The sequence below is a fragment of the Salmo salar genome, chromosome ssa14 (genome assembly GCF_905237065.1).
Source record: "Salmo salar chromosome ssa14, Ssal_v3.1, whole genome shotgun sequence".
Classification (NCBI taxonomy): domain Eukaryota; kingdom Metazoa; phylum Chordata; class Actinopteri; order Salmoniformes; family Salmonidae; genus Salmo; species Salmo salar.
The window spans coordinates 65,432,057-65,487,345 of record NC_059455.1 but is presented as its reverse complement, the minus strand read 5'-3'; the positions used below and the strand labels follow the sequence as shown (position 1 = coordinate 65,487,345).

The 55,289-nt window shown below is 43.5% G+C and overlaps 4 protein-coding genes across 11 annotated transcripts in view; 1 reads left to right on the top strand and 3 right to left on the bottom strand.

The window, feature by feature from the left end:
* Positions 1 to 14,529, top strand: part of LOC106569930 (zinc fingers and homeoboxes protein 2) — a 32,632-nt gene extending 18,103 nt beyond the window's left edge. The window contains exons 1-3 of one of the 2 annotated variants that reach the window (XM_014141690.2): positions 5,728 to 5,854; positions 10,184 to 13,192; positions 13,487 to 14,529. In XM_014141690.2, the coding sequence (XP_013997165.1) occupies positions 10,355 to 13,189 (2,835 nt within the window). In that variant the 5' untranslated portion in view covers positions 5,728 to 5,854; positions 10,184 to 10,354 and the 3' untranslated portion in view covers positions 13,190 to 13,192; positions 13,487 to 14,529. Of the gene's footprint in view, positions 1 to 5,727; positions 5,855 to 10,183; positions 13,193 to 13,486 lie in introns of those variants that run through there. The other variant, XM_014141688.2, reaches the window with a different exon arrangement.
* A 7,603-nt stretch (positions 14,530 to 22,132) lies between these two features.
* Positions 22,133 to 29,513, bottom strand: LOC106569931 (zinc fingers and homeoboxes protein 1). Its single transcript, XM_014141691.2, has 3 exons — positions 29,145 to 29,513; positions 25,745 to 28,534; positions 22,133 to 25,492 (listed from the first exon to the last, which is right to left on the bottom strand). The coding sequence occupies exon 2, from the start codon at positions 28,404 to 28,406 to the stop codon at positions 25,761 to 25,763; it is 2,646 nt and encodes an 881-aa protein (XP_013997166.1). The 5' UTR covers positions 28,407 to 28,534; positions 29,145 to 29,513; the 3' UTR covers positions 22,133 to 25,492; positions 25,745 to 25,760.
* An 847-nt stretch (positions 29,514 to 30,360) lies between these two features.
* LOC106569932 (ATPase family AAA domain-containing protein 2) lies at positions 30,361 to 52,295 on the bottom strand. Of its 7 annotated transcripts, XM_045694687.1 has the most exons (25): positions 46,534 to 46,786; positions 45,385 to 45,460; positions 45,151 to 45,291; positions 43,800 to 43,944; positions 43,528 to 43,545; positions 43,298 to 43,390; positions 42,581 to 42,689; positions 42,331 to 42,446; positions 41,852 to 42,026; positions 41,512 to 41,600; positions 41,239 to 41,398; positions 41,013 to 41,103; positions 40,489 to 40,803; positions 40,152 to 40,269; positions 39,835 to 40,021; positions 39,394 to 39,579; positions 35,069 to 35,204; positions 34,759 to 34,955; positions 34,281 to 34,440; positions 33,836 to 33,958; positions 33,082 to 33,222; positions 32,023 to 32,586; positions 31,357 to 31,481; positions 31,060 to 31,188; positions 30,361 to 30,853 (listed from the first exon to the last, which is right to left on the bottom strand). In XM_045694687.1, exons 1-25 carry the CDS (start codon positions 46,570 to 46,572, stop codon positions 30,821 to 30,823), a joined length of 3,666 nt encoding a protein of 1,221 aa, XP_045550643.1. In that variant the 5' UTR covers positions 46,573 to 46,786; the 3' UTR covers positions 30,361 to 30,820. The 7 variants fall into 7 exon arrangements, with proteins under 7 accessions (XP_045550643.1, XP_045550642.1, XP_045550644.1 ...); XM_045694686.1 differs by lacking the exon at positions 46,534 to 46,786 and having other exon boundaries at positions 45,385 to 45,763; XM_045694688.1 differs by lacking the exon at positions 46,534 to 46,786 and having other exon boundaries at positions 43,827 to 43,944; positions 45,385 to 45,762.
* Positions 49,490 to 54,910, bottom strand: LOC106569933 (zinc finger protein 771). Its single transcript, XM_014141703.2, has 2 exons — positions 54,559 to 54,910; positions 49,490 to 52,330 (listed from the first exon to the last, which is right to left on the bottom strand). Exons 1-2 carry the CDS (start codon positions 54,743 to 54,745, stop codon positions 51,441 to 51,443), a joined length of 1,077 nt encoding a protein of 358 aa, XP_013997178.2. The 5' UTR covers positions 54,746 to 54,910; the 3' UTR covers positions 49,490 to 51,440.
* Between the last annotated feature and the right edge of the window lie 379 nt (positions 54,911 to 55,289).

Here is a 55,289-nt window from a genome sequence, read left to right as displayed (position 1 = left end):
ATAAGTTTGGTGTCACTTAGAAATGTCCTTGTTTTTGAAAGAAAAGCACTTTTTTTCATCCATTAAAAAAAAACAAAAAACATCATTGATCTGAAATACAGTGTAGACATTGTAAATGACTATTGTAGCTGGAAATTGCTTTTTAAAAATAATTTATGGAAAATCTACATAGGCGTACAGAGGCCCATTATCAGCAACCATCACTCCTGTGTTCCAATGGCACGTTGTGTTAACTAATCCAAGTTTATCATTTTAAAATGCTAATTGATCATTAGAAAACCATTTTGCAATTGTTAGCACAGCTTAAAACTGTTGTCCTGATTTAAAGAAGCAATAAAACTGGCCTTTAGACTTGTTGAGTATCTGGCGCATCAGCGTTTGTGGGCTCAATTACAGGCTCAAAATGGCCAGAAACATAGGACTTTCTTCTGAAACTCGTCAGTCTATTTTTGTTCTGCCAAATGATGGCTATTCCATGCGAGAAATTGCCAAGAATCTGAAGATCTCGTACAATGCTGTGTACTACTTCCTTCACAGAACAGCACAAACTGGTCTAACCAGACTAGAAAGAGTGGGAGGCCCGATGCACATCTGAGCAAGAGGACAAGTACATTAGTGTCTAATTTGAGAAACAGACGCCTCACAAGTCCTCAACTGGCAGCTTCATTAAATAGTACCCGCAAAACACCAGTCTCAACGTCAACTGTGAAGAAGTGACTCCCGGATGCTGGCCTTCTAGGCAGAGTTGCAAAGAAAAAGCCATATCTCAGACTGGCCAATAAAAAGAAAAGATAGGCAAAAGAACAGACACTGGACAGAGGAAGATTTGGGGGGGGGGGGGTGTAATGTGGATAGACTAATCTAAGTTTGAGGTGTTCGGATCACAAAGAAGCACATTCATGAGATGCAGAAAAAATTAAATATGCTGGAGGAGTGCTTGACGCCATCTGTCAAGCATGGTGGAGGCAAATGTGATCTGGGGGTGCTTTGGTGGTGGTAAAGTGGGAGATTTGTACAGGGTTAAAGGGATCTTAAAGGAAGGCTATCACCATACCCTGTGGACAGTTCTTAATTGGAGCCAATTTCCTCCTACAACAGGACAATGACCCAAAGCACAGCTCCAAACTATGCAACAACTATTTAGGGAAGAAGCAGAGCTCGTATTCTGTCTATTGGAGTGACCAGCACAGTCACCGGATCTCAACCCTATTGAGCTGTTGTGGGAGCAGCTTGACCGTATAGTACGTAAGAAGTGCCCAACATGTGGGAGGTGCTTCAGGAAGCATGGGGCGAAATCTCTTCAGATTACCTCAACAAATTGACAACTTGATAGCCGAAGGTCTGCAAGGCTGTAATTGCTGCAAATGGAGGATTCTTCGACAAAAGCAAAGTTTGAAGGACGCAATTATTATTTCAATAAAAAATCATTATTTATAACCTTGTCAATGTCTTGACTATTCATTTTGCAACTCATTTCAAGTGACCCAAAATGTGTGTCCATTGTATTTTTCTACATACATTTACACTGAAAGTGTTTTTCCATCCCGAAAAAATATTTTTTTTGGACTGAGGCAGCCTGAGAAAAAAAAAAAAAAGCCTAGGTTTCCCACCCAAAGATTTCAATAACAGAAAAATCCCTGTGATGGTTAGTCAGATGGTAGAACATGCAGCAAAGGGAATTTCAGTGTTACCTCTAGAATACTGTACACAGTAATCACTACACACATGGATGACATTTTTTCACTAATTTCTTTCAAGATGAATGTGTCTCAAAGTTATCTTTAAGGGTTCATTCAGGGTTTATTAAAGTGTAGTAGATGCTTCATTAACCTAAAATTCGACAACATCTCTTTGCCTTTCCCATCTGATTCAAGTTCATTGTAGATGCCTCACCCTTTTCAGGTAAACAAGCATACAATATACAGCATCTAGCCTATGTTTTTCCATCTACTATAAATAATGATTTTTGGTACAGATAAGTGAATATTGTGTCTGGAATTAATGGGCCGCATAACAAATTGCACTTTTCAGTATTTATTTGAATGTTGGAGCGAGACCCATCTGGGGTTGTTTATTTGTGCAATGGCGTGTTACCAAGGGTCATGACAGTCTTTTGATCCGTCTCACACATCACTACATTAGTTCTCCTCGACCTCTGCCATTAAAGCAGTTCACCCAAGTGATGTCTCCTACCTTGCCCCAGTGGTAATAGAATACTTCATATCTGTCAGGAAAACAGTGATTCTGGTGCAGATTTAGACTAGGTCTTTCAACAGCTTCACATACAACCATGAAGAATGCCCAACATTAAAAGCCATGCAAGGAACTGCAATGTAAACACTCACACATAATGTATATCTCATACCGGATGACAAGCACACCTTAATGGCAGATGCTCTCCCCAATGTGTTCTCTAGCATCAAGTGATCTATGTCATTCTCCTTGAATCTCACCTGTGTGCTTGTCCTTGGTACATGGGAGGCTTAATTCAACTCCCATACTTTGTTTGCCTATGTTTAGCCATATTTTTGGCTGCTTTCATAATTTACTTACACCTTGCGTGGACAGTGTTAGAAACTTGATCTTGCATGTATCCTACATGCATACATTGTTGGATGAACATTATATTTTAGACAGACATCAGTCTCCTTCATTTGTCTATAAAGACAAAAAGACCTGTTGTCCCCGTTATTTTTGGAAAAAAAAAATTCTCAATTTTGTGGTATCCAATTGGTAGTTAGTCTTGTCTTATAGCTGCAACTCCTGTACGGACTTGGGAGAGGCGAAGGTCGAGAGCCGTGCATCCTCCGAAACACAACCAAGCCACGCTGCTTCTTGACACAGTGCCCACTTAACCTGTAAGCCAGCCGCACCAATGTGTCGGAGGCAACACCGTACACCTGGCGACCGTGTCAGCGTGCACTGCGCCCGGCCCGCCACAGGAGTCGCTGCGCGATGGGACAAGGACATCCCTGCCAGCCTAACCCGGACGACGCTGGGCCAATTGTGTGCCGCCCCATGGGTCAATGTCCGCGGCCAGCTGCGACAGAGCCTGGACTCAAACCCAGAATCTCTAGTTGCACTGCGATTCAGTGCTTTAGACCACTGCTCCACTCGGGAGGCCCCTTGCTACGAGTTCTGATACGGTTTTATTCCCCAGACCAGGTGTCTGGCAAAATCTATGTATTTGCTGTCGAACAACAGCCGAAAACGCTGCCCACTCCTTCTGCCTTGTCTCCATCAGACCCCCTTCTTGTCCCCCTCTCTCTCTCCCCCCAGACATCCCCTTTAAACCCTCTGGGAAAGAAGCCATGGAGTCTGCCGCTCCACTGGCTCCAGTTCCTGCTGGACATCCCCACATGTAGAGAAGCAGCTGGCTACCACACAGAGTGATTCAGCACACACCCCTTCCAGCGCGCTCACACACACACACACACGCACACACAAGTGCCTCTCCTCTACGTAGCCCTTTTCCCAGTCTGTTTGCACTTACAAATGAATGGTTTCTCCACCACAGATTACAGCATCACACTGTAATGGGCTAATGTATTGTTTCATAACTTTTCATAAGCAAGCTCCAAATTTGAGTGGATTGACGTTTTAGCCTTTCATCCGCAGGTCAGTGGTCAGCAGAAAACCATTTACTGCGTTTTTGCCATTGTTTAGTGACCACAAACCCTGCTTTACCACAATGTAAGGCTCAATTGTTTTTTTGTCTGCAAGGGTGTAAGTAGGAAAGCATGGGGGGAAAAAATGTTTTTTGCAGTTTTCCATATCGGCGCTTAAACAAGCAGCACAGGATGTGCAGCCAAACTATTTCCCTGCTTGGCTGGTGTTTTTGAAATAAACGTCTTTTAATGTGTGGAGTTTGCGGGCAAGATGCTCAGTTCTCTGAGAACAGCAGTCCCTGTAGATGTCGTGGTCTCGTCCCTTTTATTCACAGGTGGGCGAGACGGGATTCCGCCTAAACAGTTCTAATCCGTTGTCTGTTCGTGTGCGTTTGGCTGTTGTTTTGTTTGTACTTTTCATTTCAAAGACTAAGTTTAGAGATTGTCTCTTAGATCATAAAAACGTCAAACATCAGTTTGTGATATATTCGCAGGAGAATAAACGTGAACACAAGGGACAAGAAGCAATAGGAATATTAATCACAATTGTTGGCCAAAAAATTGACAATTATACTCCGAACCAAAATATATAAATGAATGTCCTTCAACAGTATAAAAAAGAAGCCCCTCGCATCGCTGAATTTAACTCTTTAGGGATGGGGGGGCAGCATTGGGAAGTTTGGATGAAAAGCGTGCCCAGAGTAAACTGCCTGTTACTCAGGCCCAGAAGCTAGAATATGCATATAATTAGTAGATTTGGATAGAAAACTCAAGTTTCCAAAACTGTTAAAATAATGTCTGTGAGTATAACAGAACTCATATGGCAGGCGAAAACCTGAGACAAATCCAACCAGGAAGTGGGAATTCTGTAGTTTTCAAGTGAATGCCTATCGAATAGCCAGTGTCTGTGGGGTCAGATTGCACTTCCAAAGGCTTCCACTAGATGTCAACAGTCTTCAGAAGTTGTTTCAGGCTTCTATTATGAAAGGGGAGCGAATAAGAGCACTCTAAGCAGATAGCCCAGGTGAAAGCCTTTAGTTTAGTCACGTGCGTGTTCCGTTCCCGTTCCTTTCTAATGAAAACAGTATTGTCCGGTTGAAACATTATTGAATATTTATGATAAAAACACCCTAAGGATTGATTAGAAACATCGTTTGACATGTTTCTACGAACTCAAATTGAACTTTTTTGACTTTTCGTCTAGACTTTGTGCCCGCGCTTTGTGCATTTGGATTACTGGACTAAACACGCAAACAAAAAGGAGGTATTTGGGCATAAAGATGAACTTTATTGAACAAAACGAACATTTATTGTCTAACATGGAGATCTGGGAGTGCCATCAGATGAAGATCATCAAAGGTAAGTGATTAAATTGAACGCTATTTCTGACTTTTGTGACACCTCTCCTTAGTTGGAAAATGGCTGTATGGTTTTTGTGGCGAGGTGCTGACCTAACATAATCGCATGGTGTGCTTTCACCGTAAAGCCTTTTTGAAATCGGACACAGCGGCTGGATTAACAAGAAGTGTATCTTTAATCGTGTGTATAACACTTGTATCTTATATCAATGTTTATGATGAGTATTTCTGTAATTTGATGTGGCTTTCTGCATTTTCACCGGATGTTTGTTTGAGACAATGCATTTCTGAACATAACACACCAATTTCAAATGAGGTTTTTGGACATAAAGATTAACTTTATCGAACAAAACAAACATTTATTGTCTAACATGGAGTCCTGGGAGTGCCACCAGATGAAGATCATCAAAGGTTAGTGATTAAATTTAACGCTATTTCTGACTTTTGTGACACCTCTCCTTCTTTGGAAAATGGCTGTATGGTTTTTTTGTGGCTAGGCGCTGACCTAACATAATCGCATGGTGTGCTTTCACCGTAAAGCCTTTTTGAAATCGGACACTGGTTGGATTAACGAAGTTTATCTTTAAAATGGTGTATAATACTTGTATGTTTTGAGGAATTTTAATTATGAGATTTCTGTTTGAATTTGGTGCCCTGCAATTTCACTGGCTGTAGGCGGAACTCCTTCCCAGAAAGGTTAATCAAAACGAAACAATTTCCATCAAAAGGTCTTTGAGTAGATTGAATCACTCTTATCTCCGGTTTGGCTGTTTCCATAGCAACATGCCAGTCCCATGGCCATCTGAGGAGAATTCACCCCTGTAGCTTGGATCCAAAACTGCCATCAAAGTTTCAGGGGCATCAATCTGAGCATAATGATTGAACATGGTAAGAGTTGTTTGGAATGAAGCCTTGCACAATGATGCTACTACCAACTTTTCCCTACCAGATAAGTATTTCCCCTAGAAAATGTGTTTTTTTGGGGGGGGGGGTGACATATCTATATAAAAAGGTAGGGAAAAGTCTGTAGTAGCATCATTATTTATATATATATTACATCCCTATATAAAAGTATGGAATAGCCTACACAATTTGTGTGGTGTACATTGTATGACTGTATTTGTTTTGTATCATTTGTGTGTGTTGTATTTATTGACTTGTAGCACATTGGTTTTGTAAGAATTTGTACACACTATATATACAAAAGTATGTGGACACCCCTTCAAATTAGTGGATTCTGCTATTTCAGCCACACCCGTTGTTGACAGGTTTGTAAAATTGAGGACACCGCCATGCAATCTCCATAGACAAACATTGGCAGTAGATTGGTCTTACTGAAGAGGAATGCCACCTTTCCAGCAAGTCAGTTCGTCAAATTTCTGCCCTGCTGGATCTGCCCAGGGTCAACTGCAAGTGCTGTTATTGTGAAGTAGAAACGTCTTGGAGCAACAACAGCTCAGCTGCGAAGTGGTAAGCCACACAAGCTCAAAGAATGGGACCGCTGAAGTGCACAGCACTTAAAAAGTTCCTTGATTGCAACACTCACTACTGAGTTCCCAGCTGCCTCTGGAAGCAATGTCAGCACGAGCTGTTTGTCGGGAGCTTCATGAAATAGGTTTCCATAGTCGAGCACCCATGGTCAAAGCGAGGTCCATACAGAAATGGTTTGTCGATTGGTGTGTAAGAACTTAACTGGGCTGCACAGAGCCCTGACCGCAACCCCATCGAACACCTTTGGGAAGAATTGGAATGCCGACTGCGAGCCAGGCCTAATCGCCCAATATCAGTGCCCAACCTTGCTGAATGGAAGCAAGTTTCCGCAGCAATGTTCCAACATCTTTTGGAAAGCCTTCCCAGAAGTGGAGGCTGTTTTTATAGCAGAAGGGGGGGGGACCAACTACATATCAATGCCCATGATTTTGGGATGAGATGTTCAGCGAGCTGCTGTCCACACACTTTTGGTCATGTAGTGTATGTTGTACAGTTCTACACTGAAGATATTAAACCGACCTATGTTGCCAAAGACAACAGCACAGTGCATAACTTCCCATGAGCTATTCCCCTAAAAGGTAACGGTCTAATCACTTCAATTAAGCTACACTGACTTACGAAACACCAAAGGGGGACTAATGCGATAACGTCCGTTGTCTCCATGCAGAACTGATAAGGTATTAAAGGGCGGCCTGATGAGATTTAAATTAATTCTGTGCTCATTCAAATTTGCCTGTCTCATTGATATGAGCTGCTGTATTATTTGGGTTTCGTCTCCTCTCACTGGCAAAGCACTTCTTAACAAAACGTTTAACCAAATGGAGCAAGATTTAGCCGATGAGCTTAGATTTAACATGCTTTTGAAATCAGACCCATGCAAAGTTTCCTCAGTCCACTGCACTATTTGAGGACTTTGATATTGAATGTCAGTCAGTCAGTCCACCCTTTGATCTGGAAATGACTCTACAGGGGGAAAAGAGAACATGATCCTCTAGAACTGCTTGTTTGGATTGCATGATGCTGAATGAACTCGGCTATCGGTGTTTGAGGACAACAAATGAAAACCTGTTTTCATTTGAGAGAACAATTGATGCCTCATTGTCTTTAGGGGGTGTAGTCTGAAATCCTACAGGAATCCTTATCCTTACTGGTGTTAATATTCCGAGGATATAATCATTGTTTTATAGTAAATAGGAAGTTCCTTTTTGTGTTAGTAATTAGCCTACAGTCTGATCACAAATACCGCTATCCACTTGTAGAATTGGTTTGGACCCTACATAACATGCTCAGTCTCTTGTTATTCTCTGTCCCCTCTTACTTTCTCTCTGTTGTGATGGAGAGCTGTCTGCGGGGCAGGGCTGTGTGTATGTGACTCAGTAGAGGCTGCCTCAGGGGTTTTACCCAGTCGGCTCTGGCTGCACAGGACATTGATCATCCATGATGATTCATTGCATTTGTTCTCTCAACTGGCACCGGAGGAGTTCCCTGCACCACTTAGAAATCTTCAGCACTTTTTTGCACTGTATAGATCCCTGAACATCTCTGGCATATGTCACTGTCAGTCTTCTTTAGAGGGAATTGCCTTGATTTTTAGGAAGTCTGTGTTGCCACCATTTATGAAGTGTGTTAATCTGCCAGTATGCACAGATGAGGTCTAAGTCATATCCCAGGCAGTCTGGAGGCCGGCTTATGTCCCCCCTTGGCTGACTGGCGCTTTGAGAGTTACCCGAGGACACGAGACAGACAGGCTCATGCATGTTTGATCAGCCCAGTCCTGCTGCCTCCGTGGCGTGGTGAAGGCCTGCCCAGGCGAGCGTCACTGATCAGCCGGAACGGATCGTCCCGACGGGGTTTGCAGAGGACCCTTCGCCACACGCTGTTCACTGTGGCTGGCCCGAGCTCTGCTCGACAGCAAGCCCTCCTCGCCTAATTAGCACCTGTGAGAAGAAATCGTTAATATGCAGCGGTGAGGTAGCAGAAGGGCACCTCGCTGTCTCTGCTGTTGCCATAGTGACACCATGGAAATTAAAGCAGACTTAATTTTGTACGTTTTATAAGGAGCCACTGAATCTATTTCATTTAGGAAGGAGGACGTGCCCATAAAATACTAATATAAGAATTATTAATCTAGTTTATTATTCAGTTCTGGGCGATATGGGCATGAAAAATAACGTTTGAGTAGAATTCAGCGTGCCTTGATGAGGCTGAATAATGTTTGCGGCAAGTGTGTTTGAATAATCTTCCATATTTTAAGGAGAATCTTTTGTGGTCATGCCATAGACTGTTGTTCAGGTAGAAGTGACGAGATGCATGGCATGTTGCATTCTTAAGCTGCAAGTAAACATGATCCCTGCAGCCCAGCATGTTGACAGACATAGAGCGGAGGACACTGTTGCCAAGCTTTTTATACAATATTACTTGGATTACAGAATATTGGCCTAAAGCTGTCAGTTTTGCTTTAAAAACATGCCGTGTTTTTCTGCGTCACATGAATAGTCAATACTGTATGCAATCTTCAGGAAGGAAGTCATATGGTCAATTTCTTGGTGTGTCATGTGCCTTTAGGCACGTTGACACTATGTAGCCTATTTACTGTTTCATGCCCTGTGTGGATAATGAATGATTGATTTAATGAATGCTTTTTAGACACGCGTCTCATGGTGCTAATGAATATTTAACATGGTTGTTTTCCTACAGAGCATTTTCAGACTGGTGTTGAAAGTTCTAGGTGTCATTTAAGTTCAGAGTATTTTAGACTAGATGTAAAGTTTGTCAAGACAGACTTAGGTATACAATTGATAAAACCACGCTGACGTGGCATAATGATACTTTTGTCTATTAACCTGAACAAAAAAAACGTTCACGGTTTTGCTAGGGGCGATTAAGTTTGTTGGTAATAAAATATACTTATACTATAGGCCTAATTAATGTTATTTAGTTACTGTAGGCTAGCTTGGGTAGAACCATTGCATGTAGCCTACAAATTGAATTAAAATGATAAAGCTACAAGTTCAATGACTTAAAATGGCTAATACACTAAGGTTTCGGATACTGTCATTATTAGATAAGTAAGTTGTCTTAGATTTTACTTCTTCCCCCCCTCCCCCCCCCCCCCATCACAAGTCTCACTCAGGCCCTGGCCTAGTTTTTCTGCTTTGTGCTAACATTGGCACACATGTTACGCTTCAGAATGCCTGAATATGACTCTTTTGGCACTCAATAACATTTGATTTTGTGTGAATGTCAGAGTCTACCATAAAATGATAGAAGGATATTCTTTGAAGTTAAACTTTGTATTGAAAGTCACACCTCAGCACTGCAGTTTAGGCCCCCTCTCTGTAGATATTTAATGATATGTAGAATTTATAGAGCTACTGTATGTAGTTTTGAACTAGTTTTACAAGAGTGAGATTAGGTGATGATGTCAGGGCCAATCTGCATTGCTACATACATTTTTGGACTTATCAATGAATGATATGTACCCATTTGATTCATGAAGAATATAACTTATAAATACTTCATGAACTTAGTTAAACTAACTTTAACTGTCGTACCCCAACAGAACCCAAAATGTAAGCTTGTTAACTCCAATGTTTGTATACAAAGTAAATTTAAACAAACACTGTATAGCCTCAAAACATGTCTAAAACTATCATTTTCATGTCAGCTTTTTTGAACTGCGGATTGCCCCTTTAACATTTCATTTTTTTTACACTTTTATTCCAGGTGAATGCCATCTGGGATGAACTCTAATGAAGCCGCACACGGGAGCTGACGTCCACAGTCAGCAGGAGACACCACTGCAAACCCAGGACAGTAGTGGAGCAGGGTCTTCCTCAAACACTGGAGACTTACCCTCCCCTTGACCCAAATAACATCCCACAGCAGTCACCAGCAATGTCCAGACGCAGAAAATCATCCAACCCCTGCATGATCCGGGTAAGTGACATGATGGAGCAGGATGACTTGGAAGAAGTGGAAGTGTCCACTGACATTGTGACCAAAAATGGGTCTTCAGAGTCTGTTGAAAATCAAAACCAGACATTACAAGACACTATAGAAGCAAAAGTTGTGGCGGAAGCTGATCCTATGCCCCGGCGGAGGCAGCATGGAGGTTATGAGTGCAAATACTGTACCTTCTCCACCCAGAACCTGAATGACTTTAAAGAGCACGTAGACTCCAGTCACCCCAATGTTATACTCAACCCCCTCTACCTGTGCGCCGTGTGCAACTTCAGCACCAAAAAGTTTGACTCTCTAACAGACCACAATGAGACCCAACACCCTGAAGAGACCAACTTCAAGTTCAAGAGGGTAAAAGTAAATAACCAGACCATCTTGGAGCAGACAATCGAAGGCAAGACCAATTCAGTTTTCTGCGATACTGCAGACGGACAAGGTGGTAACGGCTTTGTCACTTTTCCACCGAGAAAACCAACTACGGTGAATAACGGCAAGCCAAAAATGGACAACATACAGTCCCTCTACCAAGGGAATGATTTGGAGAACCCGTTGGAAAACCTTATCCCAAAAGATCAAATCACTGCTGTGAACATAAACGGCACGATGATCGTCCCTGAACCAACGATCATTCAAGGGCTCTCGTATGTAATGCCATTGCTCCAACGACCACCCAACTTCAGTTCTGTACCAACAATTGCTGTTCCTCTGAACTCTACCCAATATAATACTTCATTGGACAATAATACAACCCTAATGACATCGTTTAACAAATTCCCTTACCCAACCCATGCTGAGCTGTCCTGGCTCACTGCTGCGTCCAAGCACCCAGAAGAGCAAATAAAGGTGTGGTTCACTACCCAACGGCTAAAGCAAGGCATCACCTGGTCACCAGAGGAAGTTGAGGAAGCCAGGAAGAAAATGTTCAATGGCTCCATCCCACCCATGCATCAGACTTTCACCGTTCTGCCTACCCCAATCTCTCAGCCTGCCAAAGCCACCCAGCCCCTTATTCAGACTAGCTTTGGGCAGTCTAGTCTAGTACTGACAAGTATTGCTAATGGATCAACCATGACCTGTGCTCCTGTTGCAGTGACTGTAGCCAGTTATGTGCAACCTCTCAAGCGACCCATGGCAACTCCTTCATCCGCCCCAGATTTAAAGCGCCCCATGGCGGCCCCTGCAGAAGACCCAAAAGAGAAGATACTAATGGCCCCTCCTCCAGTTCCCCGAAAAGAGAAACTTCCCATGGCCCCACCCCCAGTCCCACCTGAACTGAAGAGTTCTGTAGCACTTCCTATTATTGCCTCTGAGATGAAGAGGTCCTCAGCAGCACCTCTCATGGCATCTAAAGGAAAACTGTCCATGGGACCTCCACATGTGAACCCCAAAATCAAGCTGCCAATGGCACCTTCTCCAGTCTTCCCCGAGATGAAGAGGCCTATTGTGTCCCCTATTGTCCCCCCTCAATTCAAGAGTTATATGCTCCCTCCTCCTTCATTAGTCTCTAAAGACAAGCTTCCAATCACCCACTCTCTATTGGCTTTAGACTTAAAGTTACCAATCTCACCCCCTCTCATTGCCTCTCAAGTGAGGAGGCCAACCATAATCAAGTCAGCACGGACTTCCCTCAAGGGCCCATTCCAGCTCCCTAGCTTTTCCCCAGACAGCAAGAAAACAAAAGTGCAAATAACAGAGCTGAAAGCCGGATATATCAGAGGATGTCTCTCAGAGGACAAAGTGCTCACCCCTCTTGGGGAAGCCAATGGTGTCTCTCGGGGGGATGCAAAGTGGGTTCATGACCAAGGGCCCCATGCAGACAACGGCATTCTACAGTTGGACAATGAGCTAGCATCGAAGCCAGAGCAGCAAAAATCAGTCCCCACTCAATTTCCACTCTTGGAGAGAATGAAAGGAAAGACCTCTGAGCAGCTGAAGATTCTAGAAGAGAACTTCCAGAGAAACAGCTCCCCAACATACAATGACCTTGACAATCTGGTGAATGCATCCCGACTGTCACGGGAGGAAATTGACAGCTGGTTTTTAGAGCGCCGGGCGCTGCGTGACAACCTTGAACAAGCCCTTCTAAACTCCATGGGCTCAAAGAGACTGTACATTGATAAGCGGCAGCAACAACATGGACCACTGAATGGTGTGTGTAAACAAGGTGGCCATCCAAGAAGCTCTCCCCTTGCCATCATTGCCCCCATTGCCCCAACCACCACTTGCTCAGTGCCTCTAGACAGCAAATCCTTGGGGCTTCTCAAGGATGTTTTTGCACAAACTCAGTGGCCTTCCCCTGAAGAATACAATCAGCTTGAGGACCAGACAGGCCTTGCTCGCACAGAAATCGTCCGCTGGTTCAAGGACAGCAGGTCAGCCCTGAAGAGTGGGACCTTGGAGTGGATGGAGCTTTTCCATAAACTGAACAGCAGTGGGCAAAATGGCGAGGGGCCGCTACTGAGCACAGAGAATGCTTTCAGCATAATCAAGCGCTACCAGGAAGTAAAAGCACCCAAGGTGGAGGATATTGGGAGGCTAGCAGAGCATGCCAGTCTTGGGAGCCAAGAGATCAAAGAATGGTTTGCTGGAAAATTTAAACAAAACACATCTGATGGCAGCCAGAATGGTGGCCAAAATGGAGGCTATCGAGAGGGGTTCGGGAGCTGGATGGATGAAACCAAGGGGATGGATGCACTCATGGGTGCTAAGGAACTGGTCTCGGACAAAGACAGGGTGATGGAGGATGCTTCTGGAAGGGTGACTGGATAAAGGGTAAGAAAGTGTATCAAACTTGATTTAAATAACATTCCCAAAACATAGAAATCAGTCTCTTACTAATAGATTTTTGGGAGTAGTCACAGGTTTTATAGAATAGCACATGTTTTTTACTATAGTAGCTGCATTTCACAACATGTTCTAGTTACCAATGGGACCAAGGCATTGAAAGCCCTGACTGTTGGCAGTAGAATAGCTTTTTAATCCCTTTTAGGAATTATCAGGGCTCTTGTGAAAGTGTTGTTCCAACTGTGTAAAATTTAATGACTGGACAATTTTTCTTCCTTGCAGGTGAGAAAAGTTGCCACTGTCAGTTCCACACAGGAGCTGAGAAGAAAAGGAAAGAGTTTAATTATTGAATATTGTATTTTCTGAACAAATTATTTCTTGCTTGTTCCATCCCAGTTTGTGCCCAACACTTCCTCAAGGTTGAGCTAACTTCGTAGAACGGTTTTTTTTTTTTAAACATGGTGATAATGTTGTGCGTGATTTAGGATGAAGTAGAAGACACAGAGTACTGAATGTGTGCCTGAAGCACTGACCAGGTGGTGATCGTAGAGTGCCAAAGCTGGATTTGCTGCATTATTACACTTTTAAAAAAAGGTTCTTGTAAATATATTTTTTCTGTATTGCTACAGATTTGTAAAATTTTGGGGGAATTTTGTTACATTTTATAATGGGAGCAACTCGTCCCTTTTTTTCGCTCCAGTTGGTCTTACAGTGGTCTGTCTTAGTGGTCTGTCCTACATTTTGTAATGAAACACAATGAACCACTACAACTGTTGGCAATACTTCAGTCAGTTTTCTAATGCTGAACTTCCGTTGCAGTTCCCTCTTGTCATGTGGACTTACTTCACATCAAATCAAACTATTTACTGTTCTGAAGTGCTATTTCTGGCCTCAAAGCCAACCTGCATTCTTGTAAGGAACATGCTTGTTTGACCATGTGATGTTGTGGACCAACGTTAGAGGAAAAGAACGGTCAGTGGCAAAACCAGAAAGAAATAATCACATTGAAACAAATCTAGAATCATGCTGCCTACATCATATTCTAATATCTTTCTCTATTTGATTTATTTGTTGTTTCTGCAGATGAACATACACATCTGTAATAGCCTTTATACATACATGTTGGCTTAATAGAAGTAGTGCTAGTTCCATTCAGACAGTAGAAACAAACCAATACAAGCTCTTTATGTACTGCTCCCGCCGTAGTGTCATGGTCAAGACATATACTGTATTTATGCCAAGGTCCTGCTTACTCTTTTCAAAAACCAGTTGACGTCTGCTGTAATCTAATAAAACAGAAGCCTTTTTTTAAAGGTAGCACACAGTGTTTACTCTTTGTCATATGTATGCAGCATGTCATGAGGTTTCTTGGTTGCAGTGTATTGTAAAGAAACCTTTCTGAGATCAGCTAAATGTTAATGTGTTAAATCCTGTGAGTGCTTTCGGCTGGACTACCAATCAAATTACCCTTGGCTCATTAACCTTTCACTATTAGTCCTGTGTGAAAACCATTATGTAACCATCTTATTTGTGGTTATAATTGAGAGGGCTGTTAATAGTGGCCATCTTTCCATGTAGCCCACAACAAAGCTTGTGAGAGCCAACAGTCTAGTTTGTATGCAATTACCATTACGCAATTGATCTATTGCATTTGTTTTGGATGTGTTCATTATGAATTTTGGGGGGAAAAAATGTAATGTTGTCATTTCCAAACAAAATCATTTAAACTTGTACAAGCTCCACCTTGTAATGTTACCTAAACATACTGTGTGAATTAAGTAATTAGTGCATATTGGAAGTGTGCTCTCTCCTTTTGGATCGAACAAGCTTGTATGGGGTGTATCAATGAGGATTGTTTTTTTTGTTTTTTTTAAGCCTTTACCCTTAACACATTTTACCACTTCAGACCATATGGGACTTTACTGTTATTGCAGGAAACTTGTACTGTTTCAGTGCTTATGCGCTAATCTGCAGACTGTTTATTTGATTTCCAAAACAGTTTCCTGCTCTAAATGAATCACTTTGCCAATCTCATGGAACAAGAGGGGACTATTTAGCCTGTACTCCACAATGATGATACATATAACTCCGCTCAGCTTTCAATCCTGTGCCACTATTGGGCGGGAATGTGATTTCTGGCCTTTGCCACCTACTTCTGGGGGGAATTTTTTTTGGCATCCAATATAGTGGTGTTTCACTTCCTGGAAATCTTCCACTTCCTGATGGCCAGGGCCATTTCTTTTAACAAAAATCATTTTGGGATGTTGGTATACCATCTACCAACCTAATTTAAAGTATGTTATGAGAGGCTTAGAGAGGAGAGTAACAGCTGTAATGGGGCACAGAGTGCACTGGCCTGGCATTCTCTCCTGTACTCTTGGCAGATTTAATGTGTCTCGGGAGGTTTAGCTGGAGATGTAAATGGTACAGTACAGAGCTAATCCCTCTGGGCTGACTGGCCATGGGCCCACCAACAGAACCCAATACACCAGTGTGATTCATTTAGGCAAAGAGCAAGCCTCCTGTTTATAGTATTCTCATACATGACACCACAAGGGTTCCCAGTGAGTACGCAAAGTTAGCAAAACCTCAGTTTTGAAGTGTGCTTCACTTGTTATTTTGCCACGATATCAAGAAGAAAAGAGAGCCTGCAAAACCCTCTGCAATACCTACAGGCCTATATTTCGGCTGGTCAAACACAGGAATAATGGGCCAGGTGGAACAGAAATCAGATACCTCTCCAGGCTGCTCACTGTTGGGCCTCCGAGCCAAGGTCGGCCAACACTGCGAAGTGCTTAACAGGAGGAAGTGATAATGAGCTCACAGGAACTTTGGTGTCAACAAAAAGGCGCTGCCACCCATGTCTACTCAAACATTAGGAAGGTGAGCAGGTGGTCCCTCGTCGACTCCTAAACAAAACTGGAAGAATTGATACTTAAACCCCTATTGTAATGTTTTGGTCCAACGTCTGAAAGTGAAAGATAAGGGTATGAATTTGTTGATGATTAGAGTTAATGGACTAATAACCAAGTACATCTGTCATCGACACAGCTAAAGGATCCTACGAGTGGCACATAATCATTGATCTGGCTATGGAACAGATCTCTTGGTCCATTTTTCAGATGTCACAGACTTATTCGTGTGACTTGTTGAAAATATCAATCTAAATATTTGTATTGACCTGAGACACGAGGGACAAAGTATACATGTATTTGTCGGGTCTCTATCCACGTTTATACCTGCTTCTAACATGCACCCTTTGTCATGGTCTTGTCCTCATGTTGATTGTGCCCAAATTTTTAGACCGGGGTAGACGGACGCATTATGAACTTATTTTGATCAGATCTTACAAGTGTAAACTGGCAAGATGAGGACACATGTAAGCTGCAGGTATAAACGGAGGCTTTACAATGTCAAAGAAAACCTCAGGGACTAGTGACTTTGATCAAAATGAGAGAAAAAATATATAGTTGCCCATTAACAGATGCACCACAGGATGAAACTGCACCAGAGAATGTCAAAGGCGCTTTGAGGACACTACATTCTCTTTGAGGACCAAATAGCTGACTTTACTATCGGTGGCCGTGCAGGAAATGCATCGACATCGAAACTATGGGGGGTGTACAACATTGTTGAAACGTCTGGGAACAGTTTATTAAAACTGGCATTTAAGGATTGGTTAGAGCGAGCGTGATTAAAATGTCTGTACCTGCAGCATGCTTTCATGTCAGCTGTGACCTAGATAAACCTGCACACTGTGTGGTGTGACTTGGTGCGATTGGCAAGATACCTCGCTGACACAATACAAACGCCAGGCAGATTAACGTGAACTGGTAATGCAGGGTGGACTACTGGAACCAGGGGGATTAGGGTGTGACACTTCTCTAACCCCAAGAGGAACTTTGCTGTCAGCACTGACTGCATTGAAAGAACACGTCAGACGCAACTATTCAGAACATACACTACATGACCAACAATATGCGGACACCTGCTCGTCAAACATCTCATTCCAAAATCATGGCCGTTAATATGGAGTTGGTCCTCCCTTTGCTGCTATAACAGCCTCCACTCTTCTGGGAAGGCTTTCCACTAGATGTTGGAACATTGCTGCAGGGACTTGCTTTCATTCAGCCACAAGAGCATTAGTGAGGTCAGACACTGATGTTGGCCAGATGTTCCAATTCATCCCAAAGGTGTTTGATGTGGTTGAGGTCAGGGCACTGTGCAGGCCAGTCATGTTCCTACACACCAATCTGGACAAACCATTTCTGTATGACCTCACTTTGTGCATGGGGGCATTGTCATGCTGAAACAGGAAAGGGCCTTCCCCAAACTCTTGTCACAAAGTTGGAAGTACAGAATGTCATTGTATGCTGTAGCATTAAGATTTCCCCTCACTGGAACTAAGGAGTCTAGCCCGATCCATGAAAAACAGCCCCAGACCATTATTCTTCCTCCACCAAACTTTACAGTTGGCACTATGCATTGGGGCAGGCAGCGTTCTCCTGGCCTCCGCCAAACCCAAATTTGTCTGTCGGACTACCAGACAGTGAAGCGTGATTCATCACTCCAGAGAACGTGTTTCCACTGCTCCAGAGTCCAATGGTGGCAAACTTTACACCACACCAGCCAACGCTTGGCATTGCGCATGGTGAATTTAGGCTTAACAGCACTTACAGTTGACAGGGGCAGCTCTAGCAGGGCAGAAATTTGATGAACTGACTTGTTGGAAAGGTGGCGTCCTATGGCGGTGCCACGTTGAAAGTCACTGAGCTCTTCAGTATGGCCATTCTACTGTCAATGTTTGTCTATGGAGATTGCATGGATGTGTGCTCGATTTTATACACCTACCTTTCAGCAACGGTGTTGCAGAAATAGCCGAATCCACTAATTTGAAGGGGTGTCCTCATACTTTTGTGTATATATAGTGTATCATGGCTTCAGCATATGAACATCAATATTATTGGATTGTATCACTGGGGCAATGAATGCATACATGTCAGTCAGTCCGTATCTCGATGAAGAATGGGATATGACGTTGTGAGCAGAGAGAAGACAAAGTTAAAGCTAGACATGAACTTGAAATTGGGTCACTACCCTGGTCAGGATTATTATTATTTTTGTCTATTTACTCTTTACATTTATTTCAACATGAATATTTGAGACTAGTGGAACCATAAGAGACAGTGTCCCAAACTATAAATGGTGAGATGAAAATACCTGCTTTCTGTGTCCAACTGTAAAGCTTGTGCAAGAGTCACAAAAACATTACATCATTACAGTAGCGACACATTTATTCGTTCAGCCAAGTCATTTTCAAGAGCGTTCCACTGCGATACATTGAAGGGAGGTCTCTTACCGATTTGAATTGGATCGCCATGCAGCCTTAATCAGGTAAGAAACTGATGCAGCCGAGAACAATGTCCATCAGCCACCAGATGGCAAATGTGATTTTAAACAGAACATGCTGCCCGAAAAATAACGCACTGCTTGAATACGTTCTTTGTACACTTCAGACTTCAATGCCCTCAATTGTGTAACAGCCCCCTTTTCAGACAGGGAGATCCATCTGTGGTGTCTTCAGCCCAATTCTTTTAGGCTCGGCTCAGCAGTGCTGTGCAGTACATTGAGAACAGACCGCTGTTCAGCAGTGAACCCTCTACCCTGGATCATACCCCAGTTTCAAACTCGGAAGACAAAGGCAAATATGAGACGACAGACTGGATTCGGTCTGATGAGTAGCGTGCGTGGGCAGAACTGTTCGGGAGTCTAGAGATGGTGGCCTAATGGTATATCTGTCAACAGCTATACAGCATGAATTCCCTTTGCCTTGTGAATCAGGGTATTGTGAGGACAAGTGCGGGGAGGGGCATCTCTGGACACTGCCATAGCTGTCACTCAAAGCAGTCGCTCACGTTGTGGTTTGATTCAGCCCAGTGAAGAACTGTGAAAGTAAGGAACTTGTTTGTCGACCCTGCATTAAAGACCAACATTGGTTAAAGATAATTGTGATAAATAAAAAAGTATACAAGTTTCATTTAAGGACCAAAAAATGTACAGATGTGCCATATAGATTGCAAAAAAGTTGGGGAAGATATTTTGGGTGTACCAATTCCATGGCATATGATTTATGAACTGATACACAAAACGATGCCGGCTTCAAAACTTAAAAGAGTTTTTCAATTTACATGATTATACAGAATTCTTGCAACCAATAGAATGTTATATTTATGGGGGATACAACCATCCCAGCTATGCAGGTTTTGCTGCGAAGAAACAGAATCATTAGATCATTTGTTTTGGTACTGTCCATATGTAGCTTGTTTTTGGTCGCAGGTTCAGGAATGGCTGAAGAATTGCAAAATTGACCTGGAGGTAACTCTGCAAATAGCACTGCTGGGTGATTTGAAAAGTCATAATCAATCGATCAATAATATAATAATACTCTTAGCAAAAAAATAAAATAATTTACAATCTGTAGAAACTATGAGAATAGAAAGGTTCAGAACTTTTGTGAAACATCACAGCACAGTTGAAAAATATATGGCAAATAGAAGTCAAAACTGGATGGTGTTCTGAGACAGATGGGAGTGGTTGAGGGTAGCTGAAGGATGGGACTAAAAACAAACAAGAGATAACTATTGTAAAATATACTGTGTCCGTAAAATGTATATAGTATGTATAAACTGGAAGTAGAAGCCTAAAGTGTTGTTGGCCATAAGTTTACTCTAATTAGGGGAGGGGTGGTAGGGTTAGGAGAAAATAATAAAGGAAAATATCTAAAAACACACACACACATATATATATATATATATATTAGGTTTTTCTTTCATTTGACTATTTTCTACATTGTAGAATAATAGTGAATCATTCAAAACTATGAAATAGCACACACGTAATCATGTAGTAACCAAAAAAGTCTCTCTATATATATATATATATATATATATATATATATATATATTGACCCAAAAAATATATGTGGGATTAGAAATGTAGACAATTACATTGATGGAAGCCACAATCTATCTGCAATATTAAAGCTGATCTACCCCCTGAAAAAAATTAAGAAGAAAAAGAACTCTGTGTTCTGTATTCGTAACATATAGGCTACATCCCAGGTGGGGGCGATAGGGGATTAACTGGATAAAAAAAAAATGTGTGCACTGCAGACCGCTGTGCGACAGACGTTGGGAATGCTTTATTTGCAGCGTGCCGCATCATGGGAGCAGGCAGCCAGGCGTTTTGATATGTGGGCGGACGCAGTGAGCAGCGACCTCAGGCTGCAGCAGCAGACGCGTGGGGTAGGGAGGGGAGACCGGGGGAGAGTCGTCCTTAGCATGACCCAGTGAGCACCAGAGACTGGTTTGCGCTCTCCTCGCACACCCTCTGCTACGTAATCGCTGGGGGAAAAAGCAGGGCTGCGGCTGACACAGATGCCGCTGCTGCCAAGACAAGAGCGTGCTGCCATACGTATTTACGTAGCACTGCCTGGGTATGTATATCTGGGTCAGTAGAGAAAGGGTACTGAATTCTTGTCTGTCTCATTGCTGGTCGTTGACACCGTTTAACAACAAAAATTCTTGAATATCTACTTTTCTTTTCCCTCTCTCTTCCTCTCTCTGATTAGGATGGAAGCCCACAGCTGGTCACACCCTTGATTTGGATGGTTCTCTTTAACATTAACTATTCGATGGCCAAATATCAAGCAGGCTCCCACTGAGCAAGGCAATACATATTAGTGGGGATTTTCAGCCTGCCAACAAATTTTTGTAGTGAGTTTCAGCACTGCGGGACATTTCTCTTTGGGTAAATGTATCTCCAGTGAGGCCCAATACCACACATACAGTACTGTACTACATGAAAATGTAGCTGTTCCAATTCACAGTTTTCAGTTATGCCTACTTAATCTAATTTAGCCCCCCCCCACCCAGAATTACACTGGACTTGTTACAGTGTGAAGCCATAATATAATGAATTACATGAAGATAATATAGGTTGACCGCAAAATGTACTTTAGTTTTACCAATCCAGTCCCCTACACCAGGGTTTTCCAAAGTCTGTCCTGGGGCCTCCCCTGGTGAACATTTTGGTTTTTGCCCTAACTACACAGCTGATTCAAAGAGCCAAAGTTTGATGAAACATCTGTGTTGGGCTAGGCAAAAAACTAAACGTGCACCCAGGGGGGGACCCAGGACTGACTTTGGAAAACCCTGCCCTACTCCATCTCCATCATTTTAACACTGGTAGGACGGAGGATAACAATTGAAATTATAGTCAAAGCTACTTCAAATGTTATACCATCCCATTCTGGCTTACCTTATTCAATGTTGGCTTAGAAAAACAATAACATTGCAAATAGCTCCACCTCCTGGAATAAAAAGACATCCATACCATAAGAATGAACCATACAGTATACCTCAGCATGGCTTATTCTTAATAAACCTACCTCAGCATGGCTTATTCTTAATAAACCTACCTCAGCATGGCTTATTCTTAATAAACCTACCTCAGTATGGCTTATTCTTAATAAACCTACCTCAGCATGGCTTATTCTTAATCAACCTACCTCAGCATGGCTTATTCTTAATCAACCTACCTCAGCATGGCTTATTCTTAATAAACCTACCTCAGCATGGCTTATTCTTAATTAACCTACCTCGGCATGGCTTATTCTTAATAAACCTACCTCGGCATGGCTTATTCTTAATTAACCTACCTCGGCATGGCTTATTCTTAATAAACCTACCTCGGCATGGCTTATTCTTAATCAACCTACCTCAGCATGGCTTATTCTTAATAAACCTACCTCAGCATGGCTTATTCTTAATAAACCTACCTCAGCATGGCTTATTCTTAATTAACCTACCTCAGCATGGCTTATTCTTAATAAACCTACCTCAGCATGGTGGTATAAATACAACTGGATTGACAAATATTGCCATTTAATGATGTAAGGTTCAAATAATGACATTCAATCATATTAAATCATATTTCCCTCAGACAAGTATTTTTTTGCTGCGTAATGTCTATATTAAAAGACTTCTGAAATGGCATGTCAGTTATGATACATTGTTGAACGCAAATGCATCATGACTCAAGTTGAGTTTCTAGTAGGTAGAACAACAATTGCACAGAAGTCAAAAATCAGGTGGCAGTGTTCTCCATTGGCAATGGATTTCCACACTTCTAATAACAAGCATGTCACAAACAAATGTATTGTCCAACTGTAAAACGTGGTAAATTTAGTATTGTGGTTGATTTCAATGGCTAACAGAGTTAGTTGCAGTTTTCCATTAGCTTGACAATGACTACTGAAAATCTGTTTCTTACCTGCAAAAGCACTAGTCTGAAACTAAATACATTTTCTTGGCAAAGTATTCACGAAAGTAAGATATAATAAATAAATTAACTAATAATACTAATCAACTAATCATCATATTACAGCAATTAACGATGGCAAAAGGCATATACCATATTACAGAATTCATAAGGGTCCTTGTCATTACTGAAAACATAAGAGAAGCAAAACAATCATTTATAATTCACCATCCCCTCATTGACTGTTCTTTGATGTATAGTTGCATATAAAAACCTGTACATCCAGATTTGAGTATAGACCTACAAGATAAGAGGAAGATAAGCAGAGGAAGAAAAGTTAAAAGGTTGACTAAAGTCAAATTGGCTCTCGTTTAAAGGGGAACCATACCAAGTTCTTGTGGTATCTTCACCCTATATCGTTGTCATTGGACACCTGAAAGATTTTAACCCGTAATTTTTTTTGAAAAAGTACAACTATGCATTGAAAGTTACTTACTTTAGAAAAAAACTGCCATCTCAAGCAAATTGTGAATGAACCTGTATCATGTGTATTTTTAAAAACAATTTAAATTGTCACTGTCTTTCACTCATAGCTTAAAAGACTGAGGTAATGTTTACTAAATCCTGAATGACAGCACACATGCCTTTTTCATTTGGAAAACCAACATACAAAGAAACCCACCCCAAAAAACTGAGCAGAATATTAACCTGGATTACTCCATATTTTGTAATTTAAGACTAACAAATAATTTGAACACATATAAAAACAGTTTTGTAGTACCAAAGCACTGGTTCCATTTAAAACATAATCCAAAAACAGATGGCACTGATTTAAGTAATATTCACAAAACTGTGAGATTTAAAAAAAATGTTTTGTCAGTACATCAAAGAAAAAACATTGGGAAATTCCCTTCAACCTGGACACAATTTCACGATTTAAAAACGGTTCAAAGTTATTACATAACCTACAAGAAAAAGATGACGATTTACCAAATCGAAATGTCTTGGATTTAGTTAAGATAGCAAGGTAAAATTTTACTAAAATGTCCCAGAAAAACAAAAAGTATTTTCAACAAAGAGATATATAAGAGATATATAAGAGATATATATCTATATATATATACACTGAACAAAAAATATAAACCCAACAGGCAACAATTTCAATGTTTTTACTGAGTTACAGTACATTTAAGGAAATCAGTCAATTCATTCATTAGGTCCTAATCTATGGATTTCACATGACTGGGCAGCCATGGGTAGAACCTGGGAGGGCATAGGCCCAGCCACTGGGGAGCCAGGCCCACCCACTGGGGAGCCAGGCCCAGCCAATCAGAAGTACTTTTCCCCACAAGAGAAAAAGGTTTTATTACAGACAGAAATACTGCTCAGTTTCATCAACTGTCTGGGTGGCTGGTCTCAGACGATCGTGCAGGTGAAGAAGCCAGATGTGGAGGTCCTGGGCTGGCGTGGTTACACGCAGTCTGTGGTTGTGAGGCCGGTTGAACGTACTGCCAAATTCTCTAAAACGAGGTGGCTTATGGTCGAGAAATGAACATTCAATTATCAGCCAACAGCTCTGGTGGACATTCTTGCAATTAGCATGTCAATTGCACGCTCCCTCACATCTGTGGCATTGTGTTGTGTGACAAAACTGCACATTTTAGTGCCCTTTTATTTTCCCCAGCACAAGGTGCACCTGTGTAATGATCATGCTGTTTAATCAGCTTCTTGATATGCCACACCTATCAGATGATGGATTATCTTGGCAAAAGAGAAATGGTCACTAACAGGGATGTCAATAAATTTGCAAAAAATTTGAAATAAGCCAGTTTTGCGCCCCCTCTCGGGCTTGTGCGGTGGAAGAGATCTTTGTGGGCTATACTCAGCCTTGTCTCAGGGTAGTACGTTGGTTGTCTGTTTATCTCTCTAGTGTTGTGGGGCTGTGCTTTGGCAAAGTGGGTGGGGTTATATCCTGGCTGGTTGGCCCTGTCCGGGGGTATCGTCGGACAGGCCCACAGTGTCCCCCGACCCCCTGATCTCAACCTCCAGTATCTATGCTGCAATAGTCTATGTGCCGGGCTAGGGTCACTATTTCGTATCTGGTAAAATTCTCCTGTCTTATCTGGTGTTCTGTGTGAACTTAAGTATGCTCCCATCTCTCTCTCTCTCGGAGGACCTGAGCACTAGGAAAATGCCTCAGGACTACCTGGCCTGATGACTCCTGGCTGTCCCCAGTCCACCTGGTCGTGCTGCTGATCCAGTTTCAACCCTGGTTATGGAACTCTGACCTGTTCACCGGACGTGCTACCTTGTCCCGGACCTGCTGTTTTCGACCCTCTCCCTCACCTGCTGTCGCAACCTCTGAACGAGCCATGAAAAGCCAACTGACATTTACTCCTGAGGTGCTGACCTGTGGCACCCTCTACAACCACTGTGATTATTATTTGACCCTGCTCGTCATCTATGAACATTTCAACATCTTGTTGAACAATCTGACCTTAATGGCCATGTACTCTTATAATCTCCACCTGGCACAGCCAGAAGAGAACTGGCCACCCCTCAGAGCCTGTTTCCTCCCTAGGTCCCTGCATTTCTAGGGAGTTTTTCCTAGCCACCATGCTTCTACATCTGCATTGCTTGCTGTTTGGCATTTTAGGCTGGGTTTCTGTATAAGCACTTTGTAACATCTGCTGATTTAAAAAGGGCTTTATAAACAACATTTGATTTGATGATTTGTGCATATGGAAAATTTCAGAGATCTTTTATTTCCGCTCATGAAACATGGGACCAACACTTTACATGTTGTGTTTATATTTTTGTTCAGTATATTATCCCTTGCTAAAATTATTTGGCATCATACATCTTCTCACTTCTTTGTGCCTGGTTGGTCCACACAGTATAACACCAAAACACTTGGTACATTTCACCTGTGTTTTCCATCTCTTCTGTAGGCAAACAATGAGAATTCTGTGGGAGCAAAACACAATGTCATAATTAAGAAAACATGAGATTAGTGTGCAAATTTCCTCACTGACTGTATAAAGAGGAAATCAAGGTCAAAAGTAATTTAATTTGTATTAGGCTAATATATATTACATTCAGAGGAAAGAACTTGGGATGTTAAACATTTAATAATAATAATTCAGGACACACAAGTAACAAATGCCTTTACAATTAGAAAATGTACTCATTCTACCCATCCTTGTCATCATCACTCACCTGGACCTTTTTAAAATCACTGATCTTCTGATTCTGACTGTGATTGCTTGAAACATTGAGGCTCTTCCGTGGTTTCATTGTCATTCGTTTCATCTTCATCATTGTTATTTTCATCATCTTTGTTGTCAATGTCGTTTTCTTCATCATCCCCTTTCTCTTTCACTTCCATCTCCCCCTCACTGTCACCATGTGTCTCCTCTTTACCATCAATGAAAGGGTCAAGACCCTTCTCTTCCCTCCTGCTGATCTCCGCAAACCAGTCCCGCACCTGCTCATAGCTCATACTGGACTTCGCCACCAGTTCATCCAAATCTTTCTCATTTAAGAACTTATGCTTGAGGTAGTGCTCCTTTAAAATATCTTTACCCGTCTTGACTTTGATGGTAGGGGGTGTTTGTTTGCAGGGGTATGGCCGCCTCGTCCTCCTGGACCAACCACGAAAGCGTTTCCGTGGCTTCTTCTTAAGTTCACCTCCGTTCATTGCCTCGTTAACCTTCCCACTCTGGTACAAGTAGTACCACTTCAGGTTACTGTTCTTGCAGGCATACCGGGTGTCTCCAAACCAGTTGACAATGTAGGTTCTGGGTAACCCGCTCTCCTTGGCCATCTTGTCGTACTCTTCAGCAGAGGGCCACTGGGTACGAACAAAGGCGCGTTTCAGAACGTGGAGCTGTTCTGGGGTTTTCTTCATTATCTTCCGGCCGCTGGATGGCGTCCGAGCTTCTTGCCCAGAGGAAGGCGCTTTGACCATTTCCCTCTCTAGCTCCTCTGTGCCATCAGAGTCCACTGGCATTTTTCTCCTCTCAGAGAACCAGGCGTCCACCTCTCGCCTGGTCAGTTTAGTCTCCATCCTCAACCTACTTAGCTCCTCATCGCCAGGCGTGTCAGACTTCTGGTAGCTGGCCTCCAAAAGCAGAAGCTGCTCCGGAGTCTTTTCCTTGAACTTCTGAGGTGTGAAGTCAGGAAAGGCGTGGCGGAACTTGATTCGTGGATCATATATGGGCCCTTGGGTTGTGAGAGAGGATTCACTGGCTTCGTCGCTGGAGTCGATCACAATGGCTGTGCTGCTGCTGCCGTCGTTACTGTTGGTGTTGACTGAAATGTCATTTAAGGCAAGGCCTTGGTGGTCCTTTGAGTTGCGTTGGTTGTAACGTGTGTCGCTGAACCACTTCTTTATTGCTCTTTTGGTGAGGTTAGTGACCTTCATCAGCCGAGAGATTTCTGCCTCAGTGGCAAACTGTCTCCTTAAGTAACTGGCCTTCAGCTCTGCTAGCTGCTCCTTGGATTTTTTGGGTCGCGCTCCCAGGGAATCGGTACTGAGTGGAGAAGCAGTTTCAGAGGTGGAGGGTTCTGGCACCTTACTGACACTGGTTCTGGGGTTGGGGACCCCAGCGACAGCTAACGTGATGGGTGAGGCCACAGGGACAGCGTTGCCACCCCCTACATGAGTCAAAACCATCCCTGGTTGCCCTACAATCTGACAAGTCTGAAAGATGGACTGCAGGCCATTGGCTGCCGTAGCAAAATTGGCTGGGATGACAGTGATGGTCTGTGGCACCGCCTGCACTGAGCCGTTGAACTTCTTCCTCCTGGCCTCCTCCACCTCCTCTGGGGTCCAGCTCACACCGTGCTTCAGCCGCTGGGCAGAGAACCACACCTTTATCTGCTCCTCTGTGAACTTGGTTTGTGCTGCTAGACCCATGATCTCTGACACAGATGGGTAAGGGAACCTATTATAGGCGCTGACCAGCAGGACATTATTGTCCATGGCCCCATTGTATGTGGGGATACTACTGACCGGGATGAGGAGCTGGGTCTGGGAGGTCTGCTGATTCTGCAAGGCAGACAGAACTTGGGCCAATGTCCCTGGAGGGAGCATTGTGGTGGAGTTGGTGGTCTTTATTTGGAGCACGTTTGGGCTGTTGACCATTATGCTTTGCTGAATAGGTTGAATGGTCAGAGGGGTTGACACAGCCACTACAGTGGGGGTGAGAGGAGGGGGGGGCATCTCCTCTGTCTCTTCTTCCCCATCACTCTCCACTTTAATGACACTGTAATCTGCCATTTTGTGCGACCCTGTAAACTTCTTGGCCTCAGCCCTACTCTTGAGCTTCATGATTGGGGTCTTGCTTAGGGCAATACCCTTACAGGATGTGTCCTCATCCTCCTCAACAAAACTGCCATCAAAGGTCAAGTCATTGACTCTCTGCTCAAAGATGGTTTGATTGTTGCTCTTCACCATGGTCCTGGTGAAACTGTCTTCTCCAGGGTGGTGGCGTGCATTATGCTCCAACAATGCATCATACCTTTTGGTGTGAAAGTCACATTCAACACACACATAAGATGAGTTTAGAACTATATTTGGGTGCTCAGTGTCCACATGCAAGGTAAACATATTGAGCTGTGATGTCTGAAAGCTGCAGTACTTGCACTCGTAACCTCCTTCTGCCGTACTCGAGTCCATCGTTTTAATGAAGTGGTCCATGGCCTGTGTGTCTTCCTCACTCGGGTTGCTTTCAGTTGAGTTTTCCACAGGACAGTTAGCGGCCCCCTCGTCGGTCTGTTCGTCTCCCTCTGTAACGACCTCCATGTCAGGGTCTGAATTCACCATTTCAATGGGAGGAAACATGCAAGGCGTTGTTGTTTTTCTTCTGCTCGCCATTGTGTCTTATCGGCGCTTGTGTTGAATATATAGATTTTTTTTTTTAATCAAGATTTTAGTTCAGCCCTTGTTGATCCATGCAGATTATTTCAGGAGTTCAAACTTGAAAGTTGACTTATCCTTAAATCCTGCAAGAGATAGATCCATATTATATGCACATAATTGAGAGAAAAATTCAAGGTCTAAACATGAATGCCTATCTACTAGAATATTTAAGAGGGGGGCCTCTACTGCAGTGTACTTTAACGGTTTGTTGTAGGTGTGGTGGGACATGTTTGGAAAGTTTCACTTCACTAATACATTTGCAAGTCGCTACATTGTTTCCACTGCCAATACTAAAAACTCTCACAATTGAAGTCTTCAAATAGCGCAAGCGCTCCACAGAAACACCCTTAATGAGTGGCTGTTTATATGCATTATAGCCCAAAGCAAAATGATTTGAGAAAACTGCAGGACAATACATTTTATTCCTAAATCGATGTAGTATTACTAATGCTTCTGTATCATTTCATTAGCCTGCTAACTACCAGTTTGTTTACCAACTCGTCAGTCAGTCACACTGCAAATAATATTCATCTGTCACTTGTCCCTTGTGCCGGTCACGAGTGTACAGTATTTTTCTGTTTTGGGGGGGATGGGAGTATTTAGTAAAAAGTGGGAAATGATAGTCAAATCTTATTCATTTGAACTATTACGTGTGTAAAACTAACTTCACGTGGTGTTCATTTTATTACCTACCCGTGCAGAGAACTGTCGCTTACAAGCATCTTGCAACAACCAGTTCGCTTCCAATCTGACTGCTGATGCGCCGTCTTCCGCCTTTCCACAGTCGTTCCCTCCCCAACAAATACACTGTCGACTCCGGCAGTGGCCCACAGGAGCAACGAGTCCATCTGTTGTTAACATAGACGCAGAGCAGAATAGTGAATGTGCCGAGATTCGGTTGGTTTTTCACTCCCTTTCCCTTTGCCTACAAAACATCACCTTGTTTGGTTTGTTCATGCATTTAAACCGGCCTAAATGTAGACACCGATGTTTCATCGAATCTAACGATAATCATTTTTTATTTCCTTCTTCCTCTTCTTCGGTGGGGTTTATCGGTGGTTGGCATTCAACGTTATGGTGCATTACCGCCACCTACTGTACTGGAGTGTGGGCCAGCCTTGTTGCTTTTAAATAAGATAACATATTTGATACTATATCTAATGACGTTCTACTCAATATACTCTTTAAATGAATGTCCTGTATCCCATTCTCCCTCTGATACTGCCCATAATGTAGCAATACATGTTCCACGGTCTCTGTTTCCTGGCAGTAATCGCACATTCCTGTTGAATGCTTTCCTATCACATTTAAAGTCTTATTTCAACCGGCTGTGTCCCACCCTTAATCTTGTAAAAATAGCCTATCCTCCCCTCACCAACTTTCCTCTGCCCTTAGTATCTCTATTCCACTTCTCATGCCATCTCTGCACCATCACTGTCCATATCAGGCTTTTTGCCTCTGCCTTGCTCATTGAAACTATAACATTCCAACTACTAAGAGCTTATTTAGCCAGTACATCAACTCCCTCGTTCCCCTCCACATGGGCTGGGACCCAACTAAATCTTATCTGTATACCCATCTGTCTAATCCTGCCATGGGTTTGTAGTACATCATAAAGTAGGTATTGTCTGCTACGTGAGCTAAAGGACTGCAGACTCAACCCTTCACATGAATCAGAGCAATTTAAATATAATGTTTATTTCCAGAGCATCATTACAAATGTTATACATCATCATGAAGCGACTTCCTCTATGAAAAGAAAAGCACCAGTGAGGAGGCTCATTATGTAGATAATCTTAAGAAGAACTGACTCCTTCTCAAATATCCTAAAAGGCCCATAATAATGTTGATGTGAAATGTTGGAAAAGGAGGATAAAATTGCCCCATAAATAAATCAAAAAGTCATACAAAAGATATAAATACTTTAATAATATGCAATTAAAAAGGTAGACTCAGTGATATGACATAGATGCAGAAAGTAAACCGCAAAGTGGGTCAATTTCCAAAACAACTAAGAGTGTTGAAGCGCGAGTTTCAACTTCTCCACTGTTTTAGTCCCGTGGCCCCCACACTGTAAGAGCATGAAGTGAACCTCAGCATATGCGCACATACTGTCTGTGACTGATTTCAGACATATTTCAAATGCATACATAAAAATACACACTGTGTTAGAGTCAGTCACAAGTAAGAAAAATATACAAGTCTCAAGTCAATTCTGAATCAAGTCCGTGCCTCTGAAATACTATAAATTATGGTAACCACATTTCTGACCAATGTAATGCATGATTAGGCCCATTGTAATAAGTAAAAAAGAGAAAATCTCGAAATGCATCATTTTATTACAATATGGAAAATATCAAGCGAAGAAGTTAGGAAAAGTTGTCGATTTCTCTCTTCATTTCCTAAAATGAGAGGAAGGAAATTAAAACGTACGTCAAAGTATAAATCACTTATCAAAATGTGAAGTAGTTCAAGTGACTCGCATGCACATACAACAGTTAACTAATTATACACACATTTCAATGTAGGGAATGGTTTGTTTCCATACTCATCAATATATTTCCTACAACAAGTGACGTAAAAGAGGGATAAGTTGTAAGCCACATACCTGTAAGAGCTCTGTCTTATCAAAGTTGTTGCGGTGTCTGTAGATGCTCTGACACAACAACGCATACAGCTTCTCCAGCTGATGCACCTCATAGCCCTCAGTCTTGGACACAACTCTTCTGAGCAATTCCTGGACAATAAATTATACACAAATCAATGCATGAATTTAGGATGAATGAATAAGTGTTTGGCTGTGACTTGCAATGACCATATTTCGGGTCTACAATTTTCTGGGTGTAGTTCTGATACAACTACATTGTAAGAAGCATGGCCTAACCCTAACTGGTCAGGAGGTTACCTTGAGTTTGTCGTGGTCCACGACCAGCTGAGGGGTCTTCTGGGTCAGGATCTCCAGGGCCTTGTCCACGTCGATCAACTGCTGCTGCTGCACCAGAGTCCTGGTGGCACGGGTCACACGCCTCACTGTTGGAAGGAAACACAGGAAGCAATCAGGAGGGTGTGACGGGGAGCTGATAAGCTCAAGTCCCTTTAATCAGTGCTGGCTGAACAGGCTAATGCTAACACAATGGGCTATTGGTGTTGATATGCACATCTTCTAACATGCAAATTAGGTTTCTACCCAGTAACACTGGATCTCAAGCATTAAGTAGGGGGGCATGGTTTCCTATTCTAGAACTAAGGCAAACTAAGGCACAGAAGAAGACACAATTACAAGCATTTGCACTATTAATGTAGTTTGATTTTCTACAACAAAGTCAACCTTTTTGCATGCGTTCATTGGCCCTCGTGCTGTGGTGAACACATTTACAACCAAAGGAACTCATTCTTACAGAGTATTTAAACCAGTGGAGCGATGGATGTATCCCTTTAACTGATGTGCTGTGTTGAGTTAGAGCTCCCCAACAGCTGGAGCCCAAGAGGTCAAAGGTCAGTGAAAATGAATGAGCTGTTCCCTGAGGCCAGAAGAAGTAGCTTGCTTGCGGCCCGGGTCCCTAATACAGACCTATGTCCCAGTCATCCTCCAACCTTTCAGGCTCTTTGGTCTCTGAGGTGTGTTTCTCCCCCTGATCTACCTCCTTTGTAGGGGTGTTATTGACTGGACTTGGGTCACGTTCCACTGGAGGGCTGGCAGGCTGGTAGTTGTCTCCATTGACTGCCACCACTGGACTGGCTTGGATCCCAGATTGGACCTGTGTGAGGCCTGGCTGGTGTGAGTCATCTGTGGGGTCTGGAGCTTGCTGTTGCCAGTCACCATTGGGGATTGGAGTGGTGGTGGGCTGCTCTGCAACACAGGCCTCTTCCACATCCTCTGCAGGCTTAGTGGTCTTCTCTGAGGTACACTCCATAGGGGAGTTCTCTAGAATAGTCTCCAAAGCCTTAGCTTGTTTCTCTTCGCCCTCCTCTATGCCATCACTCACATCCGCTTCTTCCTCCCCTGAGTTTGTGATCTCCTTGTTCGAAGAAAAGGAAGAAGTAGGTTTCTTTTTATTCTTCTTCATGATGCCGGAGCTCCATTTGCTTTCGCATCGTGTTTTGGGCGGTTTCTTTTTACGGGCTAGAGGACAGGCTAGGAAAGTTAAATAGAGAAGAGAAGGTCATTTAACATGATAGAGAACGGGACAGACAGAGACTTCTCTATTTCAATGAATATCATCTTCCTCTCCTCCCTAACTCTCAATTTCTGCTCTTGCCTGTCATCGTGGTTTTCTAACTCTGGTCTCGTCTTTTGACTGGTTCACTCAACTGGAAAGAATCCTCCTCCTTCCTCCTCCTCCTTTTTCACTGTGGCTACACTTACTTCTGTTCCTGTCCTGATCCTTGGCACTTCCACTTTCTATCACTCGTAACACATCTGGGAGGTATTAGTTTTTTGCCCTTAAACGTTGAAACACTGATAATAATAACTGCTTATGCACTGCAAATCAAGCAGTAAAAAGCTAAATCCTGAGTGCTGTCCCTAGGTGGTTGACCAGCCTCTACCATCATTTCCACTGGATGCTCCTCTGCTCTGTAACAAATAACCTACCAATAAACAGTTAAGGTGTAGAGTGGTGAGACTTACGTGCGGGCCGTGGGGTGTTGGCAGTGAACGGGGTGCTGGCGTCTTTGCCAGTGTTACCGCCTAGCCTCTTGGACTCGGCAAATCCTTCCTCTCTGGGCAAGGTCTGGTAGTAGGAGGGGGCAAACTTTGATGACGTGCACCCTGTTGTAGACATAAACATGTTGTTAGCATTGTCAATGAAAACAAAGATGTTTTAAGGAAAATGAGAGAGGGTTCATCTAATCATTGGACAACTAGTTAAAGAAGCCGACATGAAACACTGAAACTAAAACAATAGCTAGCTGAACTCACATTTTTTTATATTTAACTAGGCAAGTCAGTTAAGAACAAATTCTTATTTACAATGACGGCCTACCAAAAGGTAAAAAAGCCTCCTGCGGGGGACGGGGGATTGGGATTAAAAATAAAAAAAAAAAAAAAATATAGGACAAAACACACAACACGACAAGAGAGACAACAACTGGAGACAGGTTGCGCACACTTTATTTGGATAATCTGGATTTCCATCTGTAGATGCTCTACAGATGGTCATTCTATCAACAAACTAGCTGTTTATAAGCAACTGCTTGCTAAGGGTTAAGGTTAGGGTTAAGTTTATGGCTAGTACATAGTTAGTTGAAATGTTGTCCATCTGTAGATGCTCTACAGACTATCCAAATAAAGTGTTACCAAGAGGTTTTACCATGTAGGCTAGGTCACTACTTTAGCGTTTAAATCACAGGAATATGTCAACGTTATAAGCAGCAGCAGTTACCTCTCTTGTTGCGCGACTCTCTGATCTGCTCACAGATTCTGTTAAAGTCCTCGTCTAGTTCGTCGCGGATGATGGCGTGGGTCGTGTCCTTCAGGGCACAAGCCCGGTGACGAATCTGACGATCTAGAAACACAAAGAGAGAGACAATGATGACAGAGGTACACAGTAGGGGGCCTCGTCATCCATGGGACCTACTAACGGCAGCAGAACAATGAGAACGGACAAAAATATCTTCAGAGAGATACCAAACAAAACGAATGTAGCATACTCATTGGAGTAAGATTAGCCAGGTCCCAGATCTGTTTGTGATGTCTTGCTAACTCCTATGGTTGTTGGCAAGACAGCGCAAACAGATCTGGAACCAGGCTAGAATTACACATCAATTATAATAATAACAACAACAGCAGCACTCGGTTTAGTGAGGTGGAGACGGTTGTAGGTATACCAGATGGGTCGCTGTCAGGGTTGTACTCCAGGGCGTTCTTCCAGATCAGGTCCACATCGTTGACAAACTCCCTGACGGTCATGTACTTGTGGAGGTCGACCTTGGACAGTACAGTGGAGAGGTCCATGGGATGCCTGATCACCTTAATATAGTCAGGAACCTGGTGTGAGAAGAAGACAAACCCTTGATAAGATGGGGGACACAATACCACTCTGGTTGTTTCGGATGAGAGTGTCGGTAAAGGAGCGAAGCTACAGAAATCTGGAGGTGACTACAGGGCATCCCCCTAAGGGGCCAGAGCTCACTTAGAATGCATGTACTTGTATTCAGACTTGCTAGTTAAGTATTGACTAAGTTTGGGTCAGTCAACATTCAGCTTGCATTAGAGTAATCTTGACTGGCACCTTGGACTACAACAATGCAAAAACACCTCTTTCCTTCCTTGTTCCTCTCTTTTTTCCCAGTGTTTTCTCCCTACCTCTTCGATGTCCACAGGCTTAGTGAAGGCCTTGAAGCGTTTGTCCTGGGAGAGGCGGTCAGTGACATTGCGCAGGAACAGCCTCAGCTCCCTGAGTGTGTCCTCCTCCTGCTCCTCCAGACGCAGACGCTCCCTCTCACTCATCTGCCTAGGGGGAGGAGGGGGGGCAAGGGGGAGCACCTCCATGGCATGCATCACTGAGGCAGGGGAGGGGGAGGAAGAGGGGGTAAATAAGGAGGGTTAAAATGGAGATGGGACACAAACAGCAATACCAAGTGATTATCAAAAGTCATAAATATCTAGTAGGTACAGGCTTTCTTCTTGGATGCGGGTGCCTTGGCAGTCTGGCTAAGGATGAGATTCTCAAAGAACTTCCTTCTCTCCTGCTGGTTGGGAATTTGGATAGAGTGAACCTCTCCATACTCCATCCGGAACAGAGTCTGGATCTGAGAGAGACAAAGTGTGGAATAGTTACCTCACTTAGGGTCTTCACTTCTACAAAGAGTATTTACTGAAGTGTAAAAAAAATAACAAAAATAAAAAGAACCTGGTTACGAATCTACTCATGGGTTGAGTAGCCCAGTAAGGTCCAGGTATGACCTACCTCGTCGGCCAGGTCGTGGTCGTGGTTACGGTTAGGGTCGAGGTCGTGGTTACGAATCTACTCATGGGTTGAGTAGCCCAGTAAGGTCCAGGGATCACTTCTCTACAGTACTTGTAGTGTAATGTATGGTGGGGGAGGCCCAGGTATGACCTACCTCGTCGGCCAGGTCGTGGTCGTGGTTACGGTTAGGGTCGAGGTCGTGGTTACGAATCTACTCATGGGTTGAGTAGCCCAGTAAGGTCCAGGGATCACTTCTCTAAAGTACTTGTAGTGTAATGTATGGTGGGGGAGGTCCAGGTATGACCTACCTCGTCGGCCAGGTCGTGGTCGTGGTTACGGTTAGGGTCGAGGTCGTGGTTACGAATCTACTCATGGGTTGAGTAGCCCAGTAAGGTCCAGGTATGACCTACCTCGTCGGCCAGGTCGTGGTCGTGGTTACGGTTAGGGTCGAGGTCGTGGTTACGAATCTACTCATGGGTTGAGTAGCCCAGTAAGGTCCAGGGATCACTTCTCTACAGTACTTGTAGTGTAATGTATGGTGGGGAGGCCCAGGTATGACCTACCTCGTCGGCCAGGTCGTGGTCGTGGTTACGGTTAGGGTCGAGGTCGTGGTTGCGAATCTACTCATGGGTTGAGTAGCCCAGTAAGGTCCAGGGATCACTTCTCTAAAGTACTTGTAGTGTAATGTATGGTGGGGGAGGTCCAGGTATGACCTACCTCGTCGGCCAGGTCGTGGTCGTGGTTACGGTTAGGGTCGAGGTCGTGGTTACGAATCTACTCATGGGTTGAGTAGCCCAGTAAGGCCCAGTTATGACCTACCTCGTCGGCCAGGTCGTGGTCGTGGTTACGGTTAGGGTCGAGGTCGTGGTTACGAATCTACTCATGGGTTGAGTAGCCCAGTAAGTTCCAGGGATCACTTCTCTACAGTACTTGTAGTGTAATGTATGGTGGGGGAGGCCCAGGTATGACCTACCTCGTCGGCCAGGTCGTGGTCGTGGTTACGGTTAGGGTCGAGGTCGTGGTTACGAATCTACTCATGGGTTGAGTAGCCCAGTAAGGTCCAGGGATCACTTCTCTACAGTACTTGTAGTGTAATGTATGGTGGGGGAGGCCCAGGTATGACCTACCTCGTCGGCCAGGTCGTGGTCGTGGTTACGGTTAGGGTCGAGGTCGTGGTTACGAATCTACTCATGGGTTGAGTAGCCCAGTAAAGTCCAGGGATCACTTCTCTACAGTACTTGTAGTGTAATGTATGGTGGGGGAGGCCCAGGTATGACCTACCTCGTCGGCCAGGTCGTGGTCGTGGTTACGGTTAGGGTCGAGGTCGTGGTTACGAATCTACTCATGGGTTGAGTAGCCCAGTAAGGTCCAGGGATCACTTCTCTACAGTACTTGTAGTGTAATGTATGGTGGGGGAGGCCCAGGTATGACCTACCTCGTCGGCCAGGTCGTGGTCGTGGTTACGGTTAGGGTCGAGGTCGTGGTTACGAATCTACTCATGGGTTGAGTAGCCCAGTAAGGTCCAGGGATCACTTCTCTACAGTACTTGTAGTGTAATGTATGGTGGGGGAGGCCCAGGTATGACCTACCTCGTCAGCCAGGTCGTGGTCGTGGTTACGGTTAGGGTCGAGGTCGTGGTTACGAATCTACTCATGGGTTGAGTAGCCCAGTAAGGTCCAGGGATCACTTCTCTACAGTACTTGTAGTGTAATGTATGGTGGGGAGGCCCAGGTATGACCTACCTCGTCGGCCAGGTCGTGGTCGTGGTTACGGTTAGGGTCGAGGTCGTGGTTACGAATCTACTCATGGGTTGAGTAGCCCAGTAAGGTCCAGGGATCACTTCTCTACAGTACTTGTAGTGTAATGTATGGTGGGGGAGGCCCAGGTATGACCTACCTCGTCGGCCAGGTCGTGGTTACGGTTAGTGTCGAGGTCGTGGTTACGAATCTACTCATGGGTTGAGTAGCCCAGTAAGGTCCAGGGATCACTTCTCTACAGTACTTGTAGTGTAATGTATGGTGGGGGAGGCCCAGGTATGACCTACCTCGTCGGCCAGGTCGTGGTCGTGGTTACCGTTAGGGTCGAGGTCGTGGTTACGAATCTACTCATGGGTTGAGTAGCCCAGTAAGGTCCAGGGATCACTTCTCTACAGTACTTGTAGTGTAATGTATGGTGGGGGAGGCCCAGGTATGACCTACCTCGTCGGCCAGGTCGTGGTCGTGGTTACGGTTAGGGTCGAGGTCGTGGTTACGAATCTACTCATGGGTTGAGTAGCCCAGTAAGGTCCAGGGATCACTTCTCTACAGTACTTGTAGTGTAATGTATGGTGGGGGAGGCCCAGGTATGACCTACCTCGTCGGCCAGGTCGTGGTCGTGGTTACGGTTAGGGTCGAGGTCGTGGTTACGAATCTACTCATGGGTTGAGTAGCCCAGTAAGGTCCAGGGATCACTTCTCTACAGTACTTGTAGTGTAATGTATGGTGGGGGAGGCCCAGGTATGACCTACCTCGTCGGCCAGGTCGTGGTTACGGTTAGTGTCGAGGTCGTGGTTACGAATCTACTCATGGGTTGAGTAGCCCAGTAAGGTCCAGGGATCACTTCTCTACAGTACTTGTAGTGTAATGTATGGTGGGGGAGGCCCAGGTATGACCTACCTCGTCGGCCAGGTCGTGGTCGTGGTTACCGTTAGGGTCGAGGTCGTGGTTACGAATCTACTCATGGGTTGAGTAGCCCAGTAAGGTCCAGGGATCACTTCTCTACAGTACTTGTAGTGTAATGTATGGTGGGGGAGGCCCAGGTATGACCTACCTCGTCGGCCAGGTCGTGGTCGTGGTTACGGTTAGGGTCGAGGTCGTGGTTACGAATCTACTCATGGGTTGAGTAGCCCAGTAAGGTCCAGGGATCACTTCTCTACAGTACTTGTAGTGTAATGTATGGTGGGGAGGCCCAGGTATGACCTACCTCGTCGGCCAGGTCGTGGTCGTGGTTACGGTTAGGGTCGAGGTCGTGGTTACGAATCTACTCATGGGTTGAGTAGCCCAGTAAGGTCCAGGGATCACTTCTCTACAGTACTTGTAGTGTAATGTATGGTGGGGAGGCCCAGGTATGACCTACCTCGTCAGCCAGGTCGTGGTCGTGGTTACGGTTAGGGTCGAGGTCGTGGTTACGAATCTACTCATGGGTTGAGTAGCCCAGTAAGGTCCAGGGATCACTTCTCTACAGTACTTGTAGTGTAATGTATGGTGGGGAGGCCCAGGTATGACCTACCTCGTCGGCCAGGTCGTGGTCGTGGTTACGGTTAGGGTCGAGGTCGTGGTTACGAATCTACTCATGGGTTGAGTAGCCCAGTAAGGTCCAGGGATCACTTCTCTACAGTACTTGTAGTGTAATGTATGGTGGGGGAGGCCCAGGTATGACCTACCTCGTCGGCCAGGTCGTGGTTACGGTTAGTGTCGAGGTCGTGGTTACGAATCTACTCATGGGTTGAGTAGCCCAGTAAGGTCCAGGGATCACTTCTCTACAGTACTTGTAGTGTAATGTATGGTGGGGGAGGCCCAGGTATGACCTACCTCGTCGGCCAGGTCGTGGTCGTGGTTACCGTTAGGGTCGAGGTCGTGGTTACGAATCTACTCATGGGTTGAGTAGCCCAGTAAGGTCCAGGGATCACTTCTCTACAGTACTTGTAGTGTAATGTATGGTGGGGGAGGCCCAGGTATGACCTACCTCATCGGCCAGGTCGTGGTCGTGGTTACGGTTAGGGTCGAGGTCGTGGTTACGAATCTACTCATGGGTTGAGTAGCCCAGTAAGGTCCAGGGATCACTTCTCTACAGTACTTGTAGTGTAATGTATGGTGGGGGAGGCCCAGGTATGACCTACCTCGTCGGCCAGGTCGTGGTCGTGGTTACGGTTAGGGTCGAGGTCGTGGTTACGAATCTACTCATGGGTTGAGTAGCCCAGTAAGGTCCAGGGATCACTTCTCTACAGTACTTGTAGTGTAATGTATGGTGGGGGAGGCCCAGGTATGACCTACCTCGTCGGCCAGGTCGTGGTGAGACACGTTGCTGGTGGCCAGCAGCATGATGGGGGAGAAGGAGGGGATGTCCTGCAGCAGGCTGAGAAAGGTGGCCTTCAGGGCCGAGCCCACCGTCTCCCACCACTGCTGGATGTGGGGGATGTACATTATGCTGGGGGAGGTCCGCTTGGCCTCGCAGAACACCTGGGGCAGGCAGGGCTAAGAGGTCAATGACTGTGTATCACTCGCCAACCTAGCACTTAGGTCGGGATTCAAACTATCAGCACCGCACCGACATCTCGCTGCATTTGACTTAGTAATTATTTGCTTGATGGAGTTAGCCTTCCTACAATGAAGTCAACTCTGGGGCTATAATTCTCTGCACCACAAATGAGTGGAGCAGGTCGGTGTGCATTTTAACATTTCACTTCTAAAGGCTACATTCGTTCCAGCCAGTACCTGTGCACAGGCCTCCTCGGGTGAGGTACAGCTGACTCCAAACAGCACAGCCATGTCCAGGGTGTAGACGGTGAACTTCTCCAGGGCATGGAGCACGGCGGGGGCCAGGTGGGAGCTCTGACCCGCCCCGGGACGCCCAGCCAGCAGCAGCCTGGGCCGGTAGGTGGTGGGGTGGCAGATCGCACTCCTGGAACAGAGGCGAGCGGAGAGGAAGTGAATGGAGACTCAGGGATGTGATTATGAATGGAAACAATGAAAATAGGGTGTTTCTTTCAGGGCAGAACATATCTACATATTACAGGTAGGCTACATCTTACCTGGCAAAATGGAGGAAGCTCCCTTTGGTGGTGGTCTGTTTGGTGATGGAATTATTGGACGAGGGGCCCTCGTCCCCACTGTACATGATTTCATCCTCCAGAATGCTGTCTGTCAGATCTGACCAAAGGAAAAACTTGATCAAGTAATTGCATCAATTTAACTTAACCAATGATCCTCTCTAATAGTGACCTAAGCTTGGTCCCACATCTGTTTGTGTTGTATAGCCAACATTGGCATGACATTGACCATAGGATTCGGCAAGACAGCACAAATCAATCTGGGACCAGATAACAATGGCAGTGACTTAGTTCTCAGACAAAACTGAACCCGGCCAACCTGCATCCCTCTTCCTCTTGAGGCCCTGTTCGGCGTGGGGGAAGAGCTTCTGCACTGCGTCCAACACGTTGGTGAGGGCAGGGCCCAGCAGGGGCGTAACCACAGGGGTCAGGGCCTTGGCAGGGGACGACACAGCCCTCTGGGAGGCTGGCACCATCTTCCTCATGGCGGCCACAAAGTCCCGGCTGTTGATGTTGATGGAGCCCACGTCCAGCAGGAGCTTTTGGGACGTGCCGTAGATCTGGGGGTAGCGCCGGCGCAGAGCGCACAGGGCCGCCTCGGCGCACACCGCCTTGATGTCGGCGCCGCAGTAGCCTGGGGTGCAGAGGGGGAAGATGTTGCGGTTAATACGTGGCATGTGTCTGATTGACTGTGGAACTGTGTTAAATCGATAGATGAATTGTGGTGATCTGTCTGAATATTATGAGACAACAAAACTACATAGTTATTTTTGTTCTTACAATTATTGTACAATCTTGACTTGCCCAACGCTAGAGTTGACTTGGTATACATTAATCACCTACCGACACATTTATCAGCCAATTCTTCCAGGAAAGGATCGGATGGTGTAGGATTCCACTGTCTGGTGTGTATCTTCAGGATATCTTTCCGGGACTGAAGTTGTCCACAGAAATGAAAGGTAAGTGCACGAATGAAACATAACTGCATGTAGGTCTCTCAAGTTAAAAGGAAGATTTGGATGGACATTTGAGTTTTGCACGCACACATATTAACTCAAGTGAGTCTTACCTCGCGATCAGGGAGGCCAAAGAGAAACTCCCTGTCGAAGCGTCCGGGGCGTCTGAGGGCGGGGTCGATGGAGTCCAGTCGGTTGGTGGCTCCGATCACCACCACTTCTCCTCGGCTATCCAGGCCATCCATTAGGGCCAGCAGGGTGGACACGATGGAACTGCAGGAAGGAACCACGAGTTGGGAGTATACATTGTTTAGTATGCAGGCACAATCAATGGTAAGTCTCTGTAATCAGTGGAGTGAGAAATGAGAGTGGCTGAAATGTCTTACCTGTGGATCTGGTCTTGACGACTGGAGCGAACCGGAGCCAACCCATCGATCTCGTCAAAGAAGATAATGGCTGGCCGCATCTGGTAAGCCTGTGGGTACAAATAATGAGTCATCCTTATCAATGCAAGTATGTCCCTATATAATAGACATGACCGTCAAACACAGTATAGCCAGCCACCATTTCACTTTACAGAGTTACAACAAGAGACCAATAGTGTCTTGAGCAGGAAATGCTGATAGATAGGCAAATACTAGACCCAATGGTCTCACTAAGACTGAATGCACCAGTGATAACTATATTAATGATCTTTAGTGTGTTGTATGAGGGACTGTACTGTACCTGGTCAAAGAGCAGCCTGAGCTGGCGTTCCGACTCTCCCACCCACTTGCTCAAGCAGTCGGCCCCCTTCCTCATGAAGAAGGCCACCTTCCTCTCCCCCTGGCTGCACTCGTTGGCCAGCGCTCTGGCCACCAGGGTCTTCCCCGTACCAGGGGGACCGTAGAACAGGCAGCCCCTGCAACAGACGGGGAATTTTCTTAGAATGGATCCTTGCAAAGGACTCAAATGATTCAAGAGCCAATGAAATGAAGAGTGGATGAGGCTGTGATTAGAGTTAGGGTTGGGGTGGGGCTTAAGTCCATTGACAGGATCCATTCTAGTTGCTCACCCAAGTAAGTTCCTCAACCTGTTGTAGGCTATTTCCTCACAATGTCATTATGGTAAGCTACCCCGAAGACCATGTAAATCAATAGTCAAAATAACTGCAAGTTACCCACAACAAAATATGTTAGCTATTCAAATCTAAAACAATTGCTCACCTTGGGGGCTGGATCCTGAATTTCTCAAACACCTCTGGGTAGAGCAGAGGGAAGACTACCATCTCCTTCAGGGCGGAAATGTGGCTTGTCAGACCGCCAACGGTGTCAAAGCGCACCTTTGGAGGGAAGAGAGGGGGTTGGATCTTTACATAGGAGATGCAGTCTGATAACTTAGACCATATAATGTAAGCAAACCAACCTTTCAGATTAAAACGACTTCAAATAATTTAATTGTGATGTTAGAGCTTACCGACTGGTCAATCGCCATGGGGTCGACATCCGCAAGACTCGCACCCATCTTCATTCTGTCCTTATGGATTCCCCAAATGCCCTCTTTGCGCAAATTCAGAGGCAGACACCTGTGAGGGATCCCAAATGAAAGAGATTGTGGTTTTGGCAAGCTTATTCTGAGCAGAAGCTCAAAACCACACCGGATTCCACTGGTGTGAAATATTGGACAGATTTTGCTTTAAAATCCAAAATAATGATATTCTGTTCGTGGTGTCAAGTCTCATACAGAGAAACTCTTGAGCTACATCATGTTTTCACTACAAAGGTCTGACACCCAATGAAGCTCACCAAGGAGATATCACCAGAATAACCAAGATGGAACCTTCGTCTATTATTATTACATCATCGACCACCACCACTCATGATGTCATAGACACAGTTCAAAAATATTCCAGAATGGGAAATCATTGCTCTGCTCACCCATGTTCATTATCCTTTAAATATGATTCAATCGTATCCAAGATAATATGCCATGGCAAATAACAGATGATCAGTAAACAAATATATTTAAAAAAATTAAGTAATATGTAATAAAACATTGTTTTCTCCTTTCTTTAATACTACTTTCTAGGGTAGATTTCAACTGTGAACTAAATTAAACATGTTATCGTTATAGGGACAAGTCAAACTGTTGAAGTGTATCAGATTGGTTGCTCATGATGACATGTTCACTGACCTGTTCTTGGCTTCTTGCTCTGTGTCTTCCTCATCAGAGGAGTCTTCCTCATCAGAGGAGCTGGCTTTGTAGGTGTGCCAAGCATGCTTTCTCCTGTGGGTCAAAGCAAACCATAAGGAGACAGAGAAAGGACAAACTTCACTGCTTTACTGTACTGCTCTCTCCCAACGTTGTCAGTCCCCAATAACAAATGGGAGACTTAAGTTGTTTAAATTGTGCCAGAGACTCACCTGCCTATGGACCCAACCCTGTTGTTTGAAACAGTGAATTTTTTTTTATTAAACATCACAATGAAAAAGTAATATATATTGACAAGACCCTACAAGAATAGCCCATAGTCATATATAGCCATAACCATTTATAAGGACCCAACCCATGAAACACAGCATTAATGGACCCTACAACATATTTTGGTCAAAACAAAGATTTTTGGGGTCAAAACAAATAACTGGACACTATGAAACCAATGTACGGGCTAAGAATATTGGTAAAGTGCCAGTACTGTGAAGTACAGTACTGTGGGAGGGACCTGCCACTCCTTTGGCTGGTGGTGTGGACACTCCTGGGCACTGAGGCACTGATGCGGTAGCTCTCTCTAGTGGAAGATGCCTGGCGGTCGAAAAACATGGGCGGCTGCTTCCTGGATTCTACAGATGAAACAGTGAGAGAGGCATAACATCACGATAAGCACTGATCTTGGCCACTAGTCAATAATTTCAGAGTGGGAGTGCTGATCTAAGATCAGTTTAGCTTTTTAGATCAGAATATTTTGTGGAGATATGCTCTGATGAAGGTCGACTGATCGAAAGCTTACCTACTATTAAAATACATTTGCATCTGACTTGAGGTGTGCATAGACTTTTTCCTGTTTTTCCAGTTTCATATTTTGCCTCCAGCACACTTTACTTATTGGTTTTGGGTGTGCTTGGTAGACTCTTATTATATACGAGATCATCATGAATAACATGGACTGGGGACCTGATCCCAATCAGCACTGCGGCATTGTTCCACGAAATGGGTACCTTTTGATATTTTAAGCAGAAATTGTGCACCAATATTGAATATTAAAAGCCTGTTATATTAAATAAAGTGCCCTTCAATAAAAACTACATGGAGAATTTAATCTAATTATTTATGTAAAGACTTGCTAAAGTGCCAAAATTCAGCATGTCCCTCCGTGTACCCTCTGCAGATTTTAACTAACTCAACCCCAAAATTCCTCCAAGTTTTCACCGTAATTGGACAGCCCTAGTTATGTTGTTGCTTTGACAAAGTCATTTCTGAAGATTAATTTTTATTTAATGTGATTAATTGACATCTTTCCCTCATTTTAAGGTCAGACCTGTTATGTGAAACATTTCCTTAAAACATTTTTTGAAAGAAATGGAACATTGAATAGTCAAACCATAGTGTAAAAGCTTGTTCTACTCTTTTTGACCATTTGCTGGTGTTTTGTGGTGGAAAACACGTAAAACCTGTTACCCATAGATAGATAGGCTAGAAATGTTTTAACAATTTCATTTTTGGGGTGAAAAAGGGGGATTTATGGTTGAGTTAAGAGGAAATCGTCAACCCTTTACGGTCAACCCTGCTACTAAATTTGGCACTTACGATAGTAATTTTTTCATTTAACCTCTTGAGATGGGAAAACATGTTTTTTTATGAAGTAGTTGAACATGTTCTCTTTATGACAGAATGTTTCAATTAGATTAAATAAAGTTAACTGTTTTTTTGGACCAACTTCTCAAAAGGAATTGGTGGAACGACCCTGCTACGCTCATTAATTGAGATGAATAGTTAAGTAAATTATGGAGAACATTTTTCAGAAGACTAGTTCAGCAAAGAGTAATAACCATCCAGAGGGGCCTGGTAGCGAACCACTGCTTTTTTCTGTCGAGGTTCATAGCGCTTGCTGTTATTGTCGTCTTCATCGTTCTCCTCATCTCCTTTGTCCTCATCATCGTCATCCTCCTCACTATCGTCACCAGAGTACTCTGGAAATAGGTATTGGACCAAAAGTTAATGAATTCATGTTTAGAGAGTTATGGTCAAACATGACTTTGACCTAAACTACAATAGAAACAGACCTTCCGTTTGTTTGGAAACTGCTTTTACAGTTGGACAATCAGTAGTCGTCTTTCGCTGGGCTTTAGAAGAGATCCTCTGAAATTCAAACAACTTCATAGATACAACTGGTATGGTATTGCCATTTCCTTTCATCAGTGGCCTGCATGACACAATGGTACATATTTCAGTGAGACTTCAATCTCAAAAGGTATTATTGGTCATTTCCTTCCACTAGTCTTATTTCCCATATCTCAAGGTTAATTTGGTGAAATTCAAATGAACGTTCACTGAATATACTAAACATTAAGAACAACTGCTCTTTCCATGATATAGACTGACCAGGTGAATCCAGCTGGAAGCTATGATCCCTTACTAATGTCACTTGTTAAATCCACTTCAGAAATCAGTGTAGATGAAGGGGAGACAGGTTAAAGAAGGGTTTTTAAGCCCTTGAGACAAATGAGACACGGATTGTGTATGTGTGCCATTCAGAGGGTGAATGGAAAAGATAAAAAATGTAAGTGCCTTTGAACGGGGTATGGTAGTTGGTATTAGGCACACCGGTTTGTCAAGAACTGCAACGTTGCTGGGGTTTTCACACTCAACAGTTTCCTGCGTTTATCAAGAATGGCCCACCACCCAAAGGACATCCAGACAACTTGACACAACTGTGGGAAACATTGGAGTCAACATGGGCCAGCATCCCTGTGGAACGCTACCGACACCATGTAGAGTTTTTTCAGTCAGCTGCTGGTGAATGAGGCAACAATATGACAACAGTGTGAATTATGTTCCTAAATACACAGCACAGAGGGCTGCTGAGGGCAGAGAGAGAGCAAGAGAGAGATAGGGGGTGGTGGACAACAGATGGGTGCAACACCCTTACAATGGCCTGATAAGAGATTGTGTGTGGCAGCAGAAGATATAGAGCCTAGAAAAAGTGTCCGGTTATTATGTAAACACATTTCTACAGAGCAACAAGCCCTTGTGTTTGGGTAGAGTTAGTGTGAGTCTTCAATGCCAATCTCAAAGTGGGAACATGTCAATTAATGGTTTCTTATTATTTGCAAATTATACGGCATAAATATAGCCCTGTATTGTATTTCATCCCAGTCTTTGTGGATGGCTGAATGACAGAATTCTATTTTACGGAATGGAAAAAGCCTCACTGTTTGTTCTGAGTTTAAGTGGCGGCGCATCTTATTCATGTCATCAATCTTGTGGAGGAATGCCTCAGCAGTGCTATGGAGAAAAACAAGTAACAATATAACTTCTGATAGTATCTTTCTTTAGCATGATTTCATGGAGGTTTTGGGTCCCAATGCAATAAGAATTAAAATGGTGTACTTATCATTTTGGGGGAGAAGTAGAGGAATTAGTAATATGCCTATAATAACCAACATGTCTGACATCTGTAATAACCCTCACAAATTTGTTCTTAACTGACTTGCCTAGTTAAAGGTTGCCGGGGGGGGGGGGTCGCCGGATATGAAAATGGGGTCGGAGAATTTCCACAATCCTGGTAAAAAAAAAAAAGTTATATACTGCTCAAAAAAATAAAGGGAACACTTAAACAACACATCCTAGATCTGAATGAAATAAATAATCTTATTAAATACTTTTTTCTTTACATAGTTGAATGGGGGGGGGGTCGCCGGATATGAAAATGGGGTCGGAGAATTTCCACAATCCTGGTAAAAAAAAAAGAAGAAGTTATATACTGCTCAAAAAAATAAAGGGAACACTTAAACATCACGTCCTAGATCTGAATGAAATAAATAATCTTATTAAATACTTTTTTCTTTACATAGTTGAATGTGCTGACAACAAAATCACACAAAAATAATCAATGGAAATCCAATTTATCAACCCATGGAGGTCTGGATTTGGAGTCACACTCAAAATTAAAGTGGAAAACCACACTACAGGCTGATCCAACTTTGATGTAATGTCCTTAAAACAAGTCAAAATGAGGCTCAGTAGTGTGTGTGGCCTCCACGTGCCTGTATGACCTCCCTACAACGCCTGGGCATGCTCCTGATGAGGTGGCGGATGGTCACCTGAGGGATCTCCTCCCAGACCTGGACTAAAGCATCCGCCAACTCCTGGACAGTCTGTGGTGCAACGTGGCGTTGGTGGATGGAGCGAGACATGATGTCCCAGATGTGCTCAATTGGATTCAGGTCTGGGGAACGGGCGGGCCAGTCCATAGCATCAATGCCTTCCTCTTGCAGGAACTGCTGACACACTCCAGCCACATGAGGTCTAGCATTGTCTTGCATTAGGAGGAACCCAGGGCCAACCGCACCAGCATATGGTCTCACAAGGGGTCTGAGGATCTCATCTCGGTACCTAATGGCAGTCAGGCTACCTCTGGCAAGCACATGGAGGGCTGTGCGACCGTTTGAGCAGACACATGCACATTTGTGGCCTGTTGGAGGTCATTTTGCAGGGCTCTGGACGTGCTTCTCCTGCTCCTCCTTGCACAAAGGCGGAGGTAGCGGTCGTGCTGCTGGGTGGTTGCCCTCCTACGGCCTCCTCCACGTCTCCTGATGTACTGGCCTGTCTCCTGGTAGCGCCTCCATGCTCTGGACACTACACTGACAGACACAGCAAACCTTCTTGCCACAGCTCGCGTTGATGTGCCATCCTGGATGAGCTGCACTACCTGAGCCACTTGTGTGGGTCGTAGACTCCGTCTCATGCTACCACTAGAGTGAAAGCACCGCCAGCATTCAAAAGTGACCAAAACATCAGCCAGGAAGCATAGGAACTGAGAAGTAGTCTGTGGTCCCCACCTGCAGAACCACTCCTTTATTGGGGGTGTCTTGCTAATTGCCTATAATTTCCACCTGTTGTCTATTCCATTTGCACAACAGCATGTGAAATTTATTGTCAATCAGTGTTGCTTCCTAAGTGGACAGTTTGATTTCACAGAAGTGTGATTGACTTGGAGTTACATTGTGTTGTTTAAGTGTTACCTTTATTTTTTTGAGCAGTGTATTATAATATCATCTTTGTCTCTCAATCACTGTAACGTGCTTAACCTTAAAAATCAAAATTTTTCAAACCTAAGTTCAAATTCAACCAGAGCGCCCTTAGATCATGGGAAAAGGCCGAACTTGAATCATTCCCACGGTGAATGGCTAAGCACGCTATACTATGAAACTACACACTATTGCAGAGACTTTGATATTACCGGCCGCAATTCATATGGTGAAAACAATGTGTGGGGAGGCAGAGGTACAGACACTCACATCAATACCTTTGTCAGATAACTCTGTGAAACTAAGAATTGAGGCTATAGCCAGCAATCAAGAGGAAACTGGCTGAACGACTCAAACTCCCCACCTTATGCTCTCCACGTTACTGCATGATTGTAGCAGGTTTACTAATGCATTAGTTCTATTAGCTATGTTGACTATGTCGTTACTTTATGATATGGTTTGGCTTGGAAAGGTTGTCTCGCCTGGTCACATACAGCTGATGTGTTGTGCATTGACGTCCACAAGCAACGAAGGGAAAAGGTGAGAGGAGTAGAGCACATAGATGCGAGAAGGAATACAACGTGGCTGTTATGAAAATGAACTGTGTTTACGTGTGATTAGGGGTGTATTCATTCTGCCTATTCTGTTGAAAATAAATCTTAAAACAGAACATAACACAGATAAACATACATGATTATGTCCAATAGAAACTCTAATTTTCAACTGTTGGACTAATGATTACACCCTATATCAGCTAGATGCAGGCAAAAGTGTGCAAGGCGGTATTGAATGTGTATTGACCTGTGTGCACCTACAGTACCAGTTTGATGTCTTCACTATTATTCTACAATGTAGAAAATAGTAAAAATAAAGAAAAACCCTTGAATGAGGAGGTGTCCAAACTTTTGACTGGTACTGTACATTATAAACGTTCATTCATAGGCTAGGTTGTAGAAACCTCATGATGGGTATAGGTAAAATTAGAAGAATTATATAGTAGCCTAAACCCGTCGCTGTTACATTGAACTAGGTGAATGGAATATGAATGACCTATTTTCCTGGTTAAATAAATAATACAATATGCTGTAATATAAATAAGGCCATGCTCATGAAGAAAAATAAATTGTCCTCCCTCATCTTAAATGGCACTGACCACCACTGATGTGGAGATATTTAATCATAACATGTCAATGTTCTATTTCACACCGAGGGTTGGTGATTATCGAGGGGGAGTGTTGAAAATATGTTTTTAATTGAGAGAGGAGCTTTTGTTATTCGCAATAGATGTAAAAAAAAAAGAAGAATTGACTTTCTGTGTAATGAAAATAAAAATGTGTCTCCTTGCCTATGTAACAGACATATTTGGGAAACTGAAAAAACTGAACACAAGCATGCAGGGTAAATACCAAACAATTATACAGATGAGTGGCCGAATCAGCAAAATCTGATCAGCAAAATGTTTGACTGTGATCCTGGCTTAGTTGACATGCCGGTAATTGAAATCGAACAGCTGAGCTGTCATGTGACCGAATGCTGCAGACAATGCATTCACGGGTCACTGTGGGGGAGTTTTGGTTCCTGACTCAAAGGGAATACTGTGCTGTCTCCCTCTGAGTATTAAAACTCATGGTACGCTGATTCAGTGCTCTCATCTGCATTAAAAACAAATATCGATCCAGGTTGGATGTGACGGGAGAGATGAGGTGCACACTGCATCATTTGTGGGGGATGACATGTTTACTTTTGCCTTGTTTCCTTATTGATTTATCTGCTTAATATAAACCCCAAAAATGTGTATTAGCATATTTAAAATAATTTCATAAAGAATTGACATTATCATATATTAATATCATAAGAAAACAATTAGTCATAAACACCATTATTTCCCACACATTTCAGAACCAGTATCCAAAACAGAATAATCATGATAATGACTTCAACATTACATAATTGTTGTGAGATTCATCATTATATAAAACCTATTAGTCATAATTCTCATACTTCTTAAACCATAATTAACTCCAAAACATTTACAAAATATATCCACCATAATTTTATGATTAGATCATTTCAATGCATATCCAAACAATATCCTCAGTGGCAACATTCCTTTGCCACTGAACCAAAAGACAAAGAAACCCAGGGGTGTATTCATTAAGCCGATTTTGTTGCAAAACGTTTTGCAACCGACCATTTACTACAAACTGAAAACATTTTGCAACAAAAACAAGAGTTTATTGGACACATTTAGATGGGTCCCTCCCCGTTTTGTTGCCTTTGCTCTGTTTGGTTCTTAAAATGGTAAACGGTTTCCATTACAAGACATAATAAATAGAACCAGGTATTTAACAAGGGAACCGGTTTTAGGTGGCTCAGGAGGTGCATGCCCCAGGAGTGTACAGTTAAAGGGACAGAGCCTTTGCTACACAATGATACTCAAACTGGGGTCTAGCGACTGTCAAGCCAACACCTTAACTGTTACGCCAAGAGGTCCCAATCTCGTGACGAGGTTGCTAGGTGTTGGGTTAAAGCTGAGATCCGCGAAAGGTGAAACAGTGCCACTGGTTGCTCCATGCGCATTTGTTATTGTTTTGTTTTGTTTATTTATTTAAAATCGTGGTACATACTCTGCTGTTCTATCAAGTGTGCAACGATGTCCGAGAAAAAAATAAGCAGTGTTATTCATTGAAGTAACATCTGTAATACCACCCACGGACGTGGCAGTTTCACCGCAAAAGTATTCCAACTACAATATATCGCTACAATATCATGGATGAGCAGCATTAGGACAGAATGGACCATTGGGTCAAGATAAATACTCAAATTCAAGGATACCATTTTCTGGAAAGTTCAATGTTTTAATGTATAAACAGTCTGAAAATTCTCTCTTCACCCTGACTGAGACATTCCAAAACAAACAACCTAATTGTTAATTGGCTAATGTTTCAACGAGGTAGGTCTATTCATTTGAAACCTACAGCATGAATGATCCAGTGTGGTGTTGTCCACATCCTGCCTTTTTATTCCCATCTTCTGATAGATGTCTGTGTCCTGATTGTCTTCTCCATTCGGTTTTGATCCTGGTTTTGTTATTTGTGGACTTTATCCACATGCTTCAGCAGGTCAGCATTCTCAGCGAATCTTCTACCACACACAGAACAGCTGTGCTGTTTCTCACCTGTGTGAGTCAGGATATGCCGGTTCAGGTGTGTTTTTCGACTGAAGTTTTTTCCACAGTTACCACAGCTAAATGGTTTCTCTCCTGTGTGAGTCCGTAAATGTTGGTTTAGATTCCCCTTCTGATAGAAGCTTTTCCCGCAGTATCCACAGATGAATGGTTTCTCTCCTTTATGAGTCTGTAAATGCACGTTCAGCAGCCCCTTGCTATAGAAGCTTTTTCCGCAGTCACCACAGCTAAATGGCCTGTCCCGTGTATGAATCCTCATGTGCTGGGATAGATGGTCTTTGTTTTTAAAGGTCTTGCCACAAACAGGGCAGGGTTTCCCACTGTGACAGAGTGGGACATGGGCCTTAATTTTACATGTGGCGTTGTAGGGGCATTCAATGGGTCTCTCCTTGGCGAGAGTCACATGCCTCTGAAGGTCAGCTTTCAAAGCAAATACTTTGTAGTGAGATTTTTTAGACATGGTGCTGAGTTCAGAACAGTGTGCCCCCGATGGTGGTTTGGGATCCAATGGTGGTCTATTTACTTGGTCACTAATTACAGTTGAGCTGCGGCTTAAGGCCTCATGATCGCCTTCACTTTTCACACAGGGACCACTAAATATAAACTCTATGGAATTACCCTCCAGTCCTTGAAACTGCTCTTCCTCCTGGCTGGTCCTCAGTTCCTCCTGTTCCTCTTTAATCTGTGATGGCCCTGGTTCCTCCTGTCCCCGAGTGGGGCACCACTCTTGCTCACAGTGTTGTTGCTCAAGGGGAACCTCTTCAGAGACTGGGAGAGAGAGCTGCTGGGAGTCTGGAGGGGGGGAAAAGACAGTCGCAGACAAGCATGATTACTATGGAACGCCGTTTGGTTTTTGCGTGTCAAAAAAAACGAAAAAAACAAAACTATTTGACGTGTCAAATAAGCGTGTTGACCAATCAGGACGTGGATATGACTGCAAGTCACATAATAATTTAACGCGTTTGTACATTTTTTACGTAGTTATTACACATTGATAACAATATCACACGTATTTCATATGTCACAACGATTCATCGATACGTGTGCTATGATGCTGGTAAAGTTGTCTCGCGCACCTACAGTGCTGGTCATAAAAAAAAGCTAGCTAGCTGATAGATGCAAACAATGTTCTTCCCCAAAAACATAGCAAAACGACATAATCTAGCTAACTATATAGCTAGGTGTCATCATCTAAAATAACCCTAATTTATAAAACAGTTCTTATTTGATTAATGGTGGTCGGACCCATCTATGTGAAGCTAGCCACAATAGGGATTAGCCACAGTAGTGGACTTTCCGGTTAGCCTTCAAAATAAAAGTATGTTATTGACAGTGATGCAAATGAATACAAATAGTAGAATTGTGCCATAATTGAATAGATCATGCTAAACGAGAATGTTGTTATATAAAAATAAACAAAAGGCAATCATTTGTTAATTTGACAAAAATCTGTTGAAATCACACTGAATGTATTAGACTTTAGAATTGCATTGGGGGCATACTTATTTCACTGTAGAGCCTTACCTATGGATTGTGGTTCAATGACATGGGACTGTGACTGTGTGAAATCACCTCCCCATTGTGTGTATTGGCATTCATATTGCACAGCTTTACTTAAGGATTGGGAATCAATGAAATGGGGTATCAGTCTGGTCAATACCCAATATATCTTCAGTGACACACAGAGAACATTAGCATCGTAGCTCTTATTGCGGAACTCTGAAACAACTGAATTGAGCCACATGTATTGTCAACCTGCATTGTGTATTGAACACTATTTCTGAGGAAAAACAGTTCTGCATGGATGTTTTGGAGTCTGATAACTCTGAGGAGGATGTTGGGAAAAAATATATTGGGTATTGACTAGACTGATACCCCATTTCATTGATTCCCAATCCTTAGGTAAAGCTGTGCAATATGAATGTCAATACACACAATGGGGAGGTGATTTCAGTCACAGTCCCGCGATAAAGAGCTACAAAACTAATATTTGCATAAACTCTTCACAGTTATGTTCTGTTGGTGTCAATGAGTAGACTGATACCCCATTTCATTGCTTCACATTCCAACATTGTCTAGTCTAAATTCCAACCTTCTGCATCACTTCAAAGTGGGACTTTTATTTTGAAGGCAACCCACAAATTCGACTCTTGTGCCTAATCTGCATTGTGGCTAGCTTCACAACACATATCCCGGTCTAGCCTAGCCTCACGAAGCTAGCTGGCTGTTTTTTTATTCATTTATTTTATTTAACTAGGCAAGTCAGTTATTTACAATGATGGCCTAGGAACCGTGGGTTAACTGCCTTGTTCAGGAACAGAACGACAGATTTTTACCTTGTCAGCCCGGGGATTCGATTCAGCATTCGGTTACTGGCCCAACGCTCTAACCACTAGGCTACCTGCCCCAAACCTGCTTATAACGTTAGCTTTGGGCAACAGGGTTAAGTAGCTGGTTCAATTTCAATAGGCGAACAAGTGGCTATCTAGCCAATACTTACTCACAAGGATTCCTTAATCATTGCTAAGAATAATGAAAATGACTGCAGTTTCTACTGGTAATGGTTTTCAGGCTGGTTGTATTGGTACTACCTAGGTACCAAGCTAAAGTTAGCTAGCTTGCTAGCGACCCCAGAAATTGCGGTCGAACAAATAATGCCTCATTACCAACGCGGTATTGTAAACACATCGTTCGTGGCCAGTGTGTGCTTGTTTGCAGACTTTTTTGTACAGCTTTGACAGTGGTGGCGCTTGGCTTGCACGTGCAAATTCATCACACACACACACACACACACACAACATTCTATAATAGAATTGTGTTATTTGACGTGTCAAATGAAAATCTTATTCAACGCGTGTATCTTTTTTGACACGCAAAGATACAAACGGCGTTCCATAGAATCCACATAAATTTCGCGACAGCGACAAAATAATTATGCATGGTGCAAGTTAAACTAAAACGTTGAAATGTTCATCGCTGTTACAGTATAATAATTGAGTAGATGAGATATACACACAAACCTGATCTATATAGTTTTATCTCCGGTGTAATCCTTAGCTGTCTCCGTAGACTATCAATCTCCTCTTTAGATCGGGATATCTCCTCCTGGTACTCAGCTACTACTTTCTCAATTGCCCCCAAAATCTCCACTGCCGCCGCCGTTAAACACTCAGAAAGAAACGAATTCAAAGACTGTAATTTATACATTTTTTTTGTAGACTTGTAGTAGTGGTATTATTGTCAAAGGAACCTCTTAATCTCTGGTTTTATTCGCCTAACTAGAATTCGTCCACGAAGAAGGAATGTAATATATATATATTTTTTTTTACTTTCTCTCCCCGTTCTACATCCGTGTTGTCTTCTTCTTATGTGTGGGTATGGCGAACCCAGAAACAAAAGTTGGCGCCCCGGGTGGATCGGGTTTTGCTACAAATAACTACATAGGGGGCAAAAAGTCGTACTGTAACAGGGTGATGAATGCTTTAAGAGAGAACAGGCAACAACAAAACGTTGTTACCTCCCTATTGATGAGATGATGCATTTTGTTTTTATGATATAATCTTGCGTATATATTGTTTTTTTCATCAATAGGGCCAAAATGGAAATACATTTGTTATTGTGTCATCCTCAATGATTTTAAATGCATTGTATCCACGTGTGGTTGTATTGTGTTTTTAAATTGTCAAATAAATCAAACAAATATAGGATGATACTTTTTTTGCATCAACTTTAATAATGAATGGATGTTTGT

Excerpts from the sequence above, each read along its gene's own strand:
- LOC106569931 (XM_014141691.2), bottom strand. The coding sequence starts at position 28,406 with ATGGCGAGCAGAAGAAAAACAACAACGCCTTGCATGTTTCCTCCCATT.
- LOC106569932 (XM_045694686.1), bottom strand. The coding sequence starts at position 45,517 with ATGAAAGGAAATGGCAATACCATACCAGTTGTATCTATGAAGTTGTTT. Across the intron at positions 40,270-40,488 it reads CAAGAGGAAGAGGGATGCAG|ATCTGACAGACAGCATTCTG; the intron begins GTTGGCCGGGTT and ends TCCTTTGGTCAG. Across the intron at positions 39,580-39,834 it reads CCGAGGAGGCCTGTGCACAG|GTGTTCTGCGAGGCCAAGCG; the intron begins GTACTGGCTGGA and ends TGCCTGCCCCAG.
- LOC106569933 (XM_014141703.2), bottom strand. The coding sequence starts at position 54,745 with ATGTATAAATTACAGTCTTTGAATTCGTTTCTTTCTGAGTGTTTAACG. Across the intron at positions 52,331-54,558 it reads GATAAAACTATATAGATCAG|ACTCCCAGCAGCTCTCTCTC; the intron begins GTTTGTGTGTAT and ends CCCCCCCTCCAG.